We start from the raw sequence: 69,102 nt of genomic DNA, 5'->3' as shown, positions 1-69,102 counted from the left end.
ATGTATTACCATAAGTAGAGTGGGGTTACCAGTCACTTCTCAGCCCTGTTTACATGTGTATTACCATAAGTAGAGTGGGGTTACCAGTCACTTCTCAGCCCTGTTTACATGTGTATTACCATAAGTAGAGTCGGGTTACCAGTCACTTTTCAGCCCTGTTTATGTGTATTACCATAAGTAGAGTCAGTCGGGTTACCAGTCACTTTCAGCCCTGTTTACATGTGTATTACCATAAGTAGAGTCTGGTTACCAGTCACTTTTCAGCCCTGTTTACATGTGTATTACCATAAGTAGAGTCAGTCGGGTTACCAGTCACTTCTCAGCCTGTTTACATGTGTATTACCATAAGTAGAGTGGGGTTACCAGTCACTTTCAGCCCTGTTTACATGTGTATTACCATAAGTAGAGTCTGGTTACCAGTCACTTTTCAGCCCTGTTTACATGTGTATTACCATAAGTAGAGTCTGGTTACCAGTCACTTTTCAGCCCTGTTTACATGTGTATTACCATAAGTAGAGTCGGGTTACCAATCACTTCTCAGCACTGTTTACATGTGTATTATCCATAAGTAAGAGTCCCGGGTTGTAGTCACTTTTCAGCCCTGTTTACATGTGTATTACCATAAGTAGAGTGGGGTTACCAGTCACTTCTCAGCCCTGTTTACATGTGTATTACCATAAGTAGAGTCGGGTTACCAGTCACTTTTCAGCCCTGTTTACATGTGTATTACCATAAGTAGAATCGGGTTACCAGTCACTTCTCAGCCCCGTTTACATGTGTATTACCATAAGTAGAGTCTGGTTACCAGTCACTTTTCAGCCCTGTTTACATGTGTATTACCATAAGTAGAGTGGGGTTACCAGTCACTTTTCAGCCCCGTTTACATGTGTATTACCATAAGTAGAGTGGGGTTACCAGTCACTTTTCAGCCCAGTTTACATGTGTATTACCATAAGTAGAGTGGGGTTACCAGTCACTTTTCAGCCCTGTTTACATGTGTATTACCATAAGTAGAGTGGGGTTACCAGTCACTTTTCAGCCCTGTTTACATGTGTATTACCATAAGTAGAGTGGGTTACCAGTCACTTTTCAGCCCAGTTTACATGTGTATTACCATAAGTAGATTGGGGTTACCAGTCACTTTTCAGCCCAGTTTACATGTGTATTACCATAAGTAGAGTCTGGTTACCAGTCACTTTTCAGCCCTGTTTACATGTGTATTACCATAAGTAGAGTGGGGTTACCAGTCACTTTTCAGCCCAGTTTACATGTGTATTACCATAAGTAGAGTCTGGTTACCAGTCACTTTTCAGCCCTGTTTACATGTGTATTACCATAAGTAGAGTGGGGTTACCAGTCACTTTTCAGCCCAGTTTACATGTGTATTACCATAAGTAGAGTCTGGTTACCAGTCACTTTTCAGCCCTGTTTACATGTGTATTACCATAAGTAGAGTCTGGTTACCAGTCACTTTTCAGCCCTGTTTACATGTGTATTACCATAAGTAGAGTCTGGTTACCAGTCACTTTTCAGCCCTGTTTACATGTGTATTACCATAAGTAGAGTGGGGTTACCAGTCACTTTTCAGCCCTGTTTACATGTGTATTACCATAAGTAGAGTGGGGTTACCAGTCACTTTTCAGCCCCGTTTACATGTGTATTACCATAAGTAGATTCAGGTTACCAGTCACTTTTCAGCCCTGTTTACATGTGTATTACCATAAGTAGAGTCTGGTTACCAGTCACTTTTCAGCCCTGTTTACATGTGTATTACCATAAGTAGAGTGGGGTTACCAGTCACTTTTCAGCTCTGTTTACATGTGTATTACCATAAGTAGAGTCAGGTTACCAGTCACTTTTCAGCCCTGTTTACATGTGTATTACCATAAGTAGAGTCTGGTTACCAGTCACTTTTCAGCCCTGTTTACATGTGTATTACCATAAGTAGAGTCAGGTTACCAGTCACTTTTCAGCCCTGTTTACATGTGTATTACCATAAGTAGAGTCGGGTTACCAGTCACTTTTCAGCCCCGTTTACATGTGTATTACCATAAGTAGAGTCAGGTTACCAGTCACTTTTCAGCCCTGTTTACATGTGTATTACCATAAGTAGAGTCGGGTTACCAGTCACTTTTCAGCCCTGTTTACGTGTATTACCATAAGTAGAGTGGGGTTACCAGTCACTTTTCAGCCCTGTTTACGTGTATTACAATAAGTAGAGTCGGGTTACCAGTCACTTTTCAGCCCTGTTTACATGTGTATTACCATAAGTAGAGTCGGGTTACCAGTCACTTTCAGCCCTGTTTACAAAACATTAGGAACACCTGCTCTTTCCACAAGACTGACCAGGTGAAAACTATGATCCATTATTAATGTCACCTGTCAAATCCACTTCAAATCAGTGTAGATGAAGGAGAGACAGGTTAAAGAAGGATTTTTAAATCTTGAGACATGGACTGTGTATGTGTGCCATTCAGAGGGTGAATGGGCCAGACAGAAGATTAGGGTCTTTGAACAGGGTATGTGCCAGTTACACTATTCTGATACTGAATACTGCACTGTTGGGAAGGGCAGGTCACTCATTTCACTGTGATTGTGCATGTGACTTGAGTGAAAACCATCTAATGGGGAATCAATGACCATTGTTCAATCTCAGTCTCATGAATACAAATACAGAAATAATCCTCATTATTTTGGCAGAGTACAGGTTGTCAGGGAGAATGAAGGATATTTACCATACAGAACTTGTGTAGAAACATCTTTATTACAAAATGATAGCCAACCATCACACAGCTAATGTATCCCACCAAAGACATTTCAACTCGATTGCTTTGCACAAATTGTGGTTAGCATCAAATATCCATAATTCAACACATGCAAAGTCGTTGAGGTGAAAACAGACAAACAAAAACCCCAGATCCGATGGAATGCACAGAAACATTACAGAGCTGTTCATGGTAAAAAGTCCCCGATATTGGGAGGAAAACATGCCTGTCTCGCTTGTGTTACGTACCCAGTGGGAAAGAAAACACTTTATATCTTAAAAGCTGCCACTGCTCCAAAAGACATAACCGACTCCAGGGAACCTCCAGAAATAGTTCAAGTGAAAAAAAAAAATAAAAATCCAGTCCAGCTTTCCACTCAAACGGGTTTGAGATGGTTCCATGTAGTCTGGAAGAGGCTTGGTGTTTCCGAACGGGTCGATCGCCCCCCTGCCCACTGCACATTCCTCTCAGACGGCTTTCCTATGGTACTCTGGGGCGCCACCTCGTAGTCGCTGGCACTGAAGAGGGAGGAGTTCTTCATTAGATACCTACGACACACAGGAGGAACAAACAATTGGAGGTCAATTACCAGCCATAGAAATATGGACAAAAACTTGGCATCTGTATTTGTAAAGGTGATCGGCCTCTATGAAGTCTAGAAATATTACAGGCTGCAGAAAAATGAGGAGCAGATCAGCTCATCCTAACAACTTATAACCTCATTTCTATTTGGACCTTTAAAAACAGACTTTGTCCAGATATCCTAATGGCTGCAGACGGTTAAGGCCACATGTGTTTACAGGAAATAACGACGCGTGGAAAAGGCTAAATGAATGTGGCCTCCATTTGAACCCATCCCAATCTACTACGGTTGTTGCAGGTTGAGGAGGATCATGATTATGGCCACATTCCCAGATGGTTTCTAGGGTACACAGACAGTATCCTGCAGATACACGGCCAGATATTTAGGCCCACTGCAAGGAAAACATTCATGGCAGAGCAACAGTGAACAAAGGAACTGCTTCATCGGCATGACTGAAATAAGCTGTACGATGAGGCCTACTCTGGAATCCAATGGTCTTGATAACTTCTCCTTAGAGTGGTATCACAAAGTCTGTCAGTGTCAAGACCGAGCCCTGACAGCGAGATTAGGACAGCAGCATTTCACGGTCAGTGGGCTACGTTTTCAACGGTGAAATCCTTCTGATGAGAATATAAAATATGATAGGCCAGCCAGGTTAGGGAATGCTCTGCCAAGCCAGACATTCAATTTCACGAGTGGGGATGAAGGAGAGGCGTCTTACTTGAGAAAATCCTGCAGGTAGTTGAGCAGCAGAGCCAGGCTTTTCTCATCCAGGGGAGTGTAGGCCAGCATGGAGCCAATTCTCACTGCACAACACAAAGAACAGCACTGTCAGGGACCAGATTTAACCATATGTACACAGACATGAATCTATATTAGCATTGGCTGATATTTGAATAAATACTGTCTCAATGCAGGTGTGGACAGATGACGGTTAACTGAAACTCTCCCATGGAAACTGCTATACAGTTTTATTTAAATCTGTGAAGAGTGTTGTGACTTTGTTAAATGCACTCCTTAATAAATTGTGATTTCATTTTATTTATCATTTCAAAATAAAATAAAATGTTATTGGTCACACACACATTTAGCAGATGTTATTGCAGATGTAGAGAAATGCTTGTGTTTCTAGTGCAGTAATATCTAACAATACACACTAATCTAAAAGTAAAAGAATGGAATTAAGAAATATATAAATATTAGGATGAGCAATGTCAGAGTGGCGCAGACTAAAATACAGTAGAATAGAATACAGTATATATGAGAAATATGGAAACATTATTAAAGTGGCCAGTGATTTCAAGTCTATGTATATAGGCTCAGCAGCCTCCAAGGTGCAGGGTTGTGTAACCGTGTGGAATCCACCCGAATGATGGCTATTTAACAGTCTGATGGCCTTGAGATTGTAAACACAACCTGCTTCTGACTGCACCACCCAATTGACGCTTGGCGTTTGCCCTTCAAGTGTTTGACACAGCCATTGATGACACAAACGCTTTTCTAAATGGTTCTTCATCGACTAACCTCAGTTCAACCTGGCTGGGAACGAGACGCTGTCTCAAATGTCCCTGGCACTTTGCCCATCTGATGATCACACCGGTTGAGATCAGAATCCCAATTGTCGGTAGTTAAAGATCCGCTCAATGTTAATTAACTAACTAATGGGATTCTGGATGCAATTTGTGGCAACGGTAGACGCTTAACTTTCTGGCCTTCCCTGTGTATTACACATTCTCCTACACCCCATTGACTCCAGAAAGTTCACTTTCATCCCTGTGATAATGGCCGATAATGAAATCTATTAAAGTGTCCTTCATTAGCAATATGGCTGAAGATGAGCTTTCATGGGTGCTGTGATGGTGCACCAATGACAGAGCAGTGAACGGTGGTAGGAGAAGGGTAGACAAACAGCACTGTAAACAGTCTTAAGGCTCTAATAACTAAAGAGAACCATTTCCCCCCTGGGCCCTCACCTCTCCCAAAGAGAACCATTTCCCCCCTGGGTCCTCACCTCTCCCAAAGAGAACCATTTGCCCCTGGGTCTTCACCTCTCCCAAAGAGAACCATTTGCCCCTGGGTCTTCACCTCTCCCAAAGAGAACCATTTGCCCCTGGGTCCTCACCTCTCCCAAAGAGAACCATTTGCCCCTGGGTCCTCACCTCTCCCAAAGAGAACCATTTGCCCCTGGGTCCTCACCTCTCCCAAATAGAACCATTTGCCCCTGGGTCCTCACCTCTCCCAAAGAGAACCATTTGCCCCTGGGTCTTCACCTCTCCCAAAGAGAACCATTTGCCCCTGGGTCTTCACCTCTCCCAAAGAGAACCATTTGCCCCTGGGTCTTCACCTCTCCCAAAGAGAACCATTTCCCCCTGGGTCCTCACCTCTCCCAAAGAGAACCATTTGCCCCTGGGTCTTCACCTCTCCCAAAGAGAACCATTTGCCCCTGGGTCTTCACCTCTCCCAAAGAGAACCATTTGCCCCAGGGTCTTCACCTCTCCCAAAGAGAACCATTTGCCCCTGGGTCTTCACCTCTCCCAAAGAGAACCATTTGCCCCTGGGTCTTCACCTCTCCCAAAGAGAACCATTTGCCCCTGGGTCTTCACCTCTCCCAAAGAGAACCATTTCCCCCTGGGTCTTCACCTCTCCCAAAGAGAACCATTTCCCCCTGGGTCTTCACCTCTCCCAAAGAGAACCATTTCCCCCCAAAGGGTCTTCACCTCTCCCAAAGAGAACCATTTCCCCCTGGGTCTTCACCTCTCCTAAAGAGCTCAATCACCACAACGTTAGTCTCCTGAGATTCAAAGAGAAATGTTTGTTAAAAGTTCCAGTCCAGAAACTACTTCCGATCCTCCTCATTCAGCCAGCCCCCCAGTGGCTACGTACCAAAAGCCGGAGCAGGTGTGGGCCCCCAGGACCTGGGACATGGGTGTGTCAAAGGGTGATCCGCCAGTATCTCTGCATACTGGGGCCTCTCAAACTTATAGAGCAGCTGAGTGCCCAGCATGACGTTGAAGTACTCCTGATCCCTGCCACCACCTCGTTCACAGCATACTCCCTGAGGGGAACAAGGACAGGAGACATAAGGCAACAGGCACTGCTGAAGTGTTCACAGCTAGAGCTGAATGAATGCGTGATGCCTGGGTTGAACTTCACCAAAGAAGCGAACCAGCTATTCCACTTTGATAAGCAGATACAGGCCAGGCTTGTCTGGTTTCTAGTCAGATGACCTTCTTCATTGTAACTTCACTCGTACTGCAGCAAGAGAGGGGTGTGGTTTTACTCACTTGCTTTCTGAAGTTCCTCTTGATTTCTTATAGCTTGCATAGTCCTCCAAGACACTATCCACATTCTTTCTCTTGGGCAGGTGAAAAAGCTACAATTCAAGAAAAATGTAACGTTTACGTGTTTGTCAAGCACCTCATAAAATAAGCTTAAAACACAAACAAAATCCTGTAAAGAATGAACTTGTAGAGAAGCCTGTCTTGCCATTAAATAGTTGGCATCTTCTGACCATGGTAAGACAGCAGGGTTGGGGTCAATTTGAAGTGACGGCAGCCAATTCAGGAACTGAAATTCCAATTCAATAATAAAAAAATAAAAACTATTTTCAATTACTTCTCAATAAAACTTAAAAGTAAAACTATTCATTTCAAATGTTTTTTTTTCTCTCAATATTTGAAGTTTAAAATTCTAATTCCCGAATTGACCATTTTCAATTGGAATTGAGCCCAACCCTGGTAGACTGCTGTCTAGACCCCCACCTGCTTCTGTCTGGTAATAAGGTCCCAGTCATCCACCAGCCAGGGCTTCAGCTCCTCAGGAATCTTCACCTTGACCTCCACGCGGTTGATGAATGTCTCCTCCTGGTTACAGTGAAATCAAATGGAACAGTCAGACTCATTTACAACAAGAGATGTGAAAACCAGTAAAAAAATAAGCCCTGGGTCTTGTTAAAAAACACAATTCTTTCATCTGTGATTGGCTGACTGCTGCAGGACATAAGTAACTGGAGCTGTTGTTTCAGAGTATGAGAGGACAGGCCTGCTGTTCTGAAGACAGACAACACAGAGTACAGGCCTGCTGTATGTGAGCGACAACACAGAGAACAGGCCTGCTGTACGTGAGCGACAACACAGAGAACAGGCCTGCTGTACGTGAGGGACAACACAGAGAACAGGCCTGCTGTACGTGAGGGACAACACAGAGAACAGGCCTGCTGTAGTGAGGACAACACAGAGAAACAGGCCTGCTGTACATGAGGGACAACACAGGAACAGGCCTGCTGTACGTGATGGACAACACAGAGAACAGGCCTGCTGCACGTGAGGGACAACACACAGCATCCATAGGTGGACATACACTCTCCACAGTTGGGTAATAAAGCCCTCTTCTTCCGCGTGGCTGTGGCATCTCTCCTGTGCTGGTACCTTCTCCAGCCGCTGGTGCTGCACAAACAAATGGGACAGACACACAATCAAACTCTATCCACAAAGAAATGTTAAAGGGTTCATTTAACTAGTAGCAGAAACTAGTGGGACTAACACTTTTACTAGCAGCAGAAACTAGTGGGACTAACACTTACTAGCGGCAGAAACTAGTGGGACTAACACTAACTAGTGGCAGAAACTAGTGGGACTAACACTAACTAGCGGCAGAAACTAGTGGGACTAACAGCTAACTAGTGGCAGAAACTAGTGGGACTAACACTTTTACTAGTAGCAGAAACCAGTGGGACTAACACTTTTACTAGTAGCAGAAACTAGTGGGACTAACACTTTTACTAGTAGCAGAAACTAGTGGGACTAACACTTTTACTAGTAGCAGAAACCAGTGGGACTAACACTTTTACTAGCAGCAGAAACTAGTGGGACTAACACTTACTAGCAGCAGAAACTAGTGGGACTAACACTAACTAGTGGCAGAAACTAGTGGGACTAACACTAACTAGTAGCAGAAACTAGTGGGACTAACACTTTTACTAGTAGCAGAAACCAGTGGGACTAACACTTTTACTAGTAGCAGAAACCAGTGGGACTAACACTTTTACTAGTAGCAGAAACCAGTGGGACTAACACTAACTAGTAGCAGAAACCAGTGGGACTAACACTAACTAGTAGCAGAAACCAGTGGGACTAACACTAACTAGTAGCAGAAACCAGTGGGACTAACTTTTACTAGGAGCAGAAACTAGTGGGACTAACACTTTTACTAGTAGCAGAAACCAGTGGGACTAACACTTTTACTAGTAGCAGAAACTAGTGGGACTAACACTTTTACTAGTAGCAGAAACTAGTGGGACTAACACTAACTAGTAGCAGAAACCAGTGGGACTAACACTAACTAGTAGCAGAAACCAGTGGGACTAACACTAACTAGTAAGAAAAGTGGGACTAACACTAACTAGTAGCAGAAACCAGTGGGACTAACACTTTTACTAGTAGCAGAAACTAGTGGGACTAACACTTTTACTAGTAGCAGAAACTAGTGGGACTAACACTAACTAGTAGCAGAAACCAGTGGGACTAACACTTTTACTAGTAGCAGAAACCAGTGGGACTAACACTTTTACTAGTAGCAGAAACCAGTGGGACTAACACTTTTACTAGTAGCAGAAACTAGTGGGACTAACACTTTTACTAGTAGCAGAAACCAGTGGGACTAACACTTTTACTAGTAGCAGAAACCAGTGGGACTAACACTTTTACTAGTAGCAGAAACCAGTGGGACTAACACTTTTACTAGTAGCAGAAACCAGTGGGACTAACACTTTTACTAGTAGCAGAAACCAGTGGGACTAACACTAACTAGTAGCAGAAACTAGTGGGACTAACACTAACTAGTAGCAGAAACTAGTGGGACTAACACTAACTAGTAGCAGAAACTAGTGGGACTAACACTTTTACTAGTAGCAGAAACTAGTGGGACTAACACTTTTACTAGTAGCAGAAACTAGTGGGACTAACACTTTTACTAGTAGCAGAAACTAGTGGGACTAACACTTTTACTAGTAGCAGAAACTAGAGGAACTAACACTTTTACTAGTAGCAGAAACCAGTGGGACTAACACTTTTACTAGTAGCAGAAACCAGTGGGACTAACACTTTTACTAGTAGCAGAAACTAGTGGCAGAAACCAGTGGGACTAACACTAACTAGTAGCAGAAACCAGTGGGACTAACACTAACTAGTAGCAGAAACCAGTGGGACTAACACTAACTAGTAGCAGAAACCAGTGGGACTAACACTAAATAGTAACAGAAACCAGTGGGACTAACACTAACTAGTAACAGAAACCAGTGGGACTAACACTAACTAATAGCAGAAACCAGTGGGACTAACACTAACTAGTAGCAGAAACCAGTGGGACTAACACTAACTAGAGCAGAAACCAGTGGAACTAACACTAACTAGTAGCAGAAACTAGTGGGACTAACACTTTTACTAGTAGCAGAAACCAGTGGGACTAACACTTTTACTAGAGTGGCAAAACCAGTGGGACTAACACTTTTACTACTAGCAGAAACTAGTGGCAGAAACCAGTGGGACTAACACTAACTAGTAGCAGAAACCAGTGGGACTAACACTAACTAGTAGCAGAAACCAGTGGGACTAACACTAACTAGTAGCAGAAACCAGTGGGACTAACACTAACTAGTAGCAGAAACCAGTGGGACTAACTAACTAGTAGCAGAAACCAGTGGGACTAACACTAACTAGTAGCAGAAACTAGTGGGACTAACTAGTAGCAGAAACCAGTGGGACTAACACTAACTAATAGCAGAAACCAGTGGGACTAACACTAACTAGTAGCAGAAACCAGTGGGACTAACTTTTACTTACTCTTTAGTTTTGTCTTTTTCGCTTTCCTGAAGAAAAAAAAAGATTGCATTAAAAGGCGCTGTTCAATTCTTTTTTGTGAAGGTTTGAAAGTAGGTCAAACTTGAAAGACGAGATCAAACTTACAGATCAACATTTTTCTGCTGCACAGCAGCAATCTTCTTGCTCGGTGCTACACCCCTCATCTTTCCCTCAACATCATAATGCCTGTAAGAGGAAGGAACACCGCCAAGAAACCAGGCCATGAACTACAACAACCTTCAAAAACACTTGTTCTAACATTTCCGTATGATCATTTTAGTGCTTACAAGTAAATGCACCGTGGGCTGCAAGTATTGTATCATAGGTGCTATATACATAAAGATTACTATTGTGGTTCATGATTAAAATAAGTGGAATCACTTTTTATGTTCTCCCATCTTCGAGTCATCGTCGGCATTTCTGGGGAGACATTGATTGACATATAGAATCTCATTGTTGTATTTCGTTCAATGGCAGCTTGAATACAATGTTGACACAGTAGGTACATTCCATACACTAAAACACTGCCCCCCTCCCCCAACACAAAGTCTGTCTGTAATGAGATGAACTCACTGATTAGCCTTTTGAAGCTCTTTTTGTTTCTGCAGGTTGCTGTCCACATATTTGAGAACTCTGCTTTCAGGAACCCATTCATCCCAGCTAAAACAGAAAGAAATCAACCACATTCAGATTTCTGACCATTTATTTTTATTGAATCAATACCAGAATGTTAGGTCTGTGGCTGTGCGGGAAGCATTCATAAAAAAAATGTAAAAAAGTTCATTCTAAAAAAAAGATGGGTCCATAGCTAACAGTACTGTCTAAATAGAGACAGTATTGGTCCTCTGCAGCTCAAATGTTAGAGCAGCGTTTCACAAGGGTTGTACGTTTTGGTTTTTGCCCTAGCACTACACAGCTGATTCAAATGAGGAACTCCTCATCAAGCTTTGATCAATGGAATCCCCATTGGGGTCCCCAAGATTTTGGGTAACGCTCTGTTAGAGTACGTTACTTGCAACGCCAGAATAGTGGATTCAAGTCCCAGGACCACCCATTCATAAAAAACGTATGCACCATAACGAAGTCACTTTAGATACACGTGCCTTATTTGAAAAGCCAACAATGCAAAAATGACTCACTTTTTGTTCCATCCACTGTAATGAATGAAGTACTTAATTTGCTTCTCCTTGATATTGGTTTTCACAGCCTGAAATACAACAACAATCATTACGAATTGTAATAAATATGACTTTAGGTTTAGGCTACTGCAAATGGTGTATTGTTTAGTAAACACGAGCCGAAAGCCATTCAGATTGGTGGAATGAATCTAAACCCACCTTTGCTTCGTAAAGCAATGGCCCATGAAAACACAGAACTCTTTCACCTAAAAACAGAAGAAATAGACAAATGCTGGATGGTTATATTAAACCGTGAACACCAGTGGTTGGCTAAGGTGTAGCTAAATGTATTTCGTTGATATGTGGCCAACGTATAAAACAAATACAATAGAAACACAATTGCATAGTTAGCTAGCTAGCTACATTTGCTATTCAAGCCAAGGCCCTTGGCAAGGGATTGTTTACCCGTTAGCAATTAGCTAACGTTAGCTAGGTAGCTTATTGTTTCAACACAGCCAGTTATAGCAACCAGTCTAGTTAGTTGGCTGAATGAATACGAAAGGTACGTGTATTAGTACACTACTTATGGTAGATGACATTAAATTATTCATGCAATTTTCAAATTGATGAGATCTCTAGCTAGCATGTAGCAGTGTTTTAGCTAACGTTAACTGGCTAACGTGCTCTGCGCGAGAAGCGCCATACCGTCGATGCCTTTTCACTCACGAGACGACAGGGTCTAGCTACGTTTCTAATTTTCACAGTTCATCATCACGGTGCACATTACCTTCTTGAAATTTAGGTTTAGGGTCCTGTTTTGGCGCCATTCACAGACTCAACTGTTCGGATCTCTGAATGATCAAATTCGTGCATTGCCAGCTTCCATTTCTTCCTGACACAACACGGCAAAGGGCTCTTCTCTCAACGCGCGCAGCCTAGCAGCGCGGTCAGGTGACCACGGTATCGCACTGCGCTGGGGCGGCCCCTGCGGACCACACCGGACATGATCATTGTTTTGTGAAGGGAACCGTATTCATTTACTTTATTTGAACCTTTATTTAACTAGGCAAGTCAGTTAAAAACACATTATTATTTACAATTACATCCTGGCCAAACCCTAACGACGCTGGGACAATTGTGCGCAGGCCTATGGGACTCTTACTTGAGTTTATTTAGTACATATTTTCTAAACTCTATTTCTTGAACTGCGTTGTTGGTTAAGTGCTTGTAAGTAAGCATTTCACTGTACACATTTTGTATTCAGAAAGTGACAATGTTTTTCCCCTAGTTCTGCCAATGAGAATCCTGTACCAGATCTGGATGTATGTTTAGATTATTATAATAAATATTTTAATTTAACTCAGTTAAGAACAAATTCTTATTTACAATGACGAACAACACCGGTCAAACCCGAATGACGCTGGGCCAATTGTGTGCCGCCCAATCACAGCCGGTTGTGATACAGCATGAAATCAAACCAAGGTCTGTAGTGACACCTCCTACCTAGCACTGAGATGCAGTGCCTTAGACCGCTGCGCCACCCAGAAGCCCTGTAGGGTACTAGGCTGTTTAGAATATTCATACAGTCTTAACATGAATTGGTTATTTCAGCCACTAACTAATAAATCAGCTATTGATCTTGTATCTCGTGTGATGGTACACAGATGGCTGTGGCCAAGAGGTTTGAAGATCATGAATAAGTTAATTCATTAGTCTGAAGAGTATAACACATATCAATCATTCTGTCCTGACAAATAGGATAGTAGGTCAATATCAAACTGAGATTAAATGTTTTATTGATATGGGTCAAGTATGTGATGCATAAGTGTCGCCTATTGGCACAATGCCTCTCCCCTATTTGACCTAGATAGTTTGTGTCTATGCATTGATATGGAGGCAACGTGGTGCCTTTTTAAAAATGTATGTAGTTCTGTCCTTGAGCTGTTCTTGTCTAATGATGTTCTGTGTTATGTTATTCTGTGATATGTTTCATGTTTTGTGTTGAACCCCAGGAAGAGTGGCTGCTGCTTTTGCAACATCTAATGGGGATCCTAATAAAATATCCCCAAATACCAAATAGGTAGGCATGTTAAGCAATAAATGCAGTGTTTTCGATATAAAATGCATTGTTTGGGAAATACATAGGCCTACCGGTAAAAGCTGTCATCAACTATCAAGTTGTACTCGTAACACTGCTTGTGGGCTTCAGATGAAAATTGACAATTTACAGTAATCGGTGTCAAGACGGTCATGTTATTCGTTGTCCATTTTGACATGAAACACAATGATGCAATCATTAGGGCAACGGGGTGAGATTAAGTATATGGATGTTTATTTTGCATGAACACAATTTAAGCAATATGGTTATCTGTTATCATAGGCATAATATTTACACTTCCCTCCCACTGCATGTAATTTGTGACAAATGCCATTGCACACAATGAAGACTAGACGTGCAGCTGTGAAGGAGAACATAGGATCATGGGTACGTTTATCTCCACTAGGCTACAATTATGATGGAATGATAAAGACACTATCTAGTCTGCCTCTGTGTCTCTATCGTTTAATGATGACTTTCCGGTTTTACAGTCGTTTAATGATGACAGTCCAGGTGGTTCCCCTATCGTTTAATGATGACTGTCCGGGCGGTTTCTCTAACGTTTAAAGATGACAGACCGGGCGGTTTCTCTATCGTTTAATGACGACTGTCCGGGCGGTTTCTTTATCGTTTAATGATAACTTTCCGGGAATAAAACAGCACTTGGATAGGAGGAATCATAACAGGCAGAATTGCCTCATGCGCAATTTTGGTAGCCATTATCATTGTATCATTGTGACCGTTTGTTTTAGTGCTTGTCCATGCCCGTTTTGTGATTTTTTTTCCACCAACAGAGCATACTGCATTCGCCTATTACAGTACACCCATGTCGTGAGCCCTATAGGGTACATTATGCAACAGGGAGCGCGTGCGTAATGGCAACGGCAACCGATTCTTCCACTGCGTAAAGTGACTATCCGCCATATAACAAATCTTTCAGTTTCTTTCTAAACTCTTCCCTCATTAGGCAATAAATTACAGGGTTTAGACAGCTATTGGCGTGCGCAAGACAGACTGTCACAGGGAATACGTAAGTGTGAACTAGGTAGTACGATTTATCCCAATGCACAGCATTCAATTTCACAAGGACGCCCCAGAATGTGATGGCGTGATTTGGCATCCAGCAAAGAAAGAAGGAGAGGACGACGATGGTGACAGATTTGGTGACTTGTGATGTCCGTTTGGTGTTTGTTTTCATACTACGGTTGCGGACGAATCGCAAAAGCATGATGTAGCTGACTGAAACAATGGCCATGGGTAAAACAAATGCAAATATAATTTTCTGAAGGTGATAAACTGCTAACCAATATTGTCCATCAGGGAACTTAAGCAAACATAGTTTTTCCCCCGCTACATTTGTCACGGTTGAGAACATGGATGTTGGTGCAGTCGCAATTGTTGCGGATACCCAAAGAACCACGCTAATCCATTTGGCAGAGCAGGACTTTTGCCTAGTTCGGTCCTTTAGAGAGGAGGCGACGGACCAGTATCGGGTGACGCTCATTGCAGTCAGAAAGAACACGCTCGCGTACATGTTCATAACCGTGACGGAGCTGATGATTTTGCACATGGCGTCTCCAAACGGCCAGCTGAAGTCAAGTGCGGTGTCCACTGCCCAGAACGGTAGAGTCAATACAAACTGGAAGTCCGTCACTGCCAAGTTAAGTACAAAGAAGTTGATTCTGGATTTTTTCCGCTCTTGTTTCACTCTGATAAAGAACAGCACCAGTAAGTTGCCCACCAAGCCCACAGCGCACACCACCGAGTAAACGACGCAGATGAACACCCTCAAAATCGGAGTCCCGTCCGCTGTCACGTCGATGTCCTCTAGGCTACTGAACCGGTCCAGATCCGTCAAGGACCGATTCAGTAGGCCTACACTGCTGTTGTTTCCTTCAGTCATCGTTTCTGTTATTAAATTCAAGTGATTCATGTAGACTATCCAACTTCAAATCAGGGTTGGAGTCGTTCACTCTGCTTCCAATACATCCTCAGGTTAGTTTGAAATGATAAGAGCGCAGCGATTGCTATGCGCCATTCCCATCATCGCATAATCACACACATTGACAATGTAGCTGTCTTGGTGGGGTCGCTCAAAGCGTCTTGACAATTGCAGTTCTTACAGGATTTATATTGTGACCGCTTCTAGATGCCCTGCCCTGAACGCACAAGGATTGGTGACAATGTTTGATTGACATTAGGCTATATCCTATATTCCCTATTTGCATCACTTTCTTGATATTGACCAATTGGCTACGCTGGAAGTAATGGGTTTTTATAATGGAATAAAATGTGTTTTTCTGGGCAATAGTGATTTGGCTACTCACCGAGAAATAAATGACCGGTAGGCTTAAACCTAATAAATACTATTGTATTGATTGGAAACATTATTTAGATCTTTCATCGACCATCCCATGTAGAGATCAGCGGAGGCTGCTGAGGGGAGGACGGTTCATAAAAATGGCTGGAAAGGCGCGAATGGAATGGGACCAAACCATGTGTGGTTTTTATAAACATCCATATATTTAATCTCATCCCGTTGCCTTAATGATTGTATTCTTGTGTTTCATATCAAAATGGACAACGAAAAAGATGACAGTCTTGACACCGATGACTGTAAATTGTCAATTTCCCTCTGAAGCCCACAAGCAGTGTTACGAGTACAACTTGATAGTTGATGACAGCTTTTACCGGTAGGCCTATGCATTTCTCAAACAAAATGCATTCCCTCACACCAATCCCTTTCCCTCACACCAATCCCTTTCCCTCACACTAATCCCTTTCCCTCACACCAATCCCTTTCCCTCACACTAATCCCTTTCCCTCACACCAATCCCTTTCCCTCACACCAATCCCTTTCTCTCACACAATTCCCTTTCCCTCACACATTCCCTCTCCCTCACACCAATCCCTTTCCCTCACACCAATCCCTTTCCCTCACACCAATTAGGGGAATTTTCATTGTCACTTTAAAGATAAATCAATGGATTTATCATCAGAGATCATAGAACTCACCACAAATACAAGTATATACTAGTTCAACTACTTGTCAATCAATAACTGAGTAACTTTAATTAAACTGAGGCAACTGAGCCAGAGAAGCAAGCAGGAGGGCAACAATGACCGTCAGAAACTTTTGCAGTTCTAGTATCTCCATATTTTGACACAAGCCTTCCCACACCTGGCTCCTCCTAGACGGAGTAGTGTGCATAGTTATGACGTTTCCCTGCATGCTGCTATAAGCTGTTGGCTTCCATAACGAATATGATCCTTTTAAATCTGTTCACTAATATGTGGTGAAGTATTTCCATCACATAATGTAACTTCTAGAATAGAATAATGTAACTTCTAGAATAGAATAATGTAACTTCTAGAATAGAATAATGTAACTTCTAGAATAGAATAATGTAACTTCTTGTCATTGCATCCCACTCCTTTGAGGCGTTGCTACACTAGTGACTAGTTGTACCCAAGAGTGTTGGGTACTGTTGGAGCTAGGAACACAAGCATTTCTCTACACCTGCAATAACATCTGCTAAATATGTGTGTGTGACCAATACAATTTGATTTGATTTAGACTCTGCCTCGTCTAACGCGGACTGCAAAATGAGTGTCTACTGCCACCCAGTGTATGGTTGTGGTAATAACATACCCTATTGTATATTCATGTATTTTGTAAGCCACTTATTGGCAGTGGAAATTAAACATGTTACCATTCCACATGAGTATTTAATACTGTATGTATATGTTCCTGACAAAGAGGTTAAAAACGCCACAGATCAGATTCCATTTTGACAAGCTAATATATGGTACACATAAAATCGTGACGAGAGACAAGGAACAAAATATGGATGATCGCATACCTTCAATCTATTTGTTTGTGAACTAAAATGAAGATAAAACCCAGTTAACAAAAATGCTTTTTATTACATCTAAACTCCTATACATTAGACAGAAAACATTCAATAAGTAAACCATTTCTTCCAACGCAAGTAATAAATATTCTGTTTTCACCTAGTACTCTCTACAAACTGACATCGGTCTACTGTACAACGTTCCATGTTCCTTGAAAAGCCGTTTCATTCTCTGTTTGGAAATGTGAAAGCAGAACCCGGGGGTTAAGGCAGTGAGGGCAGCTGTCAACTTATTCGCTCCTGAAATTCATTTAGTAAATTTGACCTTTTTTTTTTAGGTTGAAGTCCAATTTATTGTACAGCTTTTCTTTTTAAAAATATATAAATTAATTTCATCTGATGTTTTTGGATGATGCAAAAACACAAACTAACACTGGAGGAACTGACACTGTTGAAACACATGGGATTGGGTGGGGGGGGGTGATACGGACATCATAATATTACCAATGGGGAGAGTGGGAGAGGACTTCACAATAAGGCCATTCCACGCCCATGTTAGGCTACACATAGCATTTGAAATGGGAACACATTCTATGATGTCTGCTCTCACCTCGTCTTAAAAACCAACAAAAAGAGATCACAGAGATCTAGAGCAATGACATCAACAACGAATCTGAAACAAAAAGAAACTCGATCATCTAAATAAATAAAGACATTTCTGATTGGGTCAACTCTTAACCTCTAACCCCAAATCTTAGTCTCACTTTGTTGGTCTACCCTAAACGAGGGTTACCTAGACCAGCGCTTCCCAAACTCTGCCCTCACACACACAGACACACATCCATGAAAATCAAACAGGTGTAAAAATAGATCAGATTTATATATATATGTATATATTACAAAATAAATAAAATACTGCACAACATTGTTTATACAGAGAGGACATTTTTAAAACACGTCTGATGCTATCAAAGAGTCAATCAGTTAAGAGTAGGAGAGAGGGGGGGGCAGGAAGGTCTCCAAATCGACTGGCTGCAAAGTAAACCTGCTAGTTGCTCTGGTTCAGGATACTAGATGGAGAGTGATTGGGGAAGCTGTCACAAGCAATTATCTATCCCAAGAGGGGAAAGCTAATTAGGCCTGAAGTGAAGAGCTGTGGAAGAGAAGAGGACTGAAGCACAAACACCTTGAGAGAATGACACTGCAGAAAAGCCTGACTGGCTACAAAGACACTCCGCAGAATGACCTCACGCTCTCTCTCTCTCTCTCTCTCTCAAAAGCATCTGTTTTGACTGTAGGTGACTGTGATGATTGTGACTATCACTGAAGCAGGGATTTTTGGAAAGTTGTAAAATTCAGTACAGTAGCCTGAACAAACCCTGTATTTTACTTTCATATTGTCTATGTTGGCGGAAAACTGATTCAGCAGGAAAAAGTGACAAACATGGCTGTCATTGTTTCGATCCCGACACATTCTTTACTGTCTTCTGAAAGAGCTTTACATGGCAGTCGTTGACTTCCAATGACTATAGAGTCTCCTGTATATTTAACCAGCAGTGACTGTTGAGTCTGCGCTTAGTTTCTATACCTTTATATCCTGACTGGTAATTCACTCATTCTATTATAGTTACATGTTCACTGTGTAAAGTCCTCTGTCTGTATTCTGGCTCTATAGTCTATCACTCGAAGCATCATTTCACCATGTCACATTCTGACTGAGTCAATGACAATGACACAAATATTAATTTCCACAAAGTTTGCTGCTTCAGTGTCTTTAGATATTTTTGTCAGATGTTACTATGGAATACTGAAGTGTAATTACAAGCATTTCCTAAGTGTCAAAGGCTTTTATTGACAATTACATGGCATGCTGTCAATTAACTTCTGGGCCACATCCTGACTGATAGCAGCCCATTCTTGCATAATTAATGCTTGGAGTTTGTCAGAATTTGTGGGTTTTTGTTTGTCCACCCGCCTCTTGAGGATTGACCACAAGTTCTCAATGGGATTAAGGTCTGGGGAGTTTCCAGGACATGGACCCAAAATATCAATGTTTTGTTCCCCAAGCCACTTAGTTATCACTTTTGCCTTATGGCAAGGTGCTCCATCATGCTGGAAAAGGCATTGTTCGTCACCAAACTGTTCCTGGATGGTTGGGAGAAGTTGCTCTCGGAGGATGTGTTGGTACCATTCTTTATTCATGGCTGTTTTCTTAGGCAAAATTGTGAGAGAGCAGAATATCAGTCTGTCCCTGATGTTTTTCCTGGAGAAAAGTGGCTTCTTTGCTGCCCTTCTTGACACCAGGCCATCCTCCAAAAGTCTTTGCCTCACTGTGTGTGCAGATGGACCTGCCTGCTGCCATTCCTGAGCAAGCTCTGTACTGGTGGTGCCCTGATCCCTCAGCTGAATCAGCTTTAGGAGACGATCCTGGCGCTTGCTGGAATTTCTTGGACGCGCTTAAAGCCTTCTTCACAACAATTGAACCACTCTCCTTGAAGTTCTAGATGATCCGATAAATTGTTGATTTAGGTGCAATCTTACCGGCAGCAATATCCTTGCCTGTGAAGCCCTTTTTGTGCAAAGCAATGATGACGGCACGTTTCCTTGCAGGTAACCATGGTTGACAGAGGAAGAACAACGATTCCAAGCACCACCCTCCTTTTGAAGCTTCCAGTCTGTTATTCAAACTCAATCAGCATGACAGAGTGATCTCCAGCCTTGTCCTCGTCAACACTCACACCTGTGTTAATGAGAGAATCACTGACATGATGTCAGCTGGTCCTTTTGTGGCAGGGCTGAAATGCAGTGGAAATGTTTTTGGGGGATTCAGTTCATTTGCATGGCAAAGAGGGACTTTGCAATTAATTGCAATTCATCTGATCACTCTTCATAACATTCTGGAGTATATGCAAATTGCCATCATACATACTGAGGCAGCAGACTTTGTGAAAATTAATATTTGTGTCATTCTCAAAACTTTTGCCCACAGTTGAGTTGGATGGAAACTGCCTCTCAAATTAGCAATATCCCCATAGCATTTATAACACAGTAGATATGTCTGTCTTTATCTCTATGGGGTTACTCCCCTCCACCTCTACGGGGTACTCCTCTCTGCTATGACTTTAGCTGGAGTGTCTCACAAACAACCAGGTGAAAACAGAGAGGAAGAGTGTGTGATAGGTGGAGGATACTTGACTTAAAGCAATGTAGCGCCCAGATACACATGCACTCTGTGGGTTGAGTTCATTTTTGGTTTTGTGCAAAAGGTGACAAATGTGGTTGAATAAGCAAAACCAAAGCAAAAACAACAGAATCTAACGAGGTTTCAAATAAAAGCATAAAATGACTGTGGAGTATTTCTCAAGTTAAATAGGCATTCTGTGTCTACCATAGTTTTCATAACCATACAAATGTGAAAACATTTTCTGCTAAAATGTTGTCAAATTGAAATATTGTGCATAATGATAATGACTGCACAGATGGTCAATTGAAGGGGGGGGGGGGGGGGGGTGAAAGGCCCTATGCAGCCGTTTATATATCGATATCTAATCATTTCTGGGTAACATGAAGGACCTTACTGTAATAGATGTCCATAAAAATGGGCAAAAATGGCTTTTTAGGAAGAAAAACCCCCACTCTAAAGCAAGAATTTTGCCGAGACTGGTCCGGGAGTGGTCTGAGTGGGAAGGGGGGAAACTGAACACGAGCTGTTATTGGCAGAGAGGTTTGGAAGTCTCTTTGCTATTGGTCTAGCAACCAATTTACCACATGGTGACGTCACCATGTAAAGAGGGGAAACTGAAAACGAGCTGTTATTGGCAGAGAGGTTTGGAAGTCTCTTTGCTATTGGTCTAGCAACAAATTTACCACATGGTGATGTCACCATGTAAAGAGAGGAAACTGAAAACGAGCTGTTATTGGCAGAGAGGTTTGGAAGTCTCTTTGCTATTGGTCTAGCAACCAATTTACCACATGGTGATGTCACCATGTAAAGAGGGGAAACTGAACACGAGCTGTTATTGGCAGAGAGGTTTGGAAGTCTCTTTGCTATTGGTCTAGCAACCAATTTACCACATGGTGATGTCACCATGTAAAGAGGGGAAACTGAAAACGAGCTGTTATTGGCAGAGAGGTTTGGAAGTCTCTTTGCTATTGGTCTAGCAACCAATTTACCACATGGTGATGTCACCATGTAAAGAGTAAGGGAAACTGGAAACTGAACACGAGCTGTTATTGGCAGAGAGGTTTGGAAGTCTCTTTGCTATTGGTCTAGCAACCAATTTACCACATGGTGATGTCACCATGTAAAGAGGGGAAACTGAAAACGAGCTGTTATTGGCAGAGAGGTTTGGAAGTCTCTTTGCTATTGGTCTAGCAACCAATTTACCACATGGTGATGTCACCATGTAAAGAGGGGAAACTGAAAACGAGCTGTTATTGGCAGAGAGGTTTGGAAGTCTCTTTGCTATTGGTCTAGCAACCAATTTACCACATGGTGATGTCACCATGTAAAGAGGGGAAACTGAAAACGAGCTGTTATTGGCAGAGAGGTTTGGAAGTCTCTTTGCTATTGGTCTAGCAACCAATTTACCACATGGTGATGTCACCATGTAAAGAGGGGAAACTGAAAACGAGCTGTTATTGGCAGAGAGGTTTGGAAGTCTCTTTGCTATTGGTCTAGCAACCAATTTACCACATGGTGATGTCACCATGTAAAGAGGGGAAACTGAAAACAAGCTGTTATTGGCAGAGAGGTTTGGAAGTCTCTTTGCTATTGGTCTAGCAACAAATTTACCACATGGTGACGTCACCATGTGAAGCCGAAATTCCCGCCCAAACAAACCTGCTGATTACAAGGTCCTGTGTAGATAATTTTCATCCAGCAACTATCAGGAAATAAAACTGATTTACGTTTTTTTTCTCACACTTTCACCATGTTAGTTTCATCAGCCGTTGTGCACTTTGATAAAAACACCTGGAAACAGAATTCTGACGGCACTGTCCCTTTAACAGAGACGAAAATCAGAAATGTCTAATATCACCCACCCAGCTATACACTCCCCACAGCATCAACCTGAAGTCCTTAGGGAATGCATGTTCACGTCATTTAGCAGATCCACTTATCTAGAGAGACTTATTCATATATATCTTACATATAACTTAGAACGCAGAATAACAAAACAAATTATACAGTAACAAACAAGTCAACCAGGGAAAAGATATTGTCTTGGAGAACAAATTCAACTGTGATTTCAAAAATGAAGAGTAGAGAGAGATCTATAAGTTGAAAATGTCAAGAGGTAATGCCATGAATGTGTGAGGAAAATCCCCATCAGATCTAACAGGATAAAAACCAAAGAAAAGTAATGAGATATTAAAGTTCATTTTATCGAGGGAAACGTACGTATAGCTGTGTGGATACATCTTCAGTCTCCACTTCAAAATAGCAACTGAAGTTATTTACGGGACAGAATTTTTTTTCAGTTAATTAATATACAAAAGTAAAAAGAGAAAATATACTTTTTGTTCTCTGTACACAGCGTTACTCTTTTCCTACAAAAAAACAACAACCTTCCTCCGTTTTTGCACGGCTAGCGTCTCTGGTAGCTATCGGCAGGGAGCTGATCTAGGTCCAGTCTGTCGACTTCAGAGATGAAACCCATAGACCTCTCTGATATCAGTCTAGTGGAATGATGTCAGGGAGCCAGATACCAACCGGTAACTGTTCTGGACTCAGTCTAGCAACACCAGGTGCCAATCCCATCCATCTGTGGGGTGTGACTTTATAACTGTTCCTGGGTCAGCCCAGTCAAACGACACCTCGGGACCGGCTCCGCCACAGACAGGTATTCCACTGTTCTGGAGTCAGCCTTAACGACACAACTCAAAACCAGAGCTGTAGACTGGGTGGGACCGTTAAACTGTTTCTGCGTCAGTTTAGTAGTCATGACTGCATCCTCCATTAAACAACCAACAAGCCCTCTGTGTTTCGGAGTCAGTCGCTAGTCGTCGAAAACGAAATCGTCAGTCTAGTGAGATCACGTCGGGGACGGCCCCATAGAGGGCTGCGGCCGCCGTCACATCAGCACTGGACCGACCTCCTACGCCGGGGTGTGTGTGTGAGTGCGTGGGGTGTGTGTGTGAGTGCGTGGGGTGTGTGTGAGAGTGCGTGGAGTGTGTGCTGTGAGTGTCTCTCAGACTGCTAGAGGACACTAGGCTACTGCTGCTGCCACCACTGCTGTTTCCTCCACCATCACCACCGTTGACGGGCGCCAGCGAGCCAGAGGAGGGCGCCCCAGATTGGTCCAGGAACAGCTGGGAGGAGGACGAGGAGGAGGTGGTGTAGGGACGGAAGTGGTTGAGGAGCAGCTCGTGGTCGTCTGAGGCCGAGGCAGCGGCGGCGGCGGCCATCACCATGTTGTAATGCTTCAGAGGAGGACAAACAGGTACATTCACTTATATTCATCTTGTTACCAAACCCAAGTTCTGGGGACATCTTTAGAGGCTATAGTGTTGACTTCAGAAGGCCTACAGGGGGTTCCATCTAAAACATACCTGATGATTGTCCCCTTGTAGAAAGGAGAAGAAATTCAGATCTGTGAATAAAACAATGAACCAAACACAACATACGGTCATTCCTTTTATTCACAATGAACCATGATCAGTACAGGTTCTACTGACTCAGACAAGTTAGTGTGGACTGGATACAGGGACATACTGGTCTCCACAGACCCTGAGGAGACTCCTGAAGAAATGTGTCGAGGCAGTGTGTTGTACTAGGTTGGTGTGTGTGGTTGTGTATGTGTGAGTGTGGTTGTGTATTTGTGGTTGTATGTGTGGTAATGTGTGTGGTTGTGGATGTCAGAAGGTGAATTCACCAATTTGTAAGTCGCTCTGGATAAGAGCGTCTGCTAAATGACTTAAATGTAATGTAATGTGTATTTGTGGTAATGTTTGTGGTTGTGTATTTGTGGTAATGTGTGTGGTTGTGTATTTGTAGTTGTGTGTGTGTGGTTGTGTATTTGTGGTTGTGTGTGTGGTTGTGTGTGTGTGGTAATGTGTGTGGTTGTGTATTTGTGGTTGTGTGTGTGTGTGTGGTTGTGTATTTGTGGTTGTGTGTGTGTGTGTGGTTGTGTATTTGTGGTTGTGTGTGTGGTAATGTGTGTGGTTGTGTATTTGTGGTTATGTGTGTGGTAATGTGTGGTTGTGTATTTGTGGTTGTGTGTGTGTGTGTGGTTGTGTATTTGTGGTTGTGTGTGTGGTAATGTGTGTGGTAATGTGTGTGGTTGTGTATTTGTGGTTGTGTATTTGTGGTTGTGTATTTGTGGTTGTGTGTGTGTGGTAATGTGTGTGGTTGTATATTTGTGGTTGTGTGTGTGGTAATGTGTGTGTGTGGTTGGATATGTGTGTGTTACCTGTGAGCTGGTTTGGGGCGTGGTAGTGTGTGTGGTAATGTGTGTGTATGCTACCTGTGAGCTGGGTTGGGGCGTGGTAGTGTGTTACCTGTAAGCTGGGTTGGGGCGTGGTAGTGTGTTACCTGTAAGCTGGGTTGGGGCGTGGTAGTGTGTTACCTGTGAGCTGGGTTGGGGCGTGGTAGTGTGTTACCTGTGAGCTGGGTTTGGGCGTGGTAGTGTGTTACCTGTGAGCTGGGTTGGGACGTGGTAGTGTGCTACCTGTGAGCTGGGTTTGGGCGTGGTAGTGTGTTACCTGTGAGCTGGGTTGGGGCGTGGAAGTGTGTTACCTGTGAGCTGGGTTGGGGCGTGGTAGTGTGTTACCTGTGAGCTGGGTTTGGGCGTGGTAGTGTGCTACCTGTGAGCTGGGTTGGGGCGTGGTAGTGTGCTACCTGTGAGCTGGGTTGGGGCGTGGTAGTGTGCTACCTGTGAGCTGGGTTGGGGCGTGGAAGTGTGTTACCTGTGAGCTGGGTTGGGGCGTGGTAGTGTGTTACCTGTGAGCTGGGTTGGGGCGTGGTAGTGTGTTACCTGTGAGCTGGGTTGGGGCGTGGTAGTGTGTTACCTGTGAGCTGGGTTGGGGCGTGGTAGTGTGTTACCTGTGAGCTGGGTTGGGGCGTGGAAGTGTGTTACCTGTGAGCTGGGTTGGGGCGTGGTAGTGTGTTACCTGTGAGCTGGGTTGGGGCGTGGTAGTGTGTTACCTGTGAGCTGGGTTGGGGCGTGGTAGTGTGTTACCTGTGAGCTGGGTTGGGGCGTGGAAGTGTGTTACCTGTGAGCTGGGTTGGGGCGTGGTAGTGTGTTACCTGTGAGCTGGGTTGGGGCGTGGTAGTGTGTTACCTGTGAGCTGGGTTGGGGCGTGGTAGTGTGTTACCTGTGAGCTGGGTTGGGGCGTGGTAGTGTGTTACCTGTGAGCTGGGTTGGGGCGTGGTAGTGTGTTACCTGTGAGCTGGGTTGGGGCGTGGTAGTGTGTTACCTGTGAGCTGGGTTGGGGCGTGGTAGTGTGTTACCTGTGAGCTGGGTTGGGGCGTGGTAGTGTATATGTTACCTGTGAGCTGGGTTGGGGCGTGGTAGTGTGTTACCTGTGAGCTGGGTTGGGGCGTGGTAGTGTGTTACCTGTGAGCTGGGTTGGGGCGTGGTAGTGTGTTACCTGTGAGCTGGGTTGGGGCGTGGTAGTTTGTACCGTATATGTTACCTGTAAGCTGGGTTGGGGCGTGGTAGTGTATATGTTACCTGTGAGCTGGGTTGGGGCGTGGTAGTGTGTTACCTGTGAGCTGGGTTGGGGCGTGGTAGTGTATATGTTACCTGTGAGCTGGGTTGGGGCGTGGTAGTGTGCTACCTGTGAGCTGGGTTGGGGCGTGGTAGTGTGTTACCTGTGAGCTGGGTTGGGGCGTGGTAGTGTGTTACCTGTAAGCTGGGTTGGGGCGTGGTAGTGTGTTACCTGTAAGCTGGGTTGGGGCGTGGTAGTGTGTTACCTGTAAGCTGGGTTGGGGCGTGGTAGTGTGTTACCTGTAAGCTGGGTTGGGGCGTGGTAGTGTGTTACCTGTAAGCTGGGTTGGGGCGTGGTAGTGTGTTACCTGTAAGCTGGGTTGGGGCGTGGTAGTGTGCTACCTGTCAGCTGGGTTGGGGCGTGGTAGTGTGCTACCTGTGAGCTGGGTTGGGGTGTGGTAGTGTGTTACCTGTGAGCTGGGTTGGGGCGTGGTAGTGTGTTACCTGTAAGCTGGGTTGGGGCGTGGTAGTGTGTTACCTGTGAGCTGGGTTGGGGCGTGGTAGTGTGTTACCTGTGAGCTGGGTTGGGGCGTGGTAGTGTATATGTTACCTGTAAGCTGGGTTGGGGCGTGGTAGTGTGTTACCTGTGAGCTGGGTTGGGGCGTGGTAGTGTGTTACCTGTGAGCTGGGTTGGGGCGTGGTAGTGTGTTACCTGTGAGCTGGGTTGGGGCGTGGTAGTGTATATGTTACCTGTGAGCTGGGTTGGGGCGTGGTAGTGTATATGTTACCTGTGAGCTGGGTTGGGGCGTGGTAGTGTGTTACCTGTGAGCTGGGTTGGGGCGTGGTAGTGTATATGTTACCTGTGAGCTGGGTTGGGGCGTGGTAGTGTGTTACCTGTGAGCTGGGTTGGGGCGTGGTAGTGTGTTACCTGTGAGCTGGGTTGGGGCGTGGTAGTGTGTTACCTGTAAGCTGGGTTGGGGCGTGGTAGTGTGCTCCTGTAAGCTGGGTTGGGGCGTGGTAGTGTGTTACCTGTAAGCTGGGTTGGGGCGTGGTAGTGTGTTACCTGTAAGCTGGGTTGGGGCGTGGTAGTGTGTTACCTGTAAGCTGGGTTGGGGCGTGGTAGTGTGTTACCTGTGAGCTGGGTTGGGGCGTGGTAGTGTGTTACCTGTAAGCTGGGTTGGGGCGTGGTAGTGTGTTACCTGTGAGCTGGGTTGGGGCGTGGTAGTGTGCTACCTGTGAGCTGGGTTGGGGCGTGGTAGTAGGGACGGTAGTGTGTTACCTGTGAGCTGGGTTGGGGCGTGGTAGTAGGGACGGTAGTCCTGGATGAGGGGAGGTACAGGGGGATGTAGCTGGTGTCCACAGACGGCATGCTGGGGGTCCGGCTCACTGGGGACACCTGGTGGTGCAGGTTCAACACTCTGCAAACAAACACACACACAGCACAGAGAAAGAGAGACAGACAGAGAAAATATTAACACACACAGAGGAGTGTGAGAGGTGTGTGAGAGGTGTGTGAGAGGTGCGTGAGATGAGGGGTGAGAGAGGGGTGAGAGGTATGAGGGGTGAGAGGGGAGGGAGGGGAGAGAGGGAAGGGAGGGGCGGGAGGGGAAGGAGAGGTGAAAGGGGTGAGGTAGGTGAGAGGGCGAGATTGGTTTGAGGTGTATTGGTGGAGGTGGGCCTCACCCCTTGTTGACGATGGGAGGCGAGGTGGGGGACAGGGAGGGGCAGGGCCTCTTGAGGGGCGGTTGGTCATCATCGTCGTCCTCTGAGGAGCTGTCCAGGGTCAGGTCGATCACCTCCACCTTCATCCTACTACTGCCCCCGTTGTGGGACGACGAGCTCCTCTGTTCCCCTACCGCCGACCGATGCAAGCCTGGGGGAGAGACACGGGAAACAATCAAATCAATCAGATGTATTTATATAGCTAGCCTATTTTGCAGTGATTTACACACCCAAGCCTAGAGCAAGTGGCAACACAGTGGAATAGTCATGAGACATATAGTGTAATGATAACAAGCCAGAATAATATCATCTAACACAACAAGAGACACTGGGTTTGTGGCCTGTTGTTCCAGCACACATTCTGATACAGATCAAGGTCCAATGAACAGAGTAGTGGAATCAGGTATGTTAAAAGCTGCAGGGCTGGACCAAAAGCCTGCCCTTACACACCGCCTCTCTCACCTTCCAGTCCGTTGCTGTAGGAGGCTGACGAGACCTCCTGTACTTCCTTCTTTGTCCTCATGGGGGCCCAGTAGCCATCCTCCTTAAACTGGATCTCATCACAGTCTACACAGCTGTTCAGGATCTCCATAAACAACCTGGACAAGACAGACACACAGAAACAACAGTGTGAAGGTATACTGTACATGCAATGTCTTCACGTTGTGTTACAGTCATTGAGTATGGTGTTATTCACGTTGTGTTACAGTCATTGTGTGTACGGTGTTATTCATGTTGTGTTACAGTCATTGTGTGTACGGTGTTATTCACGTTGTGTTACAGTCATTGTGTGTATGGTGTTATTCACGTTGTGTTACAGTCATTGTGTGTAAATACATCTATACACTACAGATTGTATAAAATAGAAAAGACCATCTGAATCTCTCCTGTAGGAATGAATAGAGTGGACTTGTATACAGTCTAACTGAATAGAGTGGACTTGTATACAGTCTAACTGAATAGAGTGGACTTGTATACAGTATAACTGAATAGAGTAGACTTGTATACAGTATAACTGAATAGAGTGGACTTGTATACAGTATAACTGAGAAGGTTGTTTTTGTACATACTGTAGGTCAACTAGCGGAATCCCGTCCTATGGTTGGATGTGACTATCTGGATTCAATACCATTTCATGTTTGAAGAACACAACCACAGACCGTTCAACTCAACAACCCCCCAGCTAAGCACAAATTCATGCTGCTTATCAACTATTCTCAACTTCCTGTTTATTTTGATCACTGCTCACCCAAAATGTCACCCTATGGGTGAATATTGAATTTGTGCAGAAAAATAAGCTGGTTGCAACTGGAGCCATGTAAAGAAATGTTGGGCTACACATGTTAAACCCATCAGGTCTGATGTGGCCATTAAAGTCTGAAACTGGGCACAGAAAAGAAACAAACTAAACCCAGAGGAACATACAGTGGCCAGTGGCACGTTCCCGGATGATGTGCTTCTTTCCAGCCTAAAATTAAGAAAATCTGCACAAAATTGTAGGGGCAGACTCCACCGCAAGTTTCTGTGATACGGTGTAATAACATAGATGTATACAGTATACACAGGGTCTTCACAAAGTATTCATACCCCTTGACTTATTCCACATTTTGTTGTGTTACAGACAGAATTCAAAATGGATTAAATAGATTTTTCCCCACCTCACCCATACACACACACAATACCTCATAATGACATCACAATACCCCATAATGACATCACAATACCCCATAATGATATCACAACACCCCATAATGACATCACAACACCCCATAATGACATCACAACACTCCATAATGACATCACAACACCCCATAATGACATCACAACACCCCATAATGACAAAGTGAAAACATGTTTTTAGACATTTTACAGAAATATCTCACTTACATAAGTATTCACACCCCTGAGTCAATACTTTGCAGGAGCTCCTTTGGCAGTGATTACAGTAGAGTGTTTCTGTGTAAGTCTCAGATTTACACACCTGGATTGTGCAACATTTTTTCCATTATTCCTTTCAAAATTCTTCAAGCCCAGTCAATTGGTTTTTAATCATTGCTAGACAACCATTTTCAGGTCTTGCCATAGATTCTCAAGTAGATTTAAGTCAAAACTGTAACTAGGCCACTCATGAACATTCACGGTCTTCTTGTTAAGCAACTCCAGTGTAGATTTGGCCTTGTGTTTTTGTCCTACTGAAATGTGAATTCATCTCTGGTGGAAAGCAGACAACCTGGTTTTCCTCTAGGATTGTTCCTGTGTTTAGCTCCATTCAGTTTATTTGTTATCCTGAAATACTCCCCCAGTCCTTAACGATTACAAGCATACCCATAACATGATGCAACCACCACTATGCTTGAAAATATGGAGAGTGGTACTGAGTAATGTGTTGTATTGAATTTGCCCAAAACACAACACTTTTTATTCAGGACAAAAATATAATTGCTTTGCAACATTGTTTGTATTATTACTTTAGTGCCTTGTTGCAAACAGGATGCATGTTTTGGAATATTTTTATTCTGTACAGACTTCCTTCATTTCACTGTCATTTAGGTTAGTATTGTTGCGTACCTACAATGTTGTTTTCTCCAATCACAGCCATTCAACTCTGTAACTGTTTTATAGTCACCATTGGTCTCATGGTGAAATCCGTGAGCGGTTTCCTTCCTCTCCGGCAACTGAGTTAGGAAGGACACCTGTATCTCTGTAGTGACTGGGTGTATTGATACACCATCCAAAGTGTAATTACTAACTTTACCATGCTCAAAGGGATATTCAATGTCTGCTTTTTTATTTATTTATTTTTGACCAATCTACCTATAGGTGTCCTTCTTTGCCAGGCATTGGAAAACCTCCTCATCTTTGTGGTTGAATCTGTATTTGAAATTCACTGCTCGACTGAGGGACCTTACAGATAATTGTATGTGTGGTGTACAGAGAGGAGGTAGTCATTCATGTTAAACACTATTATTGAGTCCACGCAACTTATTATGTGACTTGTTAAGCACATTTTTACTCCTGAACGTATTTAGGCTTGCCATGACAAAGGGGTTTGAATACTAACTGACTCAAGACATTTCAGCTTTTAATTTTTGATTAATTACTACAAATTTCAAAAAACATACTTCCACTTTGACATTATGGGGTATTTTGTGTAGACCAGTGACAATTCAAAAAAAATAATGTAATCCATTTAAATTCAGGCTGTAACACAACAACATGTGGAATAAGTGAATGGGTATGAATCCTTTCTGAAAGGCCCGTTAGGACCACTATGTTCTGTATTAAATAGAGACACTAAGAGCTGGTACAGGCTTGTGGGTCTCACCCGTCAATGATGAGATGTTCGTAGGGGGCTTTCTTATCACAGACGGGACAAACCCAGGTGGGTTTCTTCTCATTCATCTGGATGTACAGCGTAGCGTCAAAACACTGCAGGTGGGAACACGTCAGCGCCCGGCACGGGATCATCAGACGCATCTTACCCAGCTACACACATACACACCGGACACACACACACACACACACACACACACACACACACACACACACACACACACACCACACACAGACACACCAGACACACCAGACACACCAGACACACACACACACACCAGACACACACACACACCACAGACACACACACACACACAGACACACACACACCACAGACACACACACACGCACCAGACACACACACACAGTAGTTAAACGGTGATAGGGGTATTGAGACAAGTCGGGACACACACAGTAAAGCACAGTAATAGGGGTATAAAGACAGAGTGTGTGTGTTTACCGGACAGAGCAGCGACACACGCAGGCTGGTGGTGGCGATTTCACTGTCTGGATCTGCGGTTAGCTTCTCTTTGACTGCAGGGGACAGAGAACAGCATGAAGAAGAAGCAGCAATCATGACCACCTATACAAGACCTGCACAACCTTCTACAGTACATGACCACTTCACATGGAATATCGTACAGAGCGCCATGACAACACAGAACGAGACGCCTGGTTTCAACAGGCCAGAACTCAACATGTAGCGAGACACACGTGTGTCATGGACCCGTTCAGCCAGGTCCATAGATCCATACATTTAACCTAGCATGCTAACAGTGCTAACAGTGTAAACAGTGCGTCGTCCTGGCAACCCTTACTGAGTGCTCTGGAATGGTCTGGGTTCCGGATGCCTTTGGACCGTAGTCTCTGCAACAGTACTGTGGACGACTGCTGCTTGACCAGGTACACCGCCATAGAGTAGCTCTGAAAACACAGAAGGTGCTGTAGGGTTGTTAAAATCACTCTCTTTTTCATCCGGATCACTGAACTTTTATTCATGTGTTTTTGCCCCACTGTTCTTACCAAACCAAAACATTATTTATACAGAGCATTTCTTACAGGAGTAAAGTCTAAGTGCTTAAAACATCAAATAAATTGGCCTCCCGAGTGGCGCAGACGTCTAAAGGCATCTGTATCGCAGTGCTTGAGGCACCACTATAGACCCGGGTTCGATCCCGGCCGGTATGTCCTTGTCCCATCGCGCTCTAGCGACTCCTGTGGCGGGCCGGGTGCAGTGCACGCCGAAACGGTCGCCAGGTGTACGGTGTTTCCTCCGACACATCGGTGCGGCTAGCTTCGGGTTAAGCGAGCAATGTGTCAAGAAGCAGTGCGGCTAGGCGGGGTCATGTTTCGGAGGACGCGTGGCTCTCGACCTTTCGCCTCTCCCGAGTCCGTATGGGAGTTGCAACGATGGGACAAGACTGTAACTACCAATTGGATACCAGGAATTTGGATAGAAAAGGGGGCAATAATAAATAAATTAAAACATTTAAAACATTAAATTATAAAAAAATATATAAAAATACAACAAAAAATAATAATAAAAAAGGTCAGAAAGATTTCTTACCCTTCCAACCTCTGAGGTCCAAGACACCACGACGGTGTTGGGGACTGTGGTGGATAGTCTGACCACTGAGGTAATGTTGATGGGCCGGCTGGGGCGCTTCGGCTCCACACCGTTTTTCGTTGGAGGAAGATAACCCTGAGAGGGGGGGGAGAGAGGGATAGAGAAAGAGAGAGGGAGGGAGAGAGACAGGTGATGGAGGGAGAAAGATGGGGGGAGAGAGGGAGAGAGACAGGTGGAGGGAGGGAGAGAGAGGGGAGAGAGACAGGTGGAGGGAGGGAGAGAGGGTTAGTGAAATAGAGAGGGAGGGAGAGAGACAGGTGGAGGGAGAGAGAGAGAGAGGGAAAAGTCACACCACATGTCAATCAAATGTTTATAGTAATTGAAGGTATGGTTTGTGTGTAACCAGCAGTACTGTACAGTGTGTAACTAGCAGTACTGTACAGTGTGTAACTAGCAGTACTGTACAGTGTGTAATTAGCAGTAACTAACAGTACTGTACAGTGTGTAACTAGCAGTACTGTACAGTGTGTAACTAGCAGTACTGTACAGTGTGTAACTAGCAGTACTGTACAGTGTGTAGCTAGCAGTACTGTACAGTGTGTAACTAGCAGTACTGTATAGTGTGTAACCAGCAGTACTGTACAGTGTGTAACTAGCAGTACTGTACAGTGTGTAAATAGCAGTACTGTACAGTGTGTAAATAGCAGTACTGTACAGTGTGTAAATAGCAGTACTGTACAGTGTGTAACTAGCAGTGACTAACAGTACTGTACAGTGTGTAACTAGGAGTACTGTACAGTGTGTAACTAACAGTACAGTACAGTGTGTAACTAGCAGTACTGTACAGTGTGTAATTAGCAGTAACTAACAGTACTGTACAGTGTGTAATTAGCAGTGACTAACAGTACTGTACAGTGTGTAACTAGCAGTACTGTACAGTGTGTAACTAGCAGTACTGTACAGTGTGTAACTAGCAGTACTGTATAGTGTGTAACCAGCAGTACTGTACAGTGTGTAACTAGCAGTACTGTACAGTGTGTAACTAGCAGTACTGTACAGTGTGTAACTAGCAGTACTGTACAGTGTGTAACTAGCAGTGACTAACAGTACTGTACAGTGTGTAACTAGGAGTACTGTACAGTGTGTAACTAACAGTACAGTACAGTGTGTAACTAGCAGTACTGTACAGTGTGTAACTAACAGTACTGTACAGTGTGTAACTAGGAGTACTGCACAGTGTGTAACTAGCAGTACTGTACAGTGTGTAACTAGCAGTAACTAACAGTACTGCACAGTGTGTAACTAGCAGTACTGTACAGTGTATTAACTAACAGTACTGCACAGTGTGTAACTAACAGTACTGTACAGTGTGTAACTAGGAGTACTGTACAGTGTTTAACTAACAGTACAGTGTGTAACTAACAGTACTGTACAGTGTGTAACTAGGAGTACTGTACAGTGTGTAACTAACAGTACAGTGTGTAACTAACAGTACAGTGTGTAACTAACAGTACTGCACAGTGTGCAACTAACAGTACTGCACAGTGTGTAACTAACAGTACAGCACAGTGTGTAACTAACAGTACAGTGTGTAACTAACAGTACAGTGTGTAACTAACAGTACAGTGTGTAACTAACACTACTGCACAGTGTGTAACTAACACTACTGCACAGTGTGTAACTAACAGTACAGTGTGTAACTAACAGTACAGTACAGTGTGTAACTAACAGTACAGTGTGTAACTAGGAGTACTGTACAGTGTTTAACTAACAGTACAGTGTGTAACTAACAGTACTGCACAATGTGTAACTAGGAGTACTGTACAGTGTGTAACTAGCAGTACTGTATAGTGTGTAACCAGCAGTACTGTACAGTGTGTAACTAGCAGTACTGTACAGTGTGTAACTAGCAGTACTGTACAGTGTGTAACTAGCAGTACTGTACAGTGTGTAACTAGCAGTGACTAACAGTACTGTACAGTGTGTAACTAGGAGTACTGTACAGTGTGTAACTAACAGTACAGTACAGTGTGTAACTAGCAGTACTGTACAGTGTGTAACTAGGAGTACTGTACAGTGTGTAACTAGGAGTACTGCACAGTGTGTAACTAGCAGTACTGTACAGTGTGTAACTAGCAGTAACTAACAGTACTGCACAGTGTGTAACTAGCAGTACTGTACAGTGTATTAACTAACAGTACTGCACAGTGTGTAACTAACAGTACTGTACAGTGTGTAACTAGGAGTACTGTACAGTGTTTAACTAACAGTACAGTGTGTAACTAACAGTACTGTACAGTGTGTAACTAGGAGTACTGTACAGTGTGTAACTAACAGTACAGTGTGTAACTAACAGTACAGTGTGTAACTAACAGTACTGCACAGTGTGCAACTAACAGTACTGCACAGTGTGTAACTAACAGTACAGCACAGTGTGTAACTAACAGTACAGTGTGTAACTAACAGTACAGTGTGTAACTAACAGTACAGTGTGTAACTAACACTACTGCACAGTGTGTAACTAACACTACTGCACAGTGTGTAACTAACAGTACAGTGTGTAACTAACAGTACAGTACAGTGTGTAACTAACAGTACAGTGTGTAACTAGGAGTACTGTACAGTGTTTAACTAACAGTACAGTGTGTAACTAACAGTACTGCACAATGTGTAACTAGGAGTACTGTACAGTGTGTAACTAGCAGTACTGTATAGTGTGTAACCAGCAGTACTGTACAGTGTGTAACTAGCAGTACTGTACAGTGTGTAACTAGCAGTACTGTACAGTGTGTAACTAGCAGTACTGTACAGTGTGTAACTAGCAGTACTGTACAGTGTGTAACTAGCAGTGACTAACAGTACTGTACAGTGTGTAACTAACAGTACAGTACAGTGTGTAACTAGCAGTACTGCACAGTGTGTAACTAACAGTACTGCACAGTGTGTAACTAACAGCACAGTGTGTAACTAACAGTACAGTGTGTAACTAACAGTACAGTGTGTAACTAACAGTACAGTGTGTAACTAACAGTACTGCACAGTGTGCAACTAACAGTACTGCACAGTGTGTAACTAACAGTACAGCACAGTGTGTAACTAACAGTACAGTGTGTAACTAACAGTACAGTGTGTAACTAACAGTACTGCACAGTGTCTAACTAACAGTACAGTGTGTAACTAACAGTACAGTGTGTAACTAACAGTACAGTACAGTGTGTAACTAACAGTACAGTGTGTAACTAGGAGTACTGTACAGTGTTTAACTAACAGTACAGTGTGTAACTAACAGTACTGCACAATGTGTAACTAGGAGTACTGTACAGTGTGTAACTAACAGTACTGCACAGTGTGTAACTAACAGCACAGTGTGTAACTAACAGTACAGTGTGTAACTAACAGTACAGTGTGTAACTAACAGTACTGCACAATGTGTAACTAGGAGTACTGTACAGTGTGTAACTAACAGTACTGCACAGTGTGTAACTAACAGCACAGTGTGTAACTAACAGCACAGTGTGTAACTAACAGTACAGTGTGTAACTAACAGTACAGTGTAACTAACAGTACAGTGTGTAACTAACAGTACAGTGTGTAACTAACAGTACAGTGTGTAACTAACAGTACAGTGTAACTAACAGTACAGTGTGTGGAGTTGTGTTTCTTACCGGGAGGTTGCATGGCTTCCGTTCACCTTCACACACAGATTGGGCGGAAAGTGGTCTTCCTGAGGACAACTCGTCTCAGAGAGACAAAACCTGCGCGCACACACACACACACACACACACACACACACACACACACACACACACACACACACACACACACACACACACACACACACACACACACACACACACACACACACACACACACACACACACACACACACACACACACACACACACACGTCAACCATAATGGGCATATTGCAATGAAGAATGGCCACTAGATTGTGGTCAGGGTTATGTTTCCACCCCCTAACCCCTCCCTAAGACAGATGTCAGGGTTATGTTTCCACCCCCTAAGACAGACGTCAGGGTTATGTTTCCACCCCCTAAGACAGACGTCAGGGTTATGTTTCCACCCCCTAAGACAGACGTCAGGGTTATGTTTCCACCCACTAAGACAGATGTCAGGGTTATGTTTCCACCCCCTAAGACAGATGTCAGGGTTATGTTGTCAGGGTTATGTTTCCACCCCTAAGACAGATGTCAGGGTTATGTTTCCACCCCCTAAGACAGATGTCAGGGTTGTGTTTCCACCCCTAAGACAGACGTCAGGGTTATGTTTCCACCCCCTAAGACAGATGTCAGGGTTATGTTTCCACCCCTAAGACAGATGTCAGGGTTGTGTTTCCACCCCCTAAGACAGATGTCAGGGTTATGTTTCCACCCCCTAAAACAGATGTCAGGGTTATGTTTCCACCCCTAAGACAGATGTCAGGGTTGTGTTTCCACCCCTAAGACAGATGTCAGGGTTATGTTTCCACCCTAAAACAGATGTCAGGGTTATGTTTCCACCCCCTAAGACAGATGTCAGGGTTATGTTTCCACCCCCTAAGACAGATGTCAGGGTTATGTTTCCACCCCCTAAGACAGATGTCAGGGTTATGTTTCCACCCCCTAAGACAGATGTCAGGGTTATGTTTCCACCCCTAACCCCTCCCTAAGACAGATGTCAGGGTTATGTTTCCACCCCTAAGACAGATGTCAGGGTTATGTTTCCACCCCTAAGACAGATGTCAGGGTTATGTTTCCACCCACTAAGACAGATGTCAGGGTTATGTTTCCACCCCCTAAGACAGATGTCAGGGTTATGTTTCCACCCCCTAAGACAGATGTCAGGGTTATGTTTCCACCCACTAAGACAGATGTCAGGGTTATGTTTCCACCCCCTAAGACAGATGTCAGGGTTATGTTTCCACCCCCTAACCCCTCCCTAAGACAGATGTCAGGGTTATGTTTCCACCCCCTAAGACAGATGTCAGGGTTATGTTTCCACCCCCTAAGACAGATGTCAGGGTTATGTTTCCACCCCCTAAGACAGACGTCAGGGTTATGTTTCCACCCCTAAGACAGATGTCAGGGTTATGTTTCCACCCACTAAGACAGATGTCAGGGTTACCCCTAAGACAGATGTCAGGGTTATGTTTCCACCCCTAAGACAGATGTCAGGGTTATGTTTCCACCCCAAGACAGATGTCAGGGTTATGTTTCCACCCCCTAAGACAGACGTCAGGGTTATGTTTCCACCCCCTAAGACAGACGTCAGGGTTATGTTTCCACCCCCTAAGACAGATGTCAGGGTTATGTTTCCACCCCCTAAGACAGACGTCAGGGTTATGTTTCCACCCCCTAAGACAGATGTCAGGGTTATGTTTCCACCCCTAAGACAGGCTGGTTATGTTTCCACCCCAAGACAGATGTCAGGGTTATGTTTCCACCCCCTAAGACAGACGTCAGGGTTATGTTTCCACCCCTAAGACAGACGTCAGGGTTATGTTTCCACCCCTAAGACAGATGGTTATGTTTCCACCCCTAAGACAGATGTCAGTTATGTTTCCATTGTGTTCGTGGGGGCTGGTAGTTTATAAACATGGTTTTGTTGTGTTCGTGGTTGGGCTGGTAGTTTATAAACATGGTTTTGTTGTGTTCGTGGTTGGGCTGGTAGTTTATAAACATGGTTTTGTTGTGTTCGTGGTGGGGCTGGTAGTTTATAAACATGGTTTTGTTGTGTTCGTGGTGGGGCTGGTATAAACATGGTTTTGTTGTGTTCGTGGTTGGGCTGGTAGTTTATAAACATGGTTTTGTTGTGTTCGTGGTTGGGCTGGTAGTTTATAGTAACATGTTCTATGTTGTGTGGTTATAAACATGGTTTTGTTGTGTTCGTGGTTGGGCTGGTAGTTTATAAACATGGTTATGTTGTGTTCGTGGTTAGGCTGGTAGTTTATATGTTCTGACAGGACGACAAGGCCTGTTGTACTGAAAAACTATGTCTGAATTGGAAAGAAATGTGTTATGGAGGGTCATTTCCTATTGTTTGGAAGTCGATATCGTAACCATAGAAACAGATACAAAGTGCTTTGTTCTATAATGATATTTAAATTGCGCTTCACACAGTTGCTGTAATCCATATCACTTTCATTTACACCGTGGTAATTCATTAACACTTAGTCTTCAGTGGCCTTACTTTATTTTCACAGAAGATATATAAATCATTTGGCTTAGTAATTGTCTGTAATTAAACATGTTATCTAAATCATTGTATTTGACATAGGTTACATTTACAGTCTAATCATTATATTTCAGTTGTAGGCTGTTGTCATATTCTTTAATTCATGTTTTTCATATTTCCATTTTGCGGTTCGTGATAGGATGTTATGTCGTTTGGGTGGGAGTCTGTCTAGTATAAATGGTAACAGCCATTTCCTCTGTCTAGTATAAATCATGGTAACAGTCACTTCCTCTGTCTAGTATAAATCATGGTAACAGCCATTTCCTCTGTCTAGTATAAAGCATGGTAACAGTCACTTCCTCTGTCTAGTATAAATCATGGTAACAGCCATTTCCTCTGTCTAGTATAAATCATGGTAACAGTCACTTCCTCTGTCTAGTATAAATCATGGTAACAGTCACTTCCTCTGTCTAGTATAAAGCATGGTAACAGTCACTTCCTCTGTCTAGTATAAATCATGGTAACAGTCACTTCCTCTGTCTAGTATAAATCATGGTAACAGTCACTTCCTCTGTCTAGTATAAAGCATGGTAACAGCCATTTCCTCTGTCTAGTATAAAGCATGGTAACAGTCACTTCCTCTGTCTAGTATAAAGCATGGTAACAGTCACTTCCTCTGTCTAGTATAAATCATGGTAACAGTCACTTCCTCTGTCTAGTATAAATCATGGTAACAGTCACTTCCTCTGTCTAGTATAAATCATGGTACAGTCATTTCCTCTGTCTAGTATAAATCATGGTAACAGTCATTTCCTCTGTCTAGTATAAATCATGGTAACAGTCACTTCCTCTGTCTAGTATAAAGCATGGTAACAGTCACTTCCTCTGTCTAGTATAAATCATGGTAACAGTCACTTCCTCTGTCGAGTATAAAGCATGGTAACAGTCACTTCCTCTGTCTAGTATAAATTATGGTAACAGTCACTTCCTCTGTCTAGTATAAAGCATGGTAACAGTCACTTCCTCTGTCTAGTATAAAGCATGGTACCATTCACTTCCTCTGTCGAGTATAAAGCATGGTAACAGTCACTTCCTCTGTCTAGTATAAATCATGGTAACAGTCACTTCCTCTGTCTAGTATAAAGCATGGTAACAGCCATTTCCTCTGTCTAGTATAAATCATGGTAACAGTCACTTCCTCTGTCTAGTATAAAGCATGGTAACAGTCACTTCCTCTGTCTAGTATAAAGCATGGTAACAGTCACTTCCTCTGTCTAGTATAAATCATGGTAACAGTCACTTCCTCTGTCTAGTATAAATCATGGTAACAGTCATTTCCTCTGTCTAGTATAAATCATGGTAACAGTCACTTCCTCTGTCTAGTATAAATCATGGTACCAGTCATTTCCTCTGTCTAGTATAAATCATGGTAACAGTCATTTCCTCTGTCTAGTATAAATCATGGTAACAGTCACTTCCTCTGTCTAGTATAAAGCATGGTAACAGCCATTTCCTCTGTCTAGTATAAAGCATGGTAACAGTCACTTCCTCTGTCTAGTATAAATCATGGTAACAGTCACTTCCTCTGTCTAGTATAAATCATGGTAACAGCCATTTCCACTGTCTAGTATAAAGCATGGTAACAGCCATTTCCTCTGTCGAGTATAAAGCATGGTAACAGTCACTTCCTCTGTCTAGTATAAAGCATGGTAACAGTCACTTCCTCTGTCTAGTATAAAGCATGGTAACAGTCACTTCCTCTGTCTAGTATAAATCATGGTAACAGTCACTTCCTCTGTCTAGTATAAAGCATGGTAACAGTCACTTCCTCTGTCTAGTATAAATCATGGTAACAGCCATTTCCTCTGTCGAGTGTAAAGCATGGTAACAGTCACTTCCTCTGTCTAGTATAAATCATGGTAACAGTCACTTCCTCTGTCTAGTATAAAGCATGGTAACAGTCACTTCCTCTGTCTAGTATAAAGCATGGTAACAGCCATTTCCTCTGTCTAGTATAAATCATGGTAACAGTCACTTCCTCTGTCTAGTATAAATCATGGTAACAGTCACTTCCTCTGTCTAGTATAAAGCATGGTAACAGTCACTTCCTCTGTCTAGTATAAATCATGGTAACAGTCACTTCCTCTGTCTAGTATAAATCATGGTAACAGTCACTTCCTCTGTCTAGTATAAAGCATGGTAACAGTCACTTCCTCTGTCTAGTATAAATCATGGTAACAGTCACTTCCTCTGTCGAGTATAAAGCATGGTAACAGTCACTTCCTCTGTCTAGTATAAATCATGGTAACAGTCACTTCCTCTGTCTAGTATAAAGCATGGTAACAGTCACTTCCTCTGTCTAGTATAAAGCATGGTAACAGTCACTTCCTCTGTCTAGTATAAATCATGGTAACAGTCACTTCCTCTGTCTAGTATAAAGCATGGTAACAGTCACTTCCTCTGTCTAGTATAAATCATGTAACAGTCACTTCATCTGTCTAGTATAAATCATGGTAACAGTCACTTCCTCTGTCTAGTATAAAGCATGGTAACAGCCATTTCCTCTGTCTAGTATAAATCATGGTAACAGTCACTTCCTCTGTCTAGTATAAAGCATGGTAACAGTCACTTCCTCTGTCTAGTATAAATCATGGTAACAGTCACTTCCTCTGTCTAGTATAAATCATGGTAACAGTCACTTCCTCTGTCTAGTATAAAGCATGGTAACAGCCATTTCCTCTGTCTAGTATAAAGCATGGTAACAGTCACTTCCTCTGTCTAGTATAAATCATGGTAACAGTCACTTCCTCTGTCTAGTATAAATCATGGTAACAGTCACTTCCTCTGTCTAGTATAAAGCATGGTAACAGTCACTTCCTCTGTCTAGTATAATGCATGGTAACAGTCACTTCCTCTGTCTAGTATAATGCATGGTAACAGTCACTTCCTCTGTCTAGTATAAAGCATGGTAACAGTCACTTCCTCTGTCTAGTATAAATCATGGTAACAGTCACTTCCTCTGTCGAGTATAAATCATGGTAACAGTCACTTCCTCTGTCTAGTATAAATCATGGTAACAGTCATTTCCTCTGTCTAGTATAAAGCATGGTAACAGTCACTTCCTCTGTCTAGTATAAATCATGGTAACAGTCACTTCCTCTGTCTAGTATAAATCATGGTAACAGTCACTTCCTCTGTCTAGTATAAAGCATGGTAACAGTCACTTCCTCTGTCTAGTATAAATCATGGTAACAGTCACTTCCTCTGTCTAGTATAAAGCATGGTAACAGTCACTTCCTCTGTCTAGTATAAATCATGGTGACAGTCACTTCCTCTGTCTAGTATAAATCATGGTACCAGTCACTTCCTCTGTCTAGTATAAATCATGGTAACAGTCATTTCCTCTGTCTAGTATAAATCATGGTAACAGTCACTTCCTCTGTCTAGTATAAAGCATGGTAACAGTCACTTCCTCTGTCTAGTATAAAGCATGGTAACAGTCACTTCCTCTGTCTAGTATAAATCATGGTAACAGCCATTTCCTCTGTCTAGTATAAATCATGGTAACAGTCACTTCCTCTGTCTAGTATAAATCATGGTAGCAGTCACTTCCTCTGTCTAGTATAAATCATGGTAACAGTCACTTCCTCTGTCTAGTATCTAGCTGGCTTGACATGGTAACATCCACATCGTGGTTGTAGTATAGTGGGAGGATATATATTGATCAGGACACACATAGTGGTTGTAGTATAGTGGGAGGATATATATTGATCAGGACACACATAGTGGTTGTAGTATAGTGGGAGGATATATATTGATCAGGATATATATAGATCAGGACCTACATAGTGGTTGTAGTATAGTGGGAGGATATATATTGATCAGGACCTACATAGGGTTTGTAGTATAGTGGGAGGATATGTATTGATCAGGACCTACATAGTGGTTGTCGTATAGTGGGAGGATATGTATTGATCAGGACCTACATAGTGGTTGTAGTATAGTGGGAGGATATGTATTGATCAGGACCTACATAGTGGTTGTAGTATAGTGGGAGGATATATATTGATCAGGACCTACATAGGGTTTGTAGTATAGTGGGAGGATATGTATTGATCAGGACCTACATAGTGGTTGTAGTATAGTGGGAGGATATGTATTGATCAGGACCTACATAGTGGTTGTCGTATAGTGGGAGGATATGTATTGATCAGGACCTACATAGTGGTTGTAGTATAGTGGGAGGATATATATTGATCAGGATATATATTGATCAGGACCTACATAGTGGTTGTAGTATAGTGGGAGGATATATATTGATCAGGACCTACGTATGGGTTGTAGTATAGTGGGAGGATATGTATTGATCAGGACCTACATAGGGTTTGTAGAATAGTGGGAGGATATGTATTGATCAGGACCTACATAGTGGTTGTCGTATAGTGGGAGGATATGTATTGATCAGGACCTACGTAGGGGTTGTAGTATAGTGGGAGGATATGTATTGATCAGGACCTACATAGGGTTTGTAGTATAGTGGGAGGATATATATTGATCAGGACCTACATAGTGGTTGTAGTATAGTGGGAGGATGTATATTGATCAGGATATATATTGATCAGGACCTACGTAGGGGTTGTAGTATAGTGGGGGGATATATATTGATCAGGACCTACATAGTGGTTGTAGTATAGTGGGGGGATATATATTGATCAGGACCTACATAGTGGTTGTAGTATAGTGGGAGGATGTATATTGATCAGGACCTACGTAGGGGTTGTAGTATAGTGGGAGGATATGTATTGATCAGGACCTACATAGGGTTTGTAGTATAGTGGGAGGATATGTATTGATCAGGACCTACATAGTGGTTGTAGTATAGTGGTTGTAGTATATTGATCAGGATATATATTGATCAGGACCTACGTAGGGGTTGTAGTATAGTGGGGGATATATATTGATCAGGACCTACGTAGGGGTTGTAGTATAGTGGGAGGATATGTATTGATCAGGACCTACATAGGGTTTGTAGTATAGTGGGAGGATATATATTGATCAGGACCTACATAGTGGTTGTAGTATAGTGGGAGGATGTATATTGATCAGGATATATATTGATCAGGACCTACGTAGGGGTTGTAGTATAGTGGGAGGATATATATTGATCAGGACCTACATAGTGGTTGTAGTATAGTGGGGGATATATATTGATCAGGACCTACATAGTGGTTGTAGTATAGTGGGAGGATGTATATTGATCAGGACCTACGTAGGGGTTGTAGTATAGTGGGAGGATATATATTGATCAGGACCTACATAGTGGTTGTAGTATAGTGGGGGGATATATATTGATCAGGACCTACATAGTGGTTGTAGTATATTGATCAGGATATATATTGATCAGGACCTACGTAGGGGTTGTAGTATAGTGGGGGGATATATATTGATCAGGACCTACATAGTGGTTGTAGTATATTGATCAGGATATATATTGATCAGGACCTACGTAGGGGTTGTAGTATAGTGGGGGGATATATATTGATCAGGACCTACGTAGGGGTTGTAGTATAGTGGGAGGATATGTATTGATCAGGACCTACGTAGGGGTTGTAGTATAGTGGGAGGATATATATTGATCAGGACCTACATAGTGGTTGTAGTATAGTGGGGGATATATATTGATCAGGATATATATTGATCAGGACCTACATAGTGGTTGTAGTATAGTGGGGGCATATGTATTGATCATGGTCCTGTGTGGCTCAGTCGGTAGAGCATGGCGCTTGCAACGCCAAGCGTCGTGGGTTCCGATTCCCGCTGGGGCCAACCATATGCCACCCATATGTAAAAGTAGTGGCCCCAGCCAACTTGTAAGTCGCTTTGGACAAAAGCGTCTGCTAAATGGGATATATTGATATATTGATCAGGATATATATTGATCAAGACCTATTTATTTTTATATTTTTTATTTTCCCTTTATTTAACGTGGCAAGTCAGTAAAGAACAAATTCTTAACTGACCTACATAGTGGTTGTAGTATAGTGGGAGGATATATATTGATCAGGACCTACATAGTGGTTGTAGTATAGTGGGAGGATATAGAGTGCCTTGCGAAAGTATTCGGCCCCTTTGAACTTTGCGACCTTTTGCCACATTTCAGGCTTCAAACATAAAGATATAAAACTGTATTTTTTGTGAAGAATCAACAACAAGTGGGACACAATCATGAAGTGGAACGACATTTATTGGATATTTCAAACTTTTTAACAATTCAAAAACTGAAAAATTGGGCGTGCAAAATTATTCAGCCCCCTTAAGTTAATACTTTGTAGCGCCACCTTTTGCTGTGATTACAGCTGTAAGTCGCTTGGGGTATGTCTCTATCAGTTTTGCACATCGAGAGACTGACATTTTTTCCCATTCCTCCTTGCAAAACAGCTCGAGCTCAGTGAGGTTGGATGGAGAGCATTTGTGAACAGCAGTTTTCAGTTCTTTCCACAGATTCTCGATTGGATTCAGGTCTGGACTTTGACTTGGCCATTCTAACACCTGGATATGTTCATTTTTGAACCATTCCATTGTAGATTTTGCTTTATGTTTTGGATCATTGTCTTGTTGGAAGACAAATCTCCGTCCCAGTCTCAGGTCTTTTGCAGACTCCATCAGGTTTTCTTCCAGAATGGTCCTGTATTTGGCTCCATCCATCTTCCCATCAATGTTAACCATATTCCCTGTCACTGCTGAAGAAAAGCAGGCCCAAACCATGATGCTGCCACCACCATGTTTGACAGTGGGTATGGTGTGTTCATGGTGATGAGCTTCGTTGCTTTTACGCCAAACATAACGTTTTGCATTGTTGCCAAAATGTTCAATTTTGGTTTCATCTGACCAGAGCACCTTCTTCCACATGTTTGGTGTGTCTCCCAGGTGGCTTGTGGCAAACTTTAAACGACACTTTTTATGGATATCTTTAAGAAATGTCTTTCTTCTTGCCACTCTTCCATAAAGGCCAGATTTGTGCAATATACGACTGATTGTTGTCCTATGGACAGAGTCTCCCACCTCAGCTGTAGATCTCTGCAGTTCATCCAGAGTGATCATGGGCCTCTTGGCTGCATCTCCTGTCTTCTCCTTGTATGAGCTGAAAGTTTAGAGGGACGGCCAGGTCTTGGTAGATTTGCAGTGGTCTGATACTCCTTCCATTTCAATATTATCGCTTGCACAGTGCTCCTTGGGATGTTTAAAGCTTGGGAAATCTTTTTTGTATCCAAATCTGGCTTTAAACTTCTTCACAACAGTATCTCGGACCTACCTGGTGTGTTCCTTGTTCTTCATGATGCTCTCTGCGCTTTTAACGGACCTCTGAGACTATCTCAGTGCCGGTGCATTTATACGGAGACTTGATTACACACAGGTGGATTGTATTTATCATCATTAGTCATTTAGGTCAACATTGGATCATTCAGAGATCCTCACTGAACTTCTGGAGAGAGTTTGCTGCACTGAAGGTAAAGGGGCTGAATAATTTTGAACGCCCAATTTTTCAGTTTTTGATTTGTTAAAAAAGTTTTAAATATCCAATAAATGTTGTTCCACTTCATGATTGTGTCCCACTTGTTGTTGATTCTTCACAGTTTTATATCTTTATGTTTGAAGCCTGAAATGTGGCAAAAGGTTGCAAAGTTCAAGGGGGCCGAATACTTTCGCAAGGCACTGTATATTGATCAGGACCTACATAGTGGTTGTAGTATAGTGGGAGGATATATATTGATCAGGACCTACATAGTGGTTGTAGTATAGTGGAAGGATATATATAGATCAGGATATATATAGATCAGGACCTACATAGTGGTTGTAGTATAGTGGGAGGATATATATTGATCAGGACCTACATAGTGGTTGTAGTATAGTGGGAGTATATATATTGATCAGGACCTACATAGTGGTTGTAGTATAGTGGGAGGATATATATTGATCAGGACCTACATAGTGGTTGTAGTATAGTGGGAGTATATATATTGATCAGGACCTACATAGTGGTTGTAGTATAGTGGGAGGATATATATTGATCAGGACCTACATAGTGGTTGTAGTATAGTGGGAGTATATATATTGATCAGGACCTACATAGTGGTTAATAGAATCCTACTACAAGTAGAACAATGAGTTCTATCAACTGACCGTAATTGAACTTGTACTGTGAAGTCACATTTGGTCCCCGAGATGTCCCTGAAAAACACAGATGGACATTAAAGGGTTGGTAGGGTACATGGTAGGGTAGAGGGTAGGTAGGGTAGAGGGTAGGTAGGGTACATTGGTAGTATAGAGTACGTTGGTAGGGTAGAGGGTAGGTAGGGTACATGGTAGGGTAGAGGGTAGGTAGGGTAGAGGGTAGGTAGGGTACATTGGTAGTATAGAGTACGTTGGTAGGGTAGAGGGTTGGTAGGGGACATGGTAGGGTAGAGGGTTGGTAGGGTACATGGTAATATAGAGTACGTTGGTAGGGTAGAGGGTAGGTAGGGTCCGTTGGTAGGGTAGAGGGTAGGTAGGGTCCGTTGGTAGGGTAGAGGGTTGGTAGGGTACATGGTAGGGTAGAGGGTTGGTAGGGTACATGGTAGGGTAGAGGGTAGGTAGGGTACATGGTAGTATAGAGTATGTTGGTAGGGTAGAGGGTAGGTAGGGTACATGGTAGTATAGAGTACGTTGGTAGGGTAGAGGGTTGGTAGGGTACATGGTAGGGTAGAGGGTTGGTAGGGTACATGGTAGGGTAGAGGGTTGGTAGGGTACATGATAGTATAGAGTACATGGTAGTAAAGTGTATATGGTTGGGTAGAGGGTAGGTAGGGTACATGGTAGTATAGAGTACGTTGGTAGGGTAGAGGGTTGGTAGGGTACATGGTAGTAAAGTGTATATGGTAGGGTAGAGGGTTGGTAGGGTACATTGGTAATATAGAGTACGTTGGTAGGGTAGAGGGTTGGTAGGGTACATGGTAGGGTAGAGGGTTGGTAGGGTACATGGTAGTATAGGGTATATGGTAGTAAAGTGTATATGGTTGGGTAGAGGGTAGGTAGGGTCCGTTGGTAGGGTAGAGGGGTAGGTAGGGTATGTTGGTAGGGTACGTGGTAGTATAAGGTACATGGTAGGGTAGAGGGTAGGTAGGGTACATTGGTAGGGTAGGTGGTAGTATAAGGTACATGGTAGGGTAGAGGGTAGGTAGAGTAGAGGGTTGGTAGGGTACGTGGCAGTATAAGGTACATGGTAGGGTAGAGGGTAGGTAGGGTCCGTTGGTAGGGTAGGTGATAGGGTACATGGTGGTATAGGGTCCATGGTAGGTAGGGTACGTTGGTAGGGTACATGGTAGTATAGGATACATGGTAGTACAGGATACATGGCAGGGTAGCGGGTAGGCAGGGTACGTTGGTAGGGTACATGGTAGGCAGGGTATGTTGGTAGGGTACATGGTAGTATAGAGTACATGGTAGGGTAGAGGGTAGGTAGGGTAGAGGGTAGGTAGGGTAGAGGGTCGGTAGGGTAGGGGTCGGTAGGGTACGTTGGTAGGGTAGAGGGTAGGTAGGGTACGTTGGTAGGGTACGTTGGTAGTATAGGGTACATGGTAGGGTAGACGGTAGGTAGGGTATGTTGGTAGGGTACGTTGGTAGTATAGGGTACATGGTAGGGTAGACAGGTAGGCTACGTTGGTAGGGTAGAGGATAGGTAGGGTACGTAGGTAGGGTACGTTGGTAGGGTACATGGTAGTATAGGGTACATGGTAGAGGGTAGGCAGGGTACATTGGTAGGGTACATGGTAGTATAGGGTACACGGTAGGGTAGAGGGTAGGCGGGGTACGTTGGTAGTATAGGGTACATGGTAGGGTAGAGGGTAGGTAGGGTACATTGGTATGGTACATGGTAGTATAGGGTACACGGTAGTATAGGGTACACGGTAGGGTAGAGGGTAGGTAGGGTACCTTGATAGGGTACATGGTAGTATAGGATACATGGCAGGGTAGAGGATAGGCAGGGTACGTTGGTAGGGTACATGGTAGTATAGGGTACATGGTAGTATAGGGTACACGGTAGGGTAGAGGGTAGGTAGGGTACATGGTAGTATAGGGTACATGGCAGGGTAGAGGGTAGGCAGGGTATGTTGGTAGGGTACATGGTAGAGCAGAGGGTTTGAGTGTCTCTTACATTGAGCTGCTAATCTGTTGGACTTGCTGCGGCGTTAGTGCGAACGCAAAACACGTTTCCTGAAACCGCTGGCTGTTGTCCGATGCTGCAGAAAGAAAGAGCGAGAGAGAGAACGAGAGTGAGCGAGAGAGCGAGACAGAGAGAGCGAGCGAGCGATAGAGAGAGAGAGAGAAAGAGCGAGAGAGAGAGTGAGACGGAGACAGAGAGCGAGAGAGCGAGAGAGGAGGTACTGGTTAGTGATAAGTGAGGGGAACTGTAGAGGACAGTGAACAATTAGAAGAACAATCTGGCCATTATGGCCATGTCCTTTTATAATCTCCACCCGGCACAGCCAGAAGAGGACTGGCCACCCCTCAGAGCCTGGTTCTTCTCTAGGTTTATAATCTCCACCAGGCACAGCCAGAAGAGGACTGGCCTCCCCTCAGAGCTTGGTTCCTCTCTAGGTTTATAATCTCCACCCGGCACAGCCAGAAGAGGACTGGCCACCCCTCAGAGCCTGGTTCTTCTCTAGGTTTATAATCTCCACCCGGCACAGCCAGAAGAGGACTGGCCACCCCTCAGAGCCTGGTTCCTCTCTAGGTTTATAATCTACACCTGGCACAGCCAGAAGAGGACTGGCCTCCCCCTCAGAGCTTGGTTCCTCTCTAGGTTTATAATCTCCACCCAGCACAGCCAGAAGAGGACTGGCCACCCCTCAGAGCCTGGTTCCTCTCTAGGTTTATAATCTCCACCCAGCACAGCCAGAAGAGGACTGGCCTCCCCTCAGAGCTTGGTTCCTCTCTAGGTTTATAATCTCCACCCAGCACAGCCAGAAGAGGACTGGCCACCCCTCAGAGCCTGGTTCTTCTCTAGGTTTCTAATCTCCACCCGGCACTGCCAGAAGAGGACTGGCCACCCCTCAGAGCCTGGTTCTTCTCTTGGTTTATAATCTCCACCCGGCACAGCCAGAAGAGGACTGGCCAACCCTCAGAGCCTGGTTCTTCTCTAGGTTTATAATCTCCACCAGGCACAGCCAGAAGAGGACTGGCCACCCCTCAGAGCCTGGTTCCTCTCTAGGTTTATAATCTCCACCCAGCACAGCCAGAAGAGGACTGGCCACCCCTCAGAGCCTGGTTCCTCTCTAGGTTTATAATCTCCACCCAGCACAGCCAGAAGAGGACTGGCCACCCCTCAGAGCCTGGTTCTTCTCTAGGTTTCTTCCTAGATTCCTGTCTTTCTAGGGAGTTTTTCCTAGCCACTGTGCTTCTACATCTGCATGGCTTGCTGTTTGAGGTTTTAGGCTGGGTTTCTGTACAAGCACTTTGTGACATCAGTTGATGTAAAAAGGACTTTTTAAATACATTTGATTGATTGACTGATTGATTGAACAGAGGCTTAGTCCCTTTTCAGTGAGAGGTCTGTTCACTCAACCGATCAGACAATACAGGGTCCTCTACCCACAACAGGGATGGTTGTTCTTCACACCAGTTATCCTCCAGACAGACTTCTCAAAACAAAACTGGCTACCAGGAACGCTCTGAGAAAAGGAGGGGTGTGCTATCTTGTCATCGATGACAGTAGAAATGGGGACCTCAGCAATACAGAACATGTAATATAGTCAATTGGTAGGGTGACAGTACAGTTTGAACCTCGCACGGGCAGAGATCCTAAGAAAAACACAGATCAAAAGACCGTTTTGTCTCGTCGTCATTCACCTCCTCAACAAACTGGGTCCTTGTACAGCCTTGGGCTTGGTGGAGTGGTGTAGTGCAACAGAGGGGCGCCGAAGTGCTGCCTGGGGGGGCTTACGGAGTGGGAGAAACAGCCCTGTATGAAGACAGACTGTGGGGGTAGTACGGTCCCAGCCTGTAGTTCAGCTGTAAACCGTCCAGTCTTTGTGCTGACAGAGTTGTGAGACCGATGATGTCACTGTAGATGACCAAACAAAGGACTTGTCATGTGTGTGTGTCTGGTGTGTGTGTGTCTGGTGTTTGTGTGTGTGAGACTGGTGAGTGTGTGTGTGTCTCTGGTGAGCGGGTGTGTGTGTGTGTCTGGTGAGCGTGTGTGTGTGTGTGTCTGGTGAGCGTGTGTTTGTGTGTGTCTGGTGAGTGTGCGTGTGTCTGGTGAGCGTGCGTGTGTGTGTGTGTCTGGTGAGCGTGTGTGTCTGGGTGTGTGTGTGTGTGTGTGTGTCTGGTGAGCGTGCGTGTGTGTGTGTGTCTGGTGTGTGTGTCTGGTGAGCGTGTGTGTGTCTGGTGAGCGTACGTGTGTCTGGTGAGCGTACGTGTGTCTGGTGAGCGTACGTGTATCTGGTGAGCGTACGTGTATCTGGTGAGCGTGCGTGTGTCTGGTGTGTGTGTCTGGTGAGCGTGTGTGTGTGTATGTCTGGTGAGTGTGCGTGTGTGCGTGTGTGTGTCTGGTGAGCGTGTGTGTGTGTGTGTCTGGTGAGCGTGTGTGTGTGTGTCTGGTGAGCGTGTGTGTGTGTGTGTGTGTGTGTGTCTGGTGAGTGTGTGTGTGTGTGTGTGTGTCTGGTGAGTGTGCGTGTGTGTGTGTGTCTGGTGAGTGTGCGTGTGTGTCTGGTGAGTGTGCGTGTGTGTTTGGTGAGTGTGTGTGCGTGTGTGTCCGGTGAGCGTGTGTGTGTGTGTGTCTGGTGAGCGTGTGTGTGTGTGTGTCTCTGGTGAGTGTGCGTGCGTGTGTGTGTCTGGTGAGTGTGCGTGCGTGTGTGTCTGGTGAGCGTGTGTATGTCTGTGTATGTCTGGTGAGCATGTGTGTGTCTGGTGAGCGTGTGTGTGTGTGTGTCTGGTGAGCGTGTGTGTTGTAGCGTGCGTGTCTGTGTGTCTGGTGAGCGTGTGTGTGTGTGTCTGGTAAGAGTGTGTGTGTGTGTGCGTGTTAAGCGTGTGTGTGTGTGTGTGTGTGTGTCTGGTGAGCGTGTGTGTGTCTGGTGTGCGTGTGTGTGTGTCTGGTGAGCGTGTGTGTGTGTGTGTGTCTGGTGAGCGTGTGTGTGTGTGTGTGTGTGTCTGGTGAGCGTGTGTGTGTGTGTGTGTCTGGTGAGCGTGTGTGTGTGTGTGTGTCTGGTGAGCGTGTGTGTGTGTGTGTGTGTGTGTCTGGTGAGCGCGTGTGTGTGTAACCTACAGAACATTTTGGCCAGAGAGCTTCAGCTGCTCATCTCCTCACATCACAGGAGCTGAAAGCTGCTCATCTCCTCACATCACAGGAGCTGAAAGCTGCTCATCTCCTCACATCACAGGAGCTGAAAGCTGCTCATCTCCTCACATCACAGGAGCTGAAAGCTGCTCATCTCCTCACATCACAGGAGCTGAAAGCTGCTCATCTCCTCACATCACAGGAGCTGAAAGCTGCTCATCTCCTCACATCACAGGAGCTGAAAGCTGCTCATCTCCTCACATCACAGGAGCTGAAAGCTGCTCATCCAAATCAGAAACATGTGGTTGGTGGGAGCAGCATTCACCTGACGATAAGACCTTTTATGTTGAAGGAGGTTGAAATGGATTCCCTGTCAAAGGGAGGCTACCTGTCCATTAACGTCCCCTGATGAGTTCCAGTGTGATAGAACATGTTCACAGAGTTACCTGACTGACTGGACTGGAAGCAACCATATCAAAGACTTCACTGAGTTACATTCATATAAAGAAAATCAGTCAATTGAAATACATTCATTCAGGCTATAATCCATGGATTTGACATGACTGGCAATATCAGATGTGCATCTGTTGGTCACAGATACCTTTAAAAAATGAAATAATAATGGAAGTAGTTTCGTGGATCTGAACCAGTCAGTATCTGGTGTGACCACCATTTGTCTCAGGCATCGTGACACATCTCCTTCGCAGTTGATCAGGCTGTTGATTGTGGCCTGTGGAATGTTGTCCCACTCCTCTTCAATGGCTGTGCGAAGTAGCTGGATATTGTACACGCTGTCGTACACGTTGATCCAGAGCATCCCAAACATGCTCAATGGGTGACGTCTGGTGAATATGCAGGCCATGGAAGAACTGGGACATTTTCAGCTTCCAGGAATTGTGTACAGATCCTTGCGACATGGGGCTGCGCATTACCATGCTGAAACGTGAGGTGATGGAGGCGAATGAATGGCACGACAATGGGCCTCAGGATCTCATCTCGCCATCTCTGTGCATTAAAACGGCTATTGAAAAATGCAATTGTGTTCGTTGTCCGTAGCTCATGCCTGCCTCATACCATAACCCCACCATGGGGCACTCTGTTAGCAAGGTTGACATCAGCAAACTGCTCACCCCCACGATGCCATTCACGTGGTCTTTTATTTCAGCTCATGAAACGTGACCAACACATTTATATTTTTGTTCAGTGTAGTTACCTGATTGGCTGGACAGGATAAAGCAGATCGTACAGGGCCAATCACACGGAGAGGCATCAGGCTGCAACTATACTGACAACAGCTTAACTGGCTTCCTTTTGACCCCCCCCCCACACACACACACACACACACACACACACGGTAAATGATCACAGAGTAATATGAGGGAACTCTTGACGGTGGTAATTACTTTCCGTTTAGGATGATGGGGCGGGGAGGGGAGAGGACCAACCAAGAAGACCCCCACTAGATGATTCCCAAGGCCCAACCACCAGGTTCCCCAACTCATCTGCATTAACAGAGAACAATCTGTTTTTCACCACCTGTCTGTTAAAATGGGTCTGTGGTTCTCTTTCCACCACCTGGGGTGCAATTAGAGATGAGAAGGGGTGTGAGGTGGATGTACCACAGCCCCCAGTCTGCTACAATACTAGATGGTAGAAAGAATACAAACATCCATGTGATCCTCGAGTGCAGCAGTTGGTTCCTAACAATGGTCTTCTTCCTCCCGGGCGCCCAGGCTATAAATAGACTGTTATTCTCTCTTCCCGCTCGCTCTCTCTCTCTCCCCCCCCTCCCCTCGCTCAATCTTCAGCATCTGATTTGTTCCAGCCATTGGCTGCAGAGTGAGGGGTGTGTTTCTACGTTACTGGTGGAAAGGCAAAGGGCTAACACACACACACACACCTCCATCTATCAGATCTATACTGGCCGGCTGCTTCTGACAGCAAAAGCATGGCAAACACTGTTCCTAGATCAGTTCTTATGGTAAAAGGAGTGTGGGCTCACATCTGTACCTTTTCTTTCTGGGGTGAATGTGTTCTGGAGTCAGTTCTGGTTTAGAGGAGGAGATGACAGGGAACTATATGCTAGGGAGAATCTGTTCTGGAGTCAGTACTGGCTAAGAGGAGGAGATGACAGGGAACTATATGCTAGGGAGAATCTGTTCTGGAGTCAGTACTGGCTAAGAGGAGGAGATGACAGGGAACTATATGCTAGGGAGAATCTGTTCTGGAGTCAGTACTGGCTAAGAGGAGGAGATGAGAGGGAACTATATGCTAGGGAGAATCTGTTCTGGAGTCAGTTCTGGCTAAGAGGAGGAGATGACAGGGAACTATATGCTAGGGAGAATCTGTTCTGGAGTCAGTACTGGCTAAGAGGAGGAGATGAGAGGGAACTATATGCTAGGGAGAATCTGTTCTGGAGTCAGTACTGGCTAAGAGGAGGAGATGACAGGGAACTATATGCTAGGGAGAATCTGTTCTGGAGTCAGTACTGGCTAAGAGGAGGAGATGACAGGGAACTATATGCTAGGGAGAATCTGTTCTGGAGTCAGTACTGGCTAAGAGGAGGAGATGACAGGGAACTATATGCTAGGGAGAATCTGTTCTGGAGTCAGTACTGGCTAAGAGGAGGAGATGAGAGGGAACTATATGCTAGGGAGAATCTGTTCTGGAGTCAGTACTGGCTAAGAGGAGATGAGGGGAACTATATGCTAGGAGAATCTGTTCTGGAGTCAGTACTGGCTAAGAGGAGGAGATGAGAGGGAACTATATGCTAGGGAGAATCTGTTCTGGAGTCAGTACTGGCTAAGAGGAGGAGATGACAGGGAACTATATGCTAGGGAGAATCTGTTCTGGAGTCAGTACTGGCTAAGAGGAGGAGATGACAGGGAACTATATGCTAGGGAGAATCTGTTCTGGAGTCAGTTCTGGCTAAGAGGAGGAGATGACAGGGAACTATATGCTAGGGAGAATCTGTTCTGGAGTCAGTACTGGCTAAGAGGAGGAGATGACAGGGAACTATATGCTAGGGAGAATGAGAGCTCTAGTTCTTCAGTGGAGCAAAGACCAGCTGGAGTCTTTGTTTTTATTAACTAGTCTGTTCTTGAGTGGCATCATCCCATTGTTTTATACATTACAATACACACACGTCTGTTCTGGACCGCTCACACAGACACACGAGATCTGGTACTAATCACTCACAGAAAGGAGCCAAAACGGTTTAGCTCCTCTCACTGTCACCCACGGTAACAGACTGCTCCGTTCAGCCCCACCACGGTAACAGACCGCTCCGTTCAGCCCCACCACGGTAACAGACCGCTCCGTTCAGCTCCACCACGGTAACAGACCGCTCCGTTCAGCTCCACCACGGTAACAGACCGCTCCGTTCAGCCCCACCACGGTAACAGACCGCTCCGTTCAGCTCCACCACGGTAACAGACCGCTCCGTTCAGCTCCACCACGGTAACAGACCGCTCCGTTCAGCTCCACCACGGTAACAGACCGCTCCGTTCAGCTCCACCACGGTAACAGACCGCTCCGTTCAGCTCCACCACGGTAACAGACCGCTCCGTTCAGCTCCACCACGGTAACAGACCGCTCCGTTCAGCTCCACCACGGTAACAGACCGCTCCGTTCAGCTCCACCACGGTAACAGACCGCTCCGTTCAGCCCCACCACGGTAACAGACCGCTCCGTTCAGCTCCACCACGGTAACAGACCGCTCCGTTCAGCTCCACCACGGTAACAGACCGCTCCGTTCAGCTCCACCACGGTAACAGACCGCTCCGTTCAGCCCCACCACGGTAACAGACCTCTCCATTCAGCCCCACCACGGTAACAGACCGCTCCGTTCAGCTCCACCACGGTAACAGACCGCTCCGTTCAGCTCCACCACGGTAACAGACCGCTCCGTTCAGCTCCACCACGGTAACAGACCGCTCCGTTCAGCCCCACCACGGTAACAGACCGCTCCGTTCAGCTCCACCACGGTAACAGACCGCTCCGTTCAGCCCCACCACGGTAACAGACCGCTCCGTTCAGCTCCACCACGGTAACAGGTAACCATGGATGCCATACCAACCCCCCTCAACAACTGAACCTTCCAGACTAATCGACTCCCCTTTCCCCAACAGCCATAATGAGCCTTTATTGTCCCTATACTGAGAGACCTGTGCAGCCATCCTCTCTACTCTACACAGTAGCAATTAACACATTCCAGAGCTCTAGCTGCAGCCACACACACACACACACACACACACACACACACACGCTTCCTGGTATTAGTTCAGAGTGGTGGCTGTTCCCAGCCTGGAAGCCGTCACTGCTATGTGAGGTGATGTATGGAGAACACATTGAAGAGGAGGTGGCTTGGAGAGAGATGCTGTGTGTGTGTGTGTGAATGATGTACGGATTCGGTGAGGGGGGGGTTGTGTGTAGTGAGGGGGATTTGTGTGTAGTGAGGGGGGATTTGTGTGTAGTGAGGGGGGTTGTGTGTAGTGAGGGGGTCGGGTTGTGTGTCGTGAGGAGGGGAGGGGTTGTGTAGTAGGGGTGGGGGGGGAGTCGGGTTGTGTGTAGTGAAGGGGGGTTGTGTGTAGTGAGGGGGGTGGGAGGGGTTGGGTTGTGTGTAGTGAAGGGGGGTTGTGTGTAGTGAGGTCAGGTGTTGTTTTGTCTACTGAGTGAAGAGGTGGTTTGCGTTGAGGGATTGGGTGTGTATTGACTAGTGAGAAGATTGTGATGTGTCAATTTGTCAATTTGTTTCTTTGTGTGTGTGTGTGTATATGTGTGGTCACAGCCTTCTGGGGTCTGCATGGTGTGTCATGAAAATATCCATGTTGATGAAAACAAAACACATGAAGTTGTGTAACGCCAACGTTGTGCGTTCCAATAACAATTCCTCCTTGACCCTTAAAGAGCAGAGTTAAGGTACTTTCACAGGCCTCTTCAACCTGTTCACACATCTGCCACCTTCTCAGGGATCTGTTGTGCCAGATGTGGCGGGGGGCAGCCATCTTGTTTGACCAGATGTGGCGGGGGGCAGCCATCTTGTTTGACCAGATGTGGCGGGGGCAGCCATCTTGTTTGACCAGATGTGGCGGGGGGCAGCCATCTTGTTTGACCAGATGTGGTGGGGGGCAGCCATCTTGTTTGACCAGATGTGGTGGGGGGCAGCCATCTTGTTTGACCAGATGTGGCAGGGGGCAGCCATCTTGTTTGACCAGATGTGGCGGGGGGCAGCCATCTTGTTTGACCAGATGTGGCGGGGGGCAGCCATCTTGTTTGACCAGATGTGGCGGGGGGCAGCCATCTTGTTTGACCAGATGTGGCGGGGGGCAGCCATCTTGTTTGACCAGATGTGGCGGGGGGCAGCCATCTTGTTTGACCAGATGTGGTGGGGGCAGCCATCTTGTTTGACCAGATGTGGTGGGGGGCAGCCATCTTGTTTGACCAGATGTGGTGGGGGCAGCCATCTTGTTTGACCAGATGTGGTGGGGGAGCCATCTTGTTTGACCAGATGTGGTGGGGGCAGCCATCTTGTTTGACCAGATGTGGTGGGGGGCAGCCATCTTGTTTGACCAGATGTGGTGGGGGCAGCCATCTTGTTTGACCAGATGTTGTGGGGGCAGCCATCTTGTTTGACCAGATGTTGTGGGGGGCAGCCATCTTGTTTGACCAGATGTGGTGGGGGCAGCCATCTTGTTTGACCAGATGTTGTGGGGGCAGCCATCTTGTTTGACCAGATGTGGTGGGGGCAGCCATCTTGTTTGACCAGATGTTGTGGGGGCAGCCATCTTGTTTGACCAGATGTTGTGGGGGCAGCCATCTTGTTTGACCAGATGTGGTGGGGGCAGCCATCTTGTTTGACCAGATGTGGTGGGGGCAGCCATCTTGTTTGACCAGATGTGGTGGGGGGCAGCCATCTTGTTTGACCAGATGTGGTGGGGGCAGCCATCTTGTTTGACCAGATGTGGTGGGGGGCAGCCATCTTGTTTGACCAGATGTTGTGGGGGCAGCCATCTTGTTTGACCAGATGTTGTGGGGGCAGCCATCTTGTTTGACCAGATGTTGTGGGGGGCAGCCATCTTGTTTGACCAGATGTTGTGGGGGCAGCCATCTTGTTTGACCAGATGTTGTGGGGGCAGCCATCTTGTTTGACCAGATGTGGCGGGGGGGCAGCCATCTTGTTTGACCAGATGTGGTGGGGGGCAGCCATCTTGTTTGACCAGATGTGGCGGGGGCAGCCATCTTGTTTGACCAGATGTGGTGGGGGCAGCCATCTTGTTTGACCAGATGTGACGGGGGCAGCCATCTTGTTTGACCAGATGTGGTGGGGGGCAGCCATCTTGTTTGACCAGAGAGTTTAGAGACATTTCAGGAATTGTACTCGATGTGTTTTCAACAGTCCGCACTGAGGAAGGCTATATGAGGAGTCTACAAGACCCAGAATCCACAAAAACAAAAGGACACCTCTGTATTTCAATACAAACATCTCCCCCCCCACTCATGACTTTCAAAGAAACATTCAAAGGAGAAAGTCTCAGAAATATTTATTATTCATGGAATGCTCATCAAATTTGAAATAGTCCAACATTATTTCCCAAGAATATGGTGATTAAAATCATGTATAATGTATGCATGCCACATTGATATCCATAATGAACACAGAGGCATGGCTCCCTGGCAGAGGATGATGGTGTTGATGATGAAGAGTTTAGAGCCTATTTAATGAGCAGAGCCGCGGGGTCCTCAGTTGCTACATTAACCAGTCTTTACAGAGGGGAGCTGGGGTAACTGGAGGCCAACAACATGTACTGATAAGACTTAGGACATTACAGGCCTTCAACAGGAGAACAGGCTGCTGCACAGACTGGAGAGGGGGAGGGAGGAGGGAGGGGAGGGAGGGAGGGAGGGAGGGAGAGGGGGAGGGGGAGGGAGGGAGGGAGAGGGGGAGGGAGGGAATGGGTAGAGTGAGGGACGGAGGGAGGGAGTGAACTGAATTGAGTGAGGAGAGGGGTTGGAGTGGGTAGAGTGAGGGAGAGGGAGAGAGGGAGGGAGGGAAGAAAGAAAGAGAGTGAATTGAATGAGGGAGGGAGAGGAGAGAGGGTGGGAGTGGGTAGAGTAGAGGGAGGGAGTGGGTAGAGTGAGGGAGAGGAGAGATTGAATTGAGTGAGGGAGGTGTGTGTAGAGTGAGGGATAGAAGAGAGAGATTGAATTGAGTGAGGGAGAGGAGAGCAGGAGGGAGTGGGTAGAGTGAGGGAGAGGAGAGAGAAAGGGAGGGAGAGGGAGCTGGGATAGGGTAGAGAGAGGCAGGGCAAAGATAAAGAGTGGGGGATGGGAGAGAGAGGCACAGCCAGAGAGGGGGAGGGGTGGGAGAGAGAGAGAGCACAGCCAGAGAGGGGGAGGGGTGGGAGAGAGAGAGAGAGAGAGAGGCACAGCCAGAGAGGGGGGAGGACAAGGCAGCTAGAGATAAACAGAGTGAGAGAGTGAGAGATGGAGGGAAACAGAGCCAGCGATAATCAGGGAATGCAAGAGTGAGTGAGAGAGAGAGAGAGTGAGAGAGAACTCTAATGATAGACAGAGGGAGAGAGAGTGGGGGGAGGGGTGGGCAAGATAACTAGCAATAAACAGAGAGGGGTGGGGTTAAGGGAGGGGGCAAGAGAGCTAATGATAGACAGAGAGAAAATGAATATAACTATAGATGAACAGAGGGGTAGAGAGGGAAGAGAGGCAAAGAGCTAGAGATGAAAAGAGAGAGGGGGAAGAGAGAGGCATAGAGCTACAGATGAAAAGAGAGAGGGGGAAGAGAGGTATAGAGCTAGAGATGAACAGAGAGAGGGGGAAGAGAGGCATAGAGCTAGAGATGAAAAGAGAGAGGGGGAAGAGAGGCATAGAGCTAGAGATGAGCAGAGAGGGGTAGAGAGAGGGAAGAGAGGCATAGAGCTAGAGATGAACAGAGAGGGGGAAGAGAGGCATAGAGCTAGAGATGAACAGAGAGGGGGGAAGAGAGGCATAGAGCTAGAGATGAACAGAGAGAGGAAGAGAGGCATAGAGCTAGAGATGAAAAGAGAAAGAGAGGTGGAAGAGAGGCATAGAGATAGAGATGAAAAAGAGGGGGGAAGAGAGGCATAGAGCTAGAGATGAACAGAGAGGGGGAAGAGAGGCATAGAGCTAGAGATGAAAAGAGAGAGGGAAAGAGAGGCATAGAGCTGGAGATGAAGAGAGGGGGAAGGGAGAGACATAGAGCTAGAGATGAAAAGAGAGAGGGGAGAGGCATAGAGCTAGAGATGAAGAGAGAGGGAGAAGAAAGAGGTAGAGCTAGAGATGAAAAGAGAGAGGGGGAAGAGAGGCATAGAGCTAGAGATGAACAGAGAGAGAGGGGAAGAGAGGAATAGAGCTGTAGATAAACCGAGAGAGGGGGAAGAGAGAGAGGGGAAGAGCTATAGATAAACAGAGAGGGAAGAGAGGGAAGAGAGACGAATAGAGTTATAGATAAACAGAGATGGGAAGAGAGAGGGAAGAGAGAGGAATAGAGCTATAGATAAACAGAGAGAGAGGGGAAGAGAGGAATATACAGTGCCTTGCGAAAGTATTCGGCCCCCTTGAACTTTGCGACCTTTTGCCACATTTCAGGCTTCAAACATAAAGATATAAAGCTGTATTTTTTTTTGTGAAGAATCAACAACAAGTGGGACACAATCATGAAGTGGAACGACATTTATTGGATATTTCAAACTTTTTTAACAAATCAAAAACTGAAAAATTGGGCGTGCAAAATTATTCAGCCCCCTTAAGTTAATACTTTGAAGCGCCACCTTTGTAGCGCCAGCTATAGATAAACAGAGAGATGGGTGTAAGAGATAGGAATAGAGCTATAGATAAGTCTCAGAGGGAAGAGAGGAATATAGCTATAGATAAACAGAGAGAGGGGAAGAGAGAGGGAAGAAGAGAGAATATAGCTATAGATAAACAGAGAGAGGGGGAAGAGAGGAATAGAGCTATAGATAAACAGAGAGGGTAGAGAGAGGGAAGAGAGGAATAGAGCTATAGATAAACAGAGAGAGAGGGAAGAGAGGAATAGAGCTAAAAAACTAAACAGAGAGATCTAAGAGGGGGAAGAGAGAGGAAGGGCTATAGATAAATATTGAGAGGGGGAAGAGAGGCAAGAAGTGAGGAATAGAGCAGAGAGATAAACAGAGAGGGGAGAGTTTGAGGAATAGAGCTATAGATAAACAGAGGAAGAAGGAAGAGAGGAATAGAGCTATAGATAAACAGAGGAAGAGAGAGAGGAATAGAGCTATAGATAAACAGAGAGATGAGGAAGAGAGAAGAGGGGAAGAGAAAGAAGAGGGGGGAAGAGAAAGAGAGAAGGAATTCTGAGAAAAAACTGGAAGAGAGGAATAGAGCTATAAATAAACAGAAGAGGGGAAGAGAGAGAAAATCTACAATGGAATAGAGCTATAAATAAACAGAGAGAGAAGAAAGGAAGAGAAACCTGAAGGAAGAGAGAAGGGGAAGAACTGAGAATGGAGCTATAAATAAACAGAGAAAGGGGAAGAAAGGAGGGGAAAGAGAGAGAGGGATGTGCAAGACTGAGAGAGAGAGGGGGAAGAAAGCGACTAGAGCTATAAATAAACAGAGATGGGAGGAGAGAGAGGGAAGAGAGGAATAGAGCTATAAATAAACAGAGAGGGAAGAGAGAGGGGGAACAGAAGAGAAGGAAGATCTTTAAGGGAAGAGGAGAATGGAGCTATAAATAAACAGATAGAGGGGAAGAAGAGAGAGATGGGAAGAGAGAGAGGGGGAAGAGAGAGAGAGGGGAAGAGAGAGGAATGAGAGCTATAAATAAACAGAGAGAAAGGAAGAGAGAGAGGGGGAAGAGAAGGAAGAGAGAAGGGGAAGAGGAGAATGGAGCTATAAATAAACAGAGAGGGGAAGAGAGAGGGGGGAAGAGAGAGGAATAGAGCTATAGATAAACAGAGAGAGAGGGGAAGAGAGGAATAGAGCTAAAAAATAAACAGAGAGAGGGAAGAGGGAAGAGAGAGGAAGGGCTATAGATAAATAGAGAGGGGAAGAGAGAGGGGAAGTGAGGAATAGAGCAGAGAGATAAACAGAGAGAGGGGAGAGAGGAATAGAGCTATAGATAAACAGAGAGAGAGGGAAGAGAGAGTGAATAGAGCTATAGATAAACAAGAGAGAGAGGGAAGAGAGAGAGGAATAGAGCTATAGATAAACAGAGAGAGAGGGGAAGAGAGAAAGAGAGAAGGAAGAGAAGGAAGAGGGAGAAGAGCTAGAAGGAAGAAGAGAGAGGAGGAAGAGAGGAATAGAGCTATAAATAAACAGAGAGAGGGGAAGAGAGAGAAGAGAGAGGGAGGAATAGAGCTATAAATAAACAGAGAGGGGAAGAGAGGGGGAAGAGAAGGAAGAGAGAAGGGAAGAGGAGAATGGAGCTATAAATAAACAGAGAGAGGGGAAGAAGAGAGGAAGAGAGAGGGGAAGAGAAGAGAGGGAAGAGAGAGGAATAGAGCTATAAATAAACAGAGAGGGAGGAGAGAGAGAGGGGAAGAGAGGAATAGAGCTATAAATAAACAGAGAGAGAGGAAGAGAGAGGGGAAGAAGAGGAAGAACAGAGAAGGGGAAGAGGAGAATGGAGCTATAAATAAACAGATAGAGGGGAAGAAAGAGAGAGGGGAAGAGAGAGAGAGGGGGAAGAGAGGGGGAAGAGAGGAATAGAGCTATAAATAAACAGAGAGAAAGGAAGAAATGAAGAGAAGGAAGAGAAGGGGAAGAAGGAGAATGGAGCTATAAATAAACAGAGAGAGGGAAGAGAGAGAGGGGAAGAGGGGGGGGAAGAGAGGAATAGAGCTATAAATAAACAGAGAGGGGAAGAGAGAGGGAAGAGAGAGAGAGGGGAAGAGAGAGGAATAGAGCTATAAATAAACAGAGAGAGGGGAGGGGGAAGAGAGAGAGAGAGGGAAGAGAGAGAGGGAAGAGAGAGGAATAGAGCTATAGATAAACAGAGAGGGAAGAGAGAGGAATAGAGCTATAGATAAACAGAGAGAGAGGAAAGAGAGAGGAATAGAGCTATAGATAAACAGAGAGAGAGGGGGGAAGAGAGAGAAAGAGAGGGGAAGAGAAAGAAGAGGGGGAAGAGAGAAGAGAGAAGGAAGAGAGAGAGGGGGAAGAGAGGAATAGAGCTATAAATAAACAGAGAGGGGGGAAGAGAGGGGAAGAAGAGAGAGAGGGGAAGAGAGGAATAGAGCTATAAATAAACAGAGAGAGGGAAGAGAGAGGGGGAAGAGAAGGAAGAGAGAAGGGGAAGAGGAGAATGGACCTATAAATAAACAGAGAGAGGGGAAAGAGAGAGAGAGGGGAAGAGAGAGGGGGGGAATGAGAGAGGAATAGAGCTATAAATAAACAGAGAGAGGGAAGAGAGGGGGGAAGAGAAGGAAGAGAGAGAGGGGAAGAGGGAGGAATGGAGCTATAAATAAACAGAGAGAGGGGGAAGAGAGAGAGAGGGGGAAGAAGAGAGAGGGGAAGAGAGAGAGGGGGAAGAGAGAGGAATAGAGCTATAAATAAACAGAGAGGGGAAGGAGGGAAGAGAGGGGAAGAGAGAGGAATAGAGCTATAAATAAAAGAGAGAGGGAAGAGGGGGGAAGAAGGAAGAGAGAAGGGGAAGAGGAGAATGGAGCTATAAATAAACAGAGAGAGGGGAAGAGAGGAAGAGAGAGAGGAGGGGGGGAAGAGAGGGAATAGAGCTATAAATAAACAGAGAGGGGAAGAGAGAGGGAAGAGAGAGAGAGGGGAAGAGAGGAATAGAGCTATAAATAAACAGAGAGGGGAAGAGAGAGAGGGGGGAAGAGAGGGAAGAGAAGAGAGAGAATAGAGCTACAGATAAACAGAGATAGGGAAAGGAGAGAGAGAGGAAGAGGGGAATAGAGCTATAGATAAACAGAGAGGGAAGAGAGAGGGGGAGAGAGAGAGAGAGGGAGAGGGAGAGAGGGAAGAGAGGAAGAGAGAGGGGGAAGAGAGAGAGGGAAAGGAAGAGAGAGGGAAGAGAGAGAGAGGAAGAGAGGAAGAGAGGAATAGAGCTAGAGATGAAAAGAAAGAGGCATATAACTATAGATAAACAGAGAGGGAGAAGAGGGAGGAAAGAGGAGAATAGAGCTAGAGATGAAAAGAGAAAGAGAGCATATAACTATAGATAAACAGAGAGAGGGAGAAGAGGGAGGGGAGAGGAATAGAGCTAGAGATGAAAAGAGAAAGAGAGGCATATAACTATAGATAAACAGAGGGAGAAGAGGGAGGAAAGAGGGGGAATAGAGCTAGAGATGAAAAGAAAAGAGAGGCATATAACTATAGATAAACAGAGAGTGAAGAGAGAGGGAGGAAAGAGAATAGAGCTAGAGATGAAAAGAGAAAAGAGAGGCATATAACTATAGATAAACAGAGAGAGGGAGAAGAGGGAGGAAATAGAGCTATGAGAATAGAGCTAGAGATGATGAAACAGAGAGAGGAGAGGAATATAACTATAGATAAACAGAGAGAGGGAGAAGAGAGGGAAGGAAGAGAGAACATAACTATAGATAAACAGAGAGGAGAGAGGAATATAACTATAGATAAATGAGGGGAGAAGAGAGGGGGAGGGAGAGGAATAGATCTAGAGATGGAGAAGAGAGGGAGGGAGAGAGGAACATAACTATAGATAAACAGAGGGAGAAGAGAGGGGGATAAACAGAGGAACATAACTATAGATAAACAGAGAGAGGGAGAAGAGAGGGAGGGGAGAGGGCATAACTATAGATAAACAGAGAGAGGGAGAGAGAGGAGGGAAGAGAGGAATAGAGCTATAGATAAACAGAGAGAGAGAGAGGAATATAACTATAGATAAACAGAGAGAGAGAGAGAGGCTCCCCTCGGTCCATCTGGGAAGGCAAATGAATTAATCAAGTCTGCTTCATTACTGTCCTTCCATTATTATTAGGATAAAGAGGGTCATCTCCTCAAAACTACGGCTGTGGATGATTCATTACCACACCGTGCAGGGAAAGAATCAGGTCTTCAATGACTGAAAGCAGCTCCATTCTCTACCTCAGGCTGTTCTCTCTGCCTGGGACACGTGTGATTGAAATGCATTATTTATTTGAATGGGTCACTGTTTTTTGAGGTTTGGTAAGAGTTTGTGTGGAGGAGCGTGTGTGTGTGTGTGTATATATGTGCCTAACAGTCACATGATGGGGGAGAGCACAGGTGTATGGCTGTAGGATTTCATCACACAACACAGCACGTCAAAACGAGAGCGATGGAGAGAGGAGAGATGTGGCGAGGACAGTGTTGTGGGCAGTGTGTTTGTACATGCAACCGGGAGGCAAATGAATCACAATCTGGTATCCTACTCCATCAAAATGCTAATGTAGGAAAATGTAGACATTTCCATATATTTGCAGAGAAGTTGGTGGGTTGAAAGGGAGGTGTTTTATCATACAAGGTGCAGTGTGTGATGCAGCATTTGCATATCTAATAGAGCGGGACATTTCAAAATAAAGAGAGCAGTGTTGAGATGCAACTGTACACTTATTATAAATAGGTTACTTAGAAAGACAGAGGATGCACAGCCTAAGAGGTCTAAAAATATTTCTGTATGGCCCGTATGGCTCCGTATGGTCCCGGTATGGCTCCGTATGGTCCGTATGGCTCCGTATGGTCCCGTATGGTCAGTAAGGCTCCGTATAAGTCCCGTATGGTCCAGTATGGCTCCGTATGGTCCCGTATGGCTCCGTATGGTCCCGTATGGTCCAGTATGGCTCTGTATGGTCCAGTATGGTTCCGTATGGTCCCGTATGGCTCCGTATGGTCCCGTATGGTCCAGTATGGGTCCAGTATGGCCCCGTAAGGCTCCGTATGGTCCAGTATGGCTCCGTATGGTCCAGTATGGCTCCGTATGGTCTCGTATGGCCCCGTATGGTCCCGTATGGCTCCGTATGGCTCCGTATGGTCCAGTATGGCTCCGTATGGTCAGTATGGCTCGTATGGTCTCGTATGGCCCGAGGTGGGATGGTCCCGTATGGTCTCATATGGCTCTGTATGGCTCCGTATGGTCCCGTATGGCTCCGTATGGCCCAGTATGGCTCATTATGGTCCGTATGGCTCCGTATGGTCCGTATGGCCCCCTCGTATGGTCAGTATGGCCCCGCAGAGGTCATATGGCCCCGCATGGTCTCGTATGGCCCCGCTGGTCTCGTATGGCCTCTGGTCTCGTATGGCCCCCAGTTGGTAGAGCATGAATCATTATTATATTAACGTGGAACTGACGCCGTTTTAGCAACAATGAATTCTTGTTAAAATATGTTCATATACGCCCCCAGTAAGAATATGATGCCTGCTTCTAAATGGACTGATAAGCACATAGATATTATCATTTTCAGATGTTCCCACTTCATTAGCATTTGTAAAAATTCTACAGTAATATATAGAGGGAAAACAGCTGTGCATTTAAACAATTAACACTGCAGTAAATAAAACCTATTGTCCAGACGACACAGACTGGAGCACCATAGCCAATCAGTGATACAGTAGGCCTTTATGCAAATCAGCCATTTTCCACACAGGCCTGCTGCCATCATTCACTTTGAACTGGACTGTGTTTACAGGCAGTAGGGCCTGACATCATTCACTTTGAACTGGACTGTGTGTTTACAGGCAGTGTGTTTACAGGGCCTGACATCATTCACGTTGAACTGGACTGTGTGTTTACAGGCAGTAAGGCCTGACATCATTCAACTGTTGAACTGGACTGTGTGTTGACAGGCAGTAGGACCTGTCATCACTCACGTTGACATCTGGACTGTGTTTTACAGGCAGTAGGACCTGACATCATTCACGTTGAACTGGACTGTGTGTTTACAGACAGTAGGGCCTGCCATCATTCTCTGGACTTTGAACTGGACTGTGTGTTTTACAGGCAGTAGCAACAGCGTGACTTTGGATCATTAGAAAACATTCACCAAAATCCAGACAGAGGGCCTCTTCTTACATTTGGGAACATTCACCAAAATACTTCTTAGTCCAATTGATCAAACAACCATGAAGTTGTGAAAAGGGTCAATAGTCAGTTTTGCAACACTACACATACCCACAGACACTCGCCACCCACAGACAATCGCCACCCACAGACACTAGCCACCCACAGACACTCGCCACCCACAGACACTAGCCACCCACAGACACTAGCCACCCACAGACACTAGCCACCCACAGACACCAGCCACCCACAGACACTAGCCACCCACAGACACCAGCCACCCACAGACACCAGCCACCCACAGACACCAGCCACCCACAGACACCAGCCACCCACAGACACCCGCCACCCACAGACACCAGTCACCCACAGACACTAGCCACCCACAGACACCAGCCACCCACAGACACCAGCCACCCACAGACACCAGCCACCCACAGACACCAGCCACCCACAGACACCAACCACCCACAGACACTAGCCACCCACAGACACTAGCCACCCACAGACACCAGCCACCCACAGACACTAGCCACCCACAGACACTCGCCACCCACAGACACCAGCCACCCACAGACACCGAACCACCCACAGACAGACACTAGCCACCCACAGACACCAGCCACCCACAGACACCAGCCACCCACAGACACCAGCCACCCACAGACACCAGCCACCCAGACACTTCGACACCAGCCACCCGACAGACACCAGCCACCCACAGACACCAGCCACCCACAGACACTAGCCACCCACAGACACTAGCCACCCACAGACACCAGCCACCCATAGACACAGCCACCCACAGACACTAGCCACCCACAGACACTAGCCACCCACAGACACTCGCCACCCACAGACACTCGCCACCCACAGACACTCGCCACCCACAGACACTCGCCACCCACAGACACTAACCACCCACAGACACTAGCCACATACAGACACAGACACTCGCCACCCACAGACACTAGCCACCCACAGACACCAGCCACCCATAGACACCAGCCACCCACAGACACTAGCCACCCACAGACACTCCGCCACCCACAGACACTGCGCCACCCTGGACACTGCGCCACCCACAGACACTCGCCACCCATAGACACTAACCACCCACAGACACTCGCCACCCACAGACACTCGCCACCCCAGACACTAGCCACCCACAGACACTCGCCACCCACAGACACTAGCCACCCATAGACACTAGCCACCCACAGACACCAACCACCCACAGACACCCTTACCTAGACTGGTGGGTTTGATGAGCTCGTCCAGCATATCGTGGAAGGGCAGCCTCTGCAGCTTGACGTCTGGGTGCACCGGATGCAGGGTGGCCGAGGTGGGCAGGTGTGCGCCAGCCCGCTGAGCTCATGCTTGCCAGACCCCAGCAACGAGATGGGCAGCAGGGCAGCCGGCGAGTACTCCCCGTGCCCGTGGCCTCATCGCCAGCTGGCTGAGGCCGGCAGGTAGGGTGGCGGAGCCCCTCCTCCCCGAGGCAGGGTAGTGTGGTCCGGGCAGGACCAGCTCTGAGGGAGAGCCCATCTTGGTGGGGAAGCGTCTGCAGTACAGCTCCTTGATCTTCATCTGCGGCGGGGCTGCAGCCGGATTTCCAGGAGATGCAAGGCCATGGTTAACAGCTCATGTTTTAAACCGTGTTTGTTGCGGCCCGCGTAACCTAGCAGAACCTGCAGCTCTGAAACACGCAGGCTCATCACCATTTGCTGTGGAGAGAGAGAGAGACAGAAGAGAGAGAAAGAGAGAGAGACAGAGAAGAGAGAAGACAGACAGAAGAGAGAGAGACAGAGAGAGAAGAGACAGACAGAGAAGAGAGAGACAGAGGAGAGAAGAGAAGAGAGAGACAGAGAGAAGAGAGAGAAGAGAGAAGAGAGAAGAGAGACAGAGAGAGAAAGAGAGAGGACAGAGAGAGAGAGAGAGAGAGAGAGAGAGAGAGACAGAGACAGAAAGAGAGAGACAGAGAGAGAGAAGAGAGACAGAGAGAAGAGAGAGACAGAGAGATAGTAGTAGTAGAGAGAGGCATAGGTCACG

General features: G+C 45.3%; 1 protein-coding gene and 2 pseudogenes across 1 annotated transcript; all 3 read right to left on the bottom strand.

Annotated features, from left to right (window-relative positions):
• Positions 1-2,745: 2,745 nt before the first annotated feature.
• LOC135533437 (mortality factor 4-like protein 1) lies at positions 2,746-12,240 on the bottom strand (annotated as a pseudogene).
• Positions 12,241-13,952: 1,712 nt separating this feature from the next.
• LOC135533434 (relaxin-3 receptor 1-like) lies at positions 13,953-15,361 on the bottom strand. The gene has a single exon (XM_064960766.1). It carries the CDS (start codon positions 15,352-15,354, stop codon positions 14,335-14,337), a length of 1,020 nt encoding a protein of 339 aa, XP_064816838.1. The 5' UTR covers positions 15,355-15,361; the 3' UTR covers positions 13,953-14,334.
• Positions 15,362-21,492: 6,131 nt separating this feature from the next.
• Positions 21,493-68,774, bottom strand: LOC135533436 (E3 SUMO-protein ligase PIAS1-like; annotated as a pseudogene).
• Between the last annotated feature and the right edge of the window lie 328 nt (positions 68,775-69,102).

This window comes from Oncorhynchus masou, unplaced genomic scaffold (genome assembly GCF_036934945.1).
Source record: "Oncorhynchus masou masou isolate Uvic2021 unplaced genomic scaffold, UVic_Omas_1.1 unplaced_scaffold_2384, whole genome shotgun sequence".
Taxonomy (NCBI): domain Eukaryota; kingdom Metazoa; phylum Chordata; class Actinopteri; order Salmoniformes; family Salmonidae; genus Oncorhynchus; species Oncorhynchus masou.
The sequence above is the reverse complement of the archived record's forward strand: the minus strand, read 5'-3'. Positions and strand labels throughout refer to the sequence as shown.

What these genes read in the sequence shown, in the direction of transcription:
- LOC135533434 (XM_064960766.1), bottom strand. Translation starts at nt 15,354, where the DNA reads ATGAATCACTTGAATTTAATAACAGAAACGATGACTGAAGGAAACAAC.